This window comes from Lissotriton vulgaris, chromosome 2_1 (genome assembly GCF_964263255.1).
Source record: "Lissotriton vulgaris chromosome 2_1, aLisVul1.2, whole genome shotgun sequence".
NCBI lineage: Eukaryota > Metazoa > Chordata > Amphibia > Caudata > Salamandridae > Lissotriton > Lissotriton vulgaris.
The window spans coordinates 866491858-866563946 of NC_141687.1; positions in this window are offsets into that span (position 1 = coordinate 866491858).

Consider the following 72089-nt stretch of genomic DNA (forward strand, 5'->3'; position numbering starts at 1 on the left):
CGTGAGAGCACTGCGAAAAATATGAACACAGAATACGTTTATAGAGCCAAGCACACCATCAACGGACTAGCCTCTGTGTTCACAATCTCTTTTTGATGTATTTATTCAGTTCAGACTGAAAGGCTTTTTGTTAAGTTTTCCGACACTATAAAAAAGTTCATACTACTGATGTATCATATTTCTTTACACACTGGGGAAAATGGGGATGATTGCACGCTCAGAAACAATGGCACATGGATAAAAACATCAACTCGCCTATAACACCCAAAATACCTAAAGACAAGGTCATTCGTGCAGAGCCTGGAAACTCAATGAGCCTTCGCCTGTCAGAGAGGAGTTGATGAAAGCTTTCACCAGCCAGAAAACGGAGAATCCAAAGCCAGGGAGATTCATGTGCTCCGTCTTGCACTTTTGGGAAATCGAGACCGTAAGGGTTGTCTAGACAGCAGCACCAGTAGTTGAGTAATAGCCGAGGCCTCCGGCCCCTCCCCGTTCAACCTACAGTCCAAGTTTCTAAAGTAAGTTTTCGAACGGATTTGCTTGGCAGATGCGTTGTATTTCTCACTTAACTAAATTACTGTATTAATGTGGCCACCTACTTACTTATGCGCTGGGTTTGCATTATTTATTGTATTTTAACACTTAATATCAAATTCCTTCCCTCGTGAAGAGGCCTCAAATATTGAGCTCTTGAGCGCTGTAGCTAGAAACGGCAGAACTCCAGATACGAACCTGTCTCTTGTGCAAAGGCCCAGTAGAACCTACAATAAATAAAAAATATACGTTAATTCCATTTATTGCATGACACCTGCTCAGCACGAGGGTAGACAGCAGACATCCTTACAGCATCGACACCTGAGCAGGATGAGCATTAAATAAAAGTCAGACGTGCCCTGCGCGTTGTAACCACACTGCTTCAGGTCAGCAGGACACCGTGGTTCCAGCCTAAGAGACCTATTGCATTGCAAATGCTTGTTCTTTTTGCTTTTTCCTGCACGTACTTATTTGACCTGAACATAGTTGTAACAGACAGTGACATGACATGCTCAGGCTCCAAAATTATTTTTTGCCTGGAGTGCCGAAAATCTTTGCACCGTTCAATTTCCAGTCCCTGGTTTCCCCTTCAAGGCACTAGGCCGGTTGGAGTTTTCTCAACATGAATGAGATTAATGCTCAAGAAGGAGACTCAATGACAGTATTGGGTTTGACGGGTGTTCATGGAAGCTGTTTGACTGTGAGATGATTGTGGAACTGTTGTGTAATTTTCTTCAAAGGGTCTGTATGTATGTATGTATGTATGTATAGGCATTTATATAGCGCACTACTTACCCGGAGGGTCCCAAGGCGCTTCGACCGCTGCGAAACCCTTCCTGGCTTCCCTGAGAGATGGTCCCTTAATGGGTATCTCCAGGGTGAGACCAGGCATCCCCGGCGGTCTGGTGGGGCCGTTAGTGAAGATGAGGCAAGCTAATACCCAGAGTTGCCGAGTGTGATCGCTGATCAGAGTGGGCACCGAGGCGAGAGAATTATCGAGTCCGCTGACCCTGGTCCAGAAACCTGCCGGAGGTATTAAGAGTGGGGGGTTAGTAGTGCTCAGGTCCTGGGTTTTGGGAAAGTTGTAAAGGTTGAGTCAGGTGCAGATAGTAGATTATAACTCACACAATAAACGTCAATGTCCAGTCAGCGTGGTCGATTACAGAGAAAGGCTTTCATAAATACTTAGTAAAACAAGAATCCACCCATCATCTCCGGCTTTGGTTGCCACCGCGGCCAAGGATACCTGAATAGTAACTGGGTTTGTGCAAAGGACGTCTAACTAACTCCATAATTACTGCAAAAATGGCCCGAGATAGATTTGGCGCCTGTAAACGTTTCTCTGGATAATTGTAAGCAAGGGGTGATGAGAGAAAGAATAGATTGTGTTCCAGAAGTGCATGTCTAGTCAGCAAAATTAATTCAAAAGTGAGACAAACGGTAGATCAACAAGCTGGAAATAGGGGGTTGAACGAGATACATCAGGGCGGGGAAAGGGGAGACCTGGGAGGGCTCGCGCATGCGCGGTACTTGTGGCTCGTGCCCAGTGGCGGCGCGTGTAACTGTGGGAGCTGAATTCCCGGGTCTCGGAAGGGCCCGGGTGAAGAGCGGCAGATAGCAGTGCGGGGCAGTGCGGGGCTCCCATGACTAAGGGGAGAGCCCCGCATCCTCCTCTGCCATCGTGCTGGCAGAGGAGGAGTTCCCCCCGCAGACAGGTGAGTGGGGGATTCTCCGGTTGTTTGCGTTTTTGCAGTGGGTGGCTGAGCTCTTACTTGATGGGGTGCCCGACTGAGCGGGCAGTAAGTGGTTGTGCCGATAAAGACACAGTGTCCACGTTTATGTCCGGAGCTTTCTGGGCACCCACTTTACCCACGTTTCCTCTTTGCGGGGGGAGGGGCTTGGTCGGGCCCGTGCTGGTGTGCTGTGATAGCCGAAAGGAGCACTTCGGTGCGTGCGCGTTGACGGGTGTGGAGCCGACGGCGCAGGGGGGAGGGAAACTGAAAGTAACTGCAGGAGGTTTGCAAGGGAGACAGGAGATAGGTACAGCGCGTAACTGTACGTGGTGAACGCGCGCGTCTACATATCCTATCCGGCCTGCAGCCTGCGCAAGCCCATCTCCTGTCGCCCTTGCAAGCCCTTGAAAGGTATGTGGGTAGCATTATGTAAGATTTGTAAAAGTACTGCAAATAAAAAGTAAGAAATAGGCGTTTGTTAAGTGTTGGTAAATATAGAAATGTACTGTTTGACGATGGGCACTTTTACCAACTTTTTTGTTTACTTTTGAAATGTTAGCACTGGGCCCGTTTTTTTTGTGGTGTACAGCAAGTTCAGCACTATATTTGCTTAGAAAGGCATCCGGTTTAGCTTAATACTTACAATGCCTTTGCTTGCAGAAAACATTGGTGTTATTTTTGCACTTTTAAAAGAGTTGTTTGTAGGCGTGCTTTTTCCCACAAGTCAGAGTCTTGGGAAATGTACTGTTTGACGGTAGGCACTTGTATTGAATGTTCTTTACATTGTAAGTTTTCGCACTGGGCCTGTGTTTTTTGTGCTGTACAGCAAGTTCGGCACTTTGTTATTTGCTTACAAAGGTACTAGTTGTAGGTTAATACTTACAGCGCCTTCGCTTGTGCAGAACATTGCTGATACCATTGCAGTATTAGAAGGATTGCTTGTAGGCATTTAAGTTTGGTCGACAATAATACTTTTTTTGGTAGTAATTTAGTACACTTGCTGACATATATGCGTATGTAAAGAGAATACTTAATATGGCAGATAATACTAGTGCAATATGAAAGCACGCTCGAATTTTGTATGTGCTTCTTACCAAAACACATATGGCGCTAGTTAGGCGGACACTTTTTCCCACAACTGCGAGTTTCTGCAGTACAAGGTCGAAGCTGAAAGGTGAAACAACAAAGCAGGAAGCTCATAAATGCGGCGCCAGTTATACACATGGCTACCCCCCATGGTGGTAAAGTAAAGCCTTACAGCATCCTGAAAAGCAGTAAATAACTTGCTTTTACCAGCTAAGCAGGTGCAATTAAGGAAACAGCACGTGCCAGGTGCCAATAGTAAGTGTGCAAATGTCTCCGTTATGGACATACAAAGTCACTCACAGTAGATGCTAAGAAGCAGAAAATAACTTGTTTTATCAGTTAATTCACTGCAAATAAGCACTAAGTTGCTTTGAACAGCAAATCTTTCCAGATGCTTACTTTTATTATTTGTTAGTGCCTTGTCACAAATCCAAACAATGTACTTCATTACGCGCACTTTGTTAAAACACACTTTCCGTTCTCAGATGGCATTCTCCATGCAGGCGTTGCTTACTGAAGCCATGGTGTTAGAAAGACGCCACTTCGCCCATTATATAACACTTGGTAAAAGAAAACATAAATAAAGGCGTATTTAAAGCGCATATGTACGAGTCGATGTTTTTACCGCATGCTAATAAAGCATTGAAGTTTGCATTTAAATGATTTTGTTTTTGCTTTTGGCGCTTCTGACAGATTGAAAAAGAAATCACTAATAACTGCGAATTTGAAGCGCACTCTAACTGTACACTTCCATTGGTAGTGTGCTTGTTAGTAATATCCTCTAAAAAAACAGCATTGAAGTACACTGCGTTCGTGTGACGCACGAAAAGAGATTTCGAATCATTAATGGACATTGCCTATGAGCGAGTAGACAGCGTTTATCAAATTAAGGATACTGCTTACTAATCCGAAAAAAATTAAATAAAGCTGCATTTAAAGCACACTTCCATTTCTAAAATGGCATAGCGAGATTTCAAATCATTAGTGGACATTGCCTATGAGCGAGTAGACAGCGTTTATGAGCAAGAAAACTGCGTTTAACAAATCGGGGATACTGCTGAGAAACCGGAACAAAATTAAATAAAGCTGTATTGAAAGCACACTACCATTTCTAAACTGCCATTGCGCCTTGCACGCGTTGCTTACTGAAGCTAAGGCACCAGAAAGACGGCACTTTTTAAAAAAAATGTACGTCTGTTGACACTTGCTCAAAGAAAACACAAACAAGACATGCTTGTTAGTAAAGAACACTTCCATTTCTTGTTACTGAAGCTATGGCGCCAGCGAGCCGCCAGTTATTTCCTTTCCTGAAGGCCGTAAATCTTGCTGAAAGTGCCAGCTGAACATGATTAAGAATGAAAGTAAAAGTTACAAAGTTAAATAAACGGCAACAGTTCACAGTCACAATGGAGCGCATGTTCAAACGCGCGTCCCGATCCGATCCGGCTTGCAGCCTGCGCGTGCCCATCTCCTGTCTCCCTTGAGAGCCCTTGAAAGCATAGTCGACAACTATAGGTCTCGCAGCGACAGCGCTTCGCGATGCGTCGCAGGTGCGAGACCTAAAAAGGCAGGCAAACAGTCCACTTCTGAGACTGGACCATAGGCTCAGTAAATACCACGTGAGAGTGGTTGTGGGTTTCCCTACATTTAAAGTTGTAACCCCATCAAAAATAAGTAGCTAGGCAGGCAGTCAGACTATTAGAAGTGGCCAGCACAGTTCTGCCAGGGAATAGGAGAGGTGTAAGCAGGCATGGGATGATGAGGAGGATGTAAGAGGGATGAGAAGCCCGGGTGAAGTCTGTCAGGATGTTTTGGGCTAGATGTCTGACCTGCATATGTACGAATGTAAAACTAGACACTCTGGCCGAAATTCCCATAGAAGCTCTCTAGGAATTGGGTATGTCACTTAGTCACATGGTAAAACCGCCCTTCTTTTTATCTAGGCCTCATTTATTCAATGCCACATAGTACATGCTGCAAAATAAATCCACTAGTTTGTGGTTATGACCTGTTTGACTAATCTCCAATGAAGGGCACGATCTACAGGACCAGCCCCAATCTGTGCATATGATGCAGGAGCAGCCGCATGACCTGTGGACAAGAGCTGACGGACCATCACCCCTTCCCGACACATGTGGCAAATGCATCTTTCACGCACTGAAGAGCACACCCCTGGCCTTTGCATGTTCTACATGTGTTGCACAGTCTGCTGCCTGATCTGTGAATCTGCTTTAGAGCTAACAGCATGACCTCTGGACTGAGCTGCAGAACCAGCTTGTGATGTGTCAAATATAACTACTGTTGCTCTATGCTTCACACGTTCTTTTACATTTTAGTGTGTGGCGCGACTGCAGAGTTTGCCAATTAACTGGCAAAGTGGATCCGTTTGCTGTTTAGTATGCACAATGCTGTCTGATTCTGCTTGAGGCTTATTCAGATGAAGGGTTTCCTTAGAGAGGCTGAGTCTTGCACCTTTGCACCAAACTGAAGTGGGTGGGATCAGTAGATCTTGGGTTAAGGTAAGCAAGTCAGTGCCTTTCAGTATCAGTGCGTGAAGCGACTCCTCTCTTTTGCATAATTTTTAAGTCTCGCTAGTGAGCGCAGCGCATGCGCTGCTTCGCCTTGTTAGGTCTCGTTAGTGAACGCAGCGCATGCGCTGCTTCGCCTTGCTAGGCTCTATTGTTGCCGCTTTCTGTCCCAAAGGGAGACAGGAGGTGGCACCCGCGGACAGTAGATGTGCACGCGTACGGACAGGAGATATGCACTCCGTACGGGTGCACATCTCCTGTCCCCTGAGGCTAGCAGCGTGCGCATCACGCGCTTTCAGTTTCCCTCCCCCCCGTCGGCTCCACGGAGCCAGTTTGTTATGGATACTTGGTGTGTGGCTCAGAATAACACATATTGGAAAAGATCTGGCCTGCATGTCGAAGGGCTTTTGGCATGGATGGTTAGAACAAAGGCACGAGCTCCAACAATACATTAAATCATGTTTAGTGCTTATTTTCAATCACTTGTCCTGTCACATTCTTTACACAAGCCCAAATACCCAGCGGCCTCTAATGATAAGCTCGAAGGGCTCACATAATTGCCTTTGGCTTTTGGTTTTGAAACAACGAAAGCCTTTTTTCTTTTTTTATTTATCTATGCTTTGCTTGCAGGCCAGCCCAACAGATAATCAACGTCGTTATTTCATTTTTAAAAAAAGGCTGAGTAGGCACATATTTGATGTAGAGCTCACAGTAGTAACTTGTGGGGGGTCTGTCAATTAAATCACTTTTGAATTGAAAACAGATGAGAGATTCTCGGATCCACAAGGCTACTGTGAACCCCCAGAACAAAGGCCAGAAGCATGCCTTGTGTGTTTTTCTTATTTGTTAAAGCTTTTATTAACGATTAAATGTGCCCGACCAGGTATACCGTAAGGAGGAAAAAGAACAAGCATTTTTTGTTGTTAGACACAGGGAGATTTACTAGTTTGCCCAGAAGCACAGGAGCATGGTTGCCGAGGCTCGAACCCAGTTCCCCAGACTTGAGGTAACAGCCCCAGTCGTTATGCCACATCCTCTCCCCTTGTTAGTATGTACGCAGCGGCTTCTTTTGTAGAAACATCAGTGTCTTTGTGATCGCAGCAGGTTGATATTTGAAGCATGTGCAGATTCCAAAAATGTTAGCTCAGAATCGGGTAAACACCCCAAATCTGCTACAGAGGCCGGAGGATGTAGGCAAGATGTTTTATTAGCATTGCCGTGTCAGTGCCCGGGGGTGCTGGTAAACATGTTTACTCCTGCAGCAATCGCGCACTTTTTATAAAATGCGGATAAAATGTACATACCAGCTAATTCCACTCATCTGATCTGTCCTAACAGCTCTCGAGAGGGTAGCAGGAAAAATGTGCCGTCCAAGACATTCTGTGAAGTATGAAAATATACAATGAGCCAGGTTACGTAATTTGCGCAGGTGCCAGGCTATTTTTGCATCAACATTTGCCCCAAAATAGAAAACACCAATGCAAAAACTACATTAGTAAGGAATGATGAGTGTAAAAGGTGAATTAATACTGTTTTACAGCAATTATAAAACACAGAGGCCCCTCTTCACATCAAGGAAGTGCATATTGTTTGTTAACAAGAAGTTTTCTAATGCGGGGATGCGATCCAGGAGGTGGCAGAGTGATTCACAGATAAGGCGTTTCATAGAAACAATCAAAACGAATCCAATATCTCTCATAAAATACAGTAGTAAAGTACAGTGTGATGTATATTAGGAATATATGAAGAAACCATGATGTATCCTGAATAGACTACGCATGTTGGATCCAATAAAATGTGATCAGAAACAATGGCAGTTAAGAGAAACCATCCTGAAAAATGATCTCAGAGAAATATAAAGCTTTCACGGTTGGAAGAGTTGCTGAAAACATACTGTGGGGACATTTCTAGGAGAAATGCAGGATGCACACGGAGAATAAGAAACGGAGTGTTGGCTAGTGCTTAATTTGTAAATTAATAAGTGCTGGTGCCCACATTTTTTCTCAGAAGCTCACAGATGGCAGGTGAATGTTGGGTTTTCCAAATCCCAAGGCAGCGCAGTCTTGATTTCACTGAGTGCCTCTTTCTTCCATCACCAGACACTCCCTGCCAATTTATTTTACTCTAGCATGTTCTTTTTCATCCCTGCTTTCTCCCTTTGTCACTGTTTTTCCTTCTTCCTCTCCTCCTACTTTCCTCCTTTTTGTGTTTTTCTCTCTCTTGCTGTGGGTCAGAGTCTGATAAGGAAAACTAAGTGTCAGCCCCCAAAATTGAGTGGTGGAGGCCCCACCTGCAATCACTGGCACTGGGCTGGCAGGCTCCAAAGGGATGTTGTTTGATACTGAATTGTGCTTTAGTTGCAATTATACAGCATTCCATTCCTCTGATGATGTGCCAATGTCATTTTTGGGGAGTGCTTGGTTTGAAGAGTGTAACATTTTTAGTGTGACTCTGCAGGAAGTGTTTTGGTGTTGTAAGTGAGTGACCAATGTGATGCGCTTAACTTGTCATAGGTTGTTGTGATTAGGTGTATAACAGCAGAAAGAGGAGTGAGACCGCAACAATAATTTATTGTTGTTTGGTCTAACTATTCCAGTCTCTGGAGTAGCCACCCAAGAGTGACAGTTGCAGTACACAGCATGCACAGGATACAGACAGCCATGGCTGATGCTCTGTTTGATCCTGGAGGGAGAAGAGCACGAACCACAGGCATGGACAGCATACAGCTCATGACTGTATGTGATCTGAAGGGTCGAGCCAGAAGCAACGATGTTTAACCTTCAGACATCACAAGCAAAATGCAGACAAATTAAGGGGCATATTACCAAGCAATAGCGATAATTATCCCTATTGCTTGGTTAGAGACAAAAATTTACAGCTGAGCTGTGGCGATTTTTACCGCAAATAAACCTTGGTATTACCAAGGTTTATCGCAAATGCGATAATAATCGCCGCAATGCATGAATATCGCTGAAAAGTCAGCGATATTCATGCATTACCGAGCTAATGCTCTTAGCCATGTTATCCACCTCCCATTGGATAACATGGCTAAGAACTGCTCAGGGCAGGTGTTAGCTTATGGAGATATTCGCGCTTAGCGCGAATATCTCCAAAAGTTGGTAATAGGAGATAGCGATGTTAGCGACTGTTTTCAGTCGCTAACATCTTGGCACGCCCACTTTGCATGTCATTAGTGATAAATATCACTGACATGCAAAGTGGGGCCCAAGATAGTCGCTATCTCCTACTAGCTGTCGCTAACTGGTGTTAGCGACAGCTAGGTAATAGGGAGATAATTTTATCTCTGCTTTCTTGGCTTTTAAAGCCAAAAAAGCGGAGATAAACCCCCTTGATAATATGCCCCTATGTTCTCTTAGGTTGTTCCGAAAAGTGATAGCGGAGCAGGACATGGGAATCTCTTGGTTACAGGTAGCCAGCTACCAGGGGAGAGGATGTGGTCTGATGGCTAGGCTGCCGACCTTGGAGATAGAAACCAAGGTTCGAGCCTCGAGGTCGACTCCACATCCTGTGATTCTTGGCAAATAACTGAATCTCCCCGTGCCTAACAAAACAAGCATTTGTAATGCAATAGGCTTCGCTTTCATGCCGGTTTGAGCTATTGACATTGCAAAAAAATAAAATGCCTTTTATTATTGTTTTTGTTTAAAAAACATAAATAAAAGGCATTGTCATTTACAATGCGAATAGCTTAAACTCGCGTAAATGCGAGACCTACTGCATTGCAAATGCTTGTTGCCTCAGTGTCAGTGTCAATGCAGTGAAGGGCCGGACTGGGAACAGCAAACAGTCATGGCAGATTACTGTTCGGTCTGCCCTGGGAGGAGAGAGTGTGGGTGGTAGCAAGAAACACTGCTCCCGCTTTTGTTACAGGGGGTTGATTTTGAAATATGCCCCCTCACCCCCCACAGGAACAAAACTGGCCCCCACCCCTCCAGCCCACCAGGAAAATGCCCGGTGCCCGCTATGGCCAGTCCGGCCCTCGTGTAGTGTGTTGGGCATGGGTCTTATCAGCATAGTCCTTGACAGTGCCGGGGCTGTCCCAATGTGTAATGCATGTGTCTTATTTCTTTCATTGTTCTAGGAGGTGAAATTTGTCTTCTTTATTCATGAAGGTCCTGTCAGTGTTGGTGTATGAAGCACAACCCTTCTTCACATCAATATAGTGTGTGTTACTCATCTTCTCTCTGAACCGTGTGCTGGTAGTGAGTCCCCACTTGCTAGCCCTGGTCGCAGGGCTTTAAGTGGGATGAAAAAACAGGGGGTGGAGGTTTCTCAAATGGGCATGGCCTATGTAATTAAGGGCATGGCTTAAAACACCTATGCTAAAAACCTGTTGATACCATAGAGTGACGCCCGACCATTGGCTTTGTCAATGGTTGTTAGTTGAATAAGATAAATAACTATCTTTGTATACAATACTGAAAATGCTTCAGTTCTGAAATGATGAGTCTATGAAAGGCCTACAACGAGTCTCTTCGAAGTTACATCAAAGGCAGTGAAGAGTGGTACTGCTCCAGAGTTAAGACTTTGTTTTTCACCCTGAGGGTGAGGGCAAAAATGGAGAGTCCAATAGGGACCCGTCTCAGCATCTGCTTTTCAGAACTGCCTGTGCTGGCACTGGGGGACCCGGCCCACTAAAAACCCTGCCTGGTCGCACTTAGCAATCGAACCACCTGGTTCTGTTTGAATACTCTTCTTTTTTAATAAAGTTACATCCAACGATAATGTTCAACATTTTTCCTGTTGTTTATTCACAACAATTTTGAGTATGCTGAATACAATCTAAACCTTGTTTCTGAATCTCAATATTCATGCTTGTTAATTTATCAAGCATATCCAATGAATCCAAAATGAATAAATGACTAATACCCAATGCATTTCCGGTCAGATGACCCTTCTTCAGGAGTCTGTAAACAATGCAAAGCACCAGAAACAGTTTGCTTCAATAGAAAGAGGTTATGAAACTCACCATGTGATCTTTTGCTTAAGCATCTCTACAAACGATCCAAAAAAGTGCAACTGGTGCTTAAGCTAGAATTGCTGATTTTGACACATCTATCACGTTAACATATGCCTCGTGTGTATATCCCCATGTGTGGGCTCAAGCGTCTAGACAATATGCAATCAATACAAAAGGTACTGCATTAACTACTGCGATTTGAAAAACAGTCTGCGTTATACTAGGTGTGCTGGTATTCACAAAGCAAGTTATCACATTGCACACCAAAATGCTACGTCCTCGGTGGTAAAGGAGAGGAAATGGCCCAAGATCTACCTAGGTTTAGTTCTTTGCAGATTGCGTCGGAACGGCTCTCTATGCGCCCTCTGAATTTCATGCTCGAGATTTATCTCTTCCTTATCTTTCAGAATCGTTCTCCGTAAGAGTGAGATAATGAAGGCCTTCATGTCTGACCCTTCCTCGGTTTCAGGAATATTCAAAAACCTTAGATTGTTTCTACGAGATTGGTTCTCCACTCTCTCCAGGTCTTCTCTTAGGGCTTGATTTTGCCTTCCAAGTCTCGAAATCTCAAATACACTCTTCTCAACGTCCTGTTTCACTGCACCTACTTCTTCCTCCAACTTCTTAGTTCTCTGGGTTACTTCATCCAGCGTCTGCGTTAACTTAGAACATGAAGCTTGAATGCCTAGTTGGTTTGCCTCTGAAACCTCGAAGCGCTTTTTTATATCACTCTTCAAATTCAATAATATACTTGCCAGCGAAATTGCTTCTGGTGTTCCCATATCTGTGCTATTTTGTCCGTCCCCATTTACTTCATGGAGCAGAACTTCATGTTCTTCAGGTAATGCCAGCACAGCAAACCTATTGCTCAAAGGGACTTTTATACTGTCTCCCTGGGATACCCCAGGCTCCTCCCTTAAGGTGCACAATTCATCAAGCCATTGGTGCTATTTGCGCTCTGGTCCGTGTCGATAGTAGTATCTGAAGCATTAGCCCTACTCCAAGGCGTTCCTGAGATGCAAGTTACGGTACGCTCTTTGCTGCGGCTTGAACTCCTGCGCCATTTTCTGCACACAGAAAAAATATTTAAGTGAGGGAGTATATTTAACTCTAGGGGGTACAGCGCCGGAATTTTTTGTGCCTTTCCTCTCTTTAGTTTTTCTGACTGGAGACTTTCCTAGCTCCCTGCCTTGAGAGGTCCCCCCTTGTCGCCCGCTTTGTTTTAATAATAGTTTTAACTCCTTGTAACAATTCTGGCAATGTGTCCGGTGATGTAGGAAGTACATTTGCCTTACCTCCAATGTTCCTGATCCTCAACGTGTACCTAGAGGGAGCCACACCTTCCTTGTTATTTCCTGTCTCCATATGCAGATGCAGCCCCCCACTCCTACTCAGCTCTCCACCCTTCAGCTGCTTCCGCTGTTTTGCCACTCTGCTAAGGCTCCCTTCCTCGCCTTCCACCTCCTCGACATACTTCAGGTAAGCTTGACTTGTTCTGACTTTGCCTCCAGCTTGGATCCTCGCCTGCCAGGCTCGCTGGAGATCTCCTGCCTCGCTCGAGCGCATCCCTGGAGATCCCAGCAGCCACCTCCGTTCTCCTCCGCCTCGCGAAAAAATGCCAAGTTCCGGTATCATTCCAGGTGCTCTGTGAGTAAAAACTCCTTTTTCATCCGCTTGAAATCAGGTTTTGACACGAATTTCGGCTCTCGTACGGCCACTCTCCCGGCCGCACTTCCACCGTAATGGCGCCTGTGGCCGCTAGCGTCAGGCTAGTAGCTGCCATGTTCCCCAGCCTCAGATTGGTAAGAATTGAACCAAGGAAGAGATAATTAGTATAGCACTGAAAAATGGTCCCTGTTCTGTAAATGGATATTCCCTGCTCGTTAGATCGGATGTCTGCAAGGCTACTGAACAGAGGCAGTGGGAGTTAGGCGGCAAGATGGAAGAGCCCCGGAAGATGTGAGCAAAAGTTCAGCTAAAATTTCCTGCAATGCTTCGCATCATGTGGAATAATGAAATGTATAACTTCCGGACAGTTGAGGATGTGGAATTATTAATCGTCAGGAAGGTAGATGCCGCTAAATGATCAATAGGGTTACAGGATAGGTCGCTCTCCAGAGTTTGAAAGTTTGAATGTATTCCGGAATTCCCCCAATGGTACACCCATAGGCGTTGTTATGCCTAAAAAGATAGGGAGGATTCCCCGGGGTTGGTGTAGGAGGGTGGGGTGGGAAGGTGGTGGGGGAGCACGTGTGGGGAGCAGTGGGAGAAAAAAACAAAAATAGTCCTCAGTACCTCCTATGCAGGAGAATTGCAATAACGTAGTAAAGAAGCAAGGAATAGAACAACTTGGGAAGCATTATGGCTAACATTCCGAGTATCAAGATTCTTACATTGAATGTGAATAGTCTTAGGTCCAAACGCAGACAGATGAAAGTGATGGAATATTTAAAAAATAGACAAGCACAAATTATGATTTTACAGGAGATGCACTTAGTAGCAAACAAAAGTAAGGAACTGTTTGGTAGGTATGGATGGGTTTAAAACGTTGTTGCTTCAGATCAACCACAATGCTGTGAGGGTGTAGCAATCCTACTTAGGAGTGGATACGGGATAGAATTTAAGGAGGCAAGTACGGACAGCTTGGGCAGATGGGCTTTTGCTCGTTTAAAGTGGGCGGATAGAGATTTCCTATGTGTGGGGTTTTATGGGCCCAATCCACAGCATATTGTAGATTTAGAACTGAGGCTGGCGGGAATTCCAGCTCGTGCAATTGTGGGCGGCGATTTTAATGTACTGATGGATCCTGTATTGGACCGTTCAACAAGCAGGGAGAGTGCATATGTCCCTAGAATGAGGAACGCCTTGAAAAGTATGGTACGGGAGCTGCATCTATTGGATGTGTGGAGATATCTGAAAGGGGGGGTGAGGGGTACACATACCACAGTAAAAAGCACCATCAATTTTCTAGATTAGATTATTTTTTAATTGATAGATGTTTTGCGATGAGTATTAAAAAGATCGAACACCTTCCAGCAAACATTTCAGATCATTCAACCGTTATAGTCACATTACAAGCATTTGGTCCACAGCCACCTAAGAGATGGACGCTAAAGCGTGCCCTGCTTTTAGAAGAGGGGGTGGCTGTAGCTCTGAAGATAGCACCAACAGAGTATTTTGTCAACAACAAATATACTGCCTTCCCTGGAATCGTATGGGATGCCTTTAAGGCATACATGCGGGGGATCCTAAAAAGCCTCACTTGTGCAAAAAATCAAGAAGACCAGTCAGAACTAGCAAATTCGGAAAAGGAGTTTGGGATGATAGAGGAAGTTCTCCATACTTTAAGCGCAGAAGAGTAAAGGGAGAAGACCTAAAGGAGGTAGGAAGAGGTTCAACTAGAATTTAAAATCAGGCTGGAACGAAAGTGTAAGGCAAGATTGCAAGCTTCGAATATAATGGAATTTGAGTATGGTGAGAAAGCAGGAGCCTTGCTAGCCTGGAAAGCCTTGGTTGAAAGATCTAGGAAAGATATAAAGTAGTTAAGAACTGTTGCAGGGGTAAAGCTGGACAGCTGGGAAACTGTGCAGGAACATTTAGTAGCACTGTTTTCGCAACTTTATAAGGAAAATATAATTCCAGATTCCCCAAAGCTAAAAAGCTGTCTTAGCTCGCTTGGCCTTCTGGTATTAAAGGAGATGGGGAAGGAAATGATGGAAGCCCCAGTTATGCAAGAAGAGATCAGGAGAGCGATTAAAAGAGCTAAAAATGGAAAGGTGGCTGGGCCTTGATGCAGTCCCATCAGAAGTATATAAAATGGTAACAGAAGTAATATCACCTGTTTGGGAAAACCTGTTTAATACGATTTATAGGGGGAAGGCGCAGGTCCCAGAATCCTGGAGGGAGGCCTCTATAGTTCTGATTTTAAAACCAGCTAAGGACCCGGTAAAGATGGAATCGTATCGGCCGATAGCCCTGCTAAATGCAGATTATAAGATCTTTGTCAGCATTTTAGCAGGGATATTGTCTAGAGTTATATCTCAGCTGATACATGAAGACCAAAAGGGGTTTATCCCCGGAAGACACATGCACAAATTAACCCAGCAATTATTAGGTGCATTGATATATCTACTGCGAGGTTGGCGCCTTTGGTGGGGGTCACATTGGACGCTGCCAAGGCTTTTGACCAAGTTTGCTGGGAGTACCTATTGGCAGTGCTGGAGACCATGGGGTTCGGGCCCTCTTTTTATACTATACTAAAAGCCCTGTATCATCATTCTACGGCCAGGATCTTCCTCAATGGAGCTCTCACTAAGAGTTTTATGATCTTTAGCGGGACGAGACAGAGCTGCCCCATCTCTCCCTTGTTGTTCAATATATATATTGAACTATTCGCCCAGGCACTCTGCCAAGATGACCAGCTTAAGGCTTTCTGTGTGGGAGCATTTGGCAAGAAAACCGCTCTGTATGCGGACAACCTAATTGTTTATACAGCAGACCCTGTTGCCTCAATCCCTAGAGAAGAACGAATAGCAGAAGAATATAGGGCCTTTTCAGGATATCTGGTTAATAAGAAAAAACCAGGATTATGTGTTGGAATATCCCAGATTGGAGGGGGGAGTGTCCAGAGAGACCTGAGGTATTTGGGAATACCGCAGGATTACCGCAACATAATCTACAGAGGGTTGCTAGGGATATTGACAAAGCTCTGACTAGGTGAAAGAATCTCCCATTAACGTTATATGAAAGGGTTAATCTTATTAAAATGGTGCTATTGCCGAAGCTCAAATTTCTTTTTAACTGCATACCTCTTACGTTCCCGAGAGGCCTGATAGATAAAATACAGAGGAAATTGGGCAGCTTTGTTTGGGCAGATAGGGGAGCACGTATGTACCAACGAAGAGACCATCTCTTTGTTGGTTATTAACTAAGCAAATGGCTTTCATTATAAGAACAATAGGAGTAGTTTGTTATTGATATATTTTGTGATTGGACTTTTTTTTAAATGTCGAATAGGACAATTGGTTTATTCCTTTTGCATTTGAATCTTTGATTGAATCCATGAGATGATTTGTACCCTTTTGAATTTTTAATATTTGCATATATAAAATAATCTTTTGATATAAAAGATTTCCTGTGTTGCTGTTTCTTCATTCATTTGATTGTTCTTTCATGTTCTTATATGATTGAGATATACTATGTACAGATCCCAATGAGGTTGAGTCAGATAAATTGATATAAGTAACATTTCAATCTGACCTCTGTTAATGATTTATCTGTTTAGATAAATTCCCTTGCCGGTACCTTCTAATTTACATTATTTGACTGAACCTGCAAGGGTATATTGGGTCACCCACCATTTTTTAGAGCCATTCTTAGCTGGCATGCTGGTGTTTGTGAGTCAAAAGCTCCAAGCTGTAGAGATCAAGTGTCCAGTATTAACAAAATTTAGCATGCACCTCACTTACCGATACTAAGAACGATACACGTGTGCTCGCGCCGCTTACTCCATTCTGCCCATACAAACTGCCGAAATGATCATCGTTATGTGGCAAACAAATGAGCCCTGAAGTAAGACTCCGCTACGCTGCTACTTCAATCTGAAAAATGTAACGGTCCGTGACACTTTATAAAAATGTGGGATCGTATAAAAATATAACCAGAGAAAACATGTAAGACTAATGCTGAAAGAAAGACTGCATGGGAATAAAATACTGTCACCTGTTGTGAACCCCCTGCCTAGTAGGTCTACTACATCCATCGTTTATACACAAATTAAAATGTAATTCAAAGGTAAAATGAAAACTCTCAGTGAGTATTATTGATTTTGTCACATGAATCAATGAACTGCTGTAATTTAAACAGTATACCAGAACAAACCATATATATATAACCATAGAAAACCAGCATATTCTAATTTGTCATTCAGCCCAGCATGATAGATAGTGTCCAATTTCTTTATCCAATAGAATTCCATGTGTGATCATTTATTTTGAGTATCCATGTCTGATCTAGTTGTGATAACTTCTAAAACTTGAAATGGTAGTTGAGCCACGTTGTGACTTGCTTCTAGCCAATGCATAGCCATACTTGACTTTTTGTTGTATTTTACGTTATGCAGACTTTGATTTTTCGTGATGCCTTCCCTACATACAGTTTTTCGCAGGGACATTTGACTTGATCGTACCAACCCAAAACTGAGAGTCCTTATTGAATAACATAAAACTTGCCAGTACTCCCTCGATTTTTGAATCTGAAAATCAGTGTGCCATAACCCAGCATCTCAATTCTTTTCCCTGAATACCCTTCAGGACTGTTGTCAGACTCTTCTAGTATACCACCTAATCAGTCTGCAAATTTGTAATTTCATTCATTGTTATTAAAAATTGTATACTGTGAACCTAAATCTGCATAAATTTGTATCCCAATCCCTCCAATTATCACATTGTATAAGCGTTTTTCTTTATCATAACTTTGTCAATTTTCAATATCTTGCTTTCACCCTCCTTTATATTTATGGCCAATGTGTTTCCTTTCTTTATGTCATATAATGATGATTCCTATTCAGTTACATCACCCTCATCTACAAATGTAACCCTTTGTTTTCTTTTCTTTTTACAAACTTTCAAAACGTGTCCAATGACCCCACAACTGGAACACTCTGGTTTAGGGACAGGCAGGTTTTGCTACACGCAAGAAGTTAATTACTGTAGCAGAGAAAGCACCGTAAGTACTCTATGTTTCCTTCAGTTTGCTTCTCCATACTTCCTTCAGATTGTTTACTCTGCATTTTTAACCCTTTTTTGTTCAGATTTGTTAGCAATCTCACTCACACTCTCAACACGTTTTGCATTCACATTTGCTTGCACCACTTTAGCACTTCTGCTTCACAACTCTGCTTTAGTGACGATAGCTTAAATATGTTGTAATACTGCATAACCATTTACCCTTAATCTTCCTTGTATAGATGGATCTTTAACATGCATTACCACTTGACCACTTATTAAATATTCTTGTAGAGTCCCAAATTTGCAATCTATTGACAAAGTCCTGAGGGCCGCTATATAATTGTCTATAGGTTTCTCTGAGTGTAGCTTTTTTTGCATCAAACTTATACCTCATGATGCTTATACATACATTAGCGGAGAAGTAGCACTCACAATCTGCTATAGCACAGTCATAAACATTTTTATCACCATCCCCCAACCTCCTTAGTCATTTGATCAAATGCTTTAAAGTCTTCTGGACCAATAAAATGTAGAAACATCGTTTGTTGTTGTATTGGCGATATTTTCTCTTGTTTGTTAATGGTGTCTATATAATTTTTTAAAAAATGCTTTCCATTCAGCCCACTTCATGCAAGGTGTGCCCCAGCAGGCCAAAAGAATTATGGAGGAGCAAAGAGAAATTCTGTGCACACATGCTGAGAATAATAATTGGGTTAAAAAGGGACTAATTCACTGTGAGACACCAAAAGTGTCCGTTCTTCACTCCAATGCAATTCACTATTAATGTGTCTCAAGAGATTAGTTCAATCTAAGCTGCTAACCAGTGTCCATTCTTCACCCCTGCAATAATGTGAGAAGATGGGCCACAACATGTATAGTTTTACCTTGACTAGCCAACCAATGAATCCAGGAAAGTAGCACCACTGGATAAACGCAGGAAAATACAGAGCAAATAAAATGAGTCACAAAATGTGCGCACAAATCACTCAAACTGGAGATACGTTGTATAGGGACGATCTAGGCCGTAACGGACTGCTAATGCTGTAGTGCTTAATAGGATATATCACATGCAATATGGCGGCACGTCACATATTGCGTCCCACAAAGGCAGTGAATAGACAAAACCAAACTATACATCCAATATGGCAGCACATCACGCACTGCATCACGCTGAGTTGTTGCGTAGACTGTAAACCAAATTATACATCCAATATGGCGGATATGCATCCGCATGTTGCACTCCACGTTTCTGATGTATGGAAACACCCGGCTGGCACCTGACTGGCAATCCGCGTGAGCTTTGTACTTGCATGCACACCTCAACTATTTAAACCATGCCATCAACTGCCATGTACTGAGTAATGTAAGTGCCAAAATCTTTAAACCTATATTTTCTTACTGGCCACGATCGTAGTGTAAACATCTTAAACGATAAATGCCACTGATTTCAAGTAGTACGAAATCTCTCACTTTTGAAGCATAAAACTCTGATCCTTAATATACCAGTACTGGAATTAGTCTGCGCTTGAATCACGTGAAGGTGCAGAAATGGGTTGCTCTTCCTCGTCGCCACTTTGTTAAGTAATCACAGTATCACAGCAGGCAAGTGATGCTTAATATATTATTTACTCCAATAAAGAGCACCACCTAGACATACATCTTCCTCGTCAGGCTTTTCCCTGCAACTGTCCGGGTGCCCACTCCATCATTCCAAACTGGAATTCAGAGCATGCACCCTCACAGCTGTTCAATATTTATTACAAACGTAAACACAACACTACTCCACTCTATACCCATTGCATTCCAATCTATTCTGCTATGATCCACCTCACCTACCACATTCCAATCTACCGCATTCCAATCCACTCCAGTCCAGTCCAGTCTATCCTACTCCACTCCAATCTACTCCAATCCACCCCACTCTTTCCCAATCTACCCCACTCCATTATACCCCAATATATCCCACTCCACTCTATCCCAATCTACCCTACTGGAATCTAACCCACTCTAATCTACCCCATTCTACTCTACTCAGGTCTAACCCACTCAACCCCTATCTACTCCACTTCACCCCAATCTACCATACTAATCTACCCAAAGCCTCCACTCCAATCTACCCTACTCCATTCAACCCCACTCCAATCTACCCCACTCAACTCTACGCCAATCTACCCCATTCCAAACTACCCCACAACACCACACCCCACTTCACACCACACCACAGCACTAACTTTTAGCCATGTTGAGCAGCAGCCACACTGGCGTACAACATGGCTAAAACATCTTGCCAAGCCCAATAGCTCTCATGTAAGTGAGACCAATTGGCTATGACAATGCTTGTTACATTTGGAATTAATTATGCTCTATATACAAATATCCTTACAGAAATGGATTTGCATAAACGTAAGCAGGATTTCATAAAACCATTTGAAAGTTACTTTTGGTAATTCTAAAAGTTTGTAACTCTACATCAAAGCGCAGAAATACACCGAATAGGACAGATTTACAATTTTTTAAAGAAAGGTGCCAAAGACATGCTGCTTCAATGTTATCATCATGTTTCAACTAAAAAATAAAAGATTTCAGCTATAGCTGAAGGAAAAGGTTAATTTAAGGATGAATCATTTTAAACTGCACCTGAAAAGACTACCTGTGAATAATGGAAAAATGTAGCCCACTCAGCCTCTGCCAGGCAGCCTAGACCCAGTGAGGAATGCATGACCACTTAAAATGAGACGACCAGACCTCGGGTTTACAGAGTTACTCAGTAAACCACTCACAGAAAAACTGCAGACGGATGAGATTGCTAAATATAGACACTCTGTAATTTTCACCTACATCTTAGGAGGTAGGGAAGCCTCTGCCAGGAACGGCATTTATGTGTTTGTGGTAAACCTTGCTCTCCACACCTCCAGGCTGATGTGTAACTTTGATGAGGCATGCCCCTGTCTGTGGAAGCTGTATTGGGATCACAGCTCGACCGGCTCACTTATTATAAGAGTTGCAAACTTCCTCTTGCATCAAAGGTGGGAGAGAAGCTTAATCATTTCACAGTCACTCCTGTGTCGAGGGCTTTCAGTTCACAAAGGGTACTAATATCGGAGCCCTCTGTTGGGAATAGATAGAAGCATCATGTTTTTGGTGTTACGGTGTACATCTTCACCCGTAATTCTAAAGTGATTTGCCCCTTCCGCAGAAAAATGTCTTTATCCTAATGGTGCTACATAAGACATGAAGTTATGGCAAAAGAGATCCACATGACTGAAATGATACAGGAAAAGTAAACACCATGTACACACGGCTACGTAGAGACTGGATTGAGTGCACATGTGAGATCGGTTACATAGAGCCGTTGTGATCCTGTGATTGAAGAAAAAGACAGATATCTGTACAAACTCACCAACCTATCACTCTTATTCAGGTTTCACCTGAAAAGAGGTGGATTCAGGGTTAGCAATTCCTCGTCGCGGTCAACAGGGGCGGCTCCGCCGCTAAGGTGGGGGAACGTCACCCCACTGCTCTTTGAGCAGGAAAAAAAAATTATAGTAACATTGTTATTATCATTTTATTTTTTGCAGGTTTGGGGCTGGCTTAGGGCAGGGCGGGAGGCACAGGGAGAAGAGTGGTTTGCTCACTACAAGTACGCATGACTGCTTGGCTTGCCGTCTTGGCCCGGCCAAACAGTCAGGTCCACTTTGCATGTTCCTCACCAGGCTGCATTACACAGCCAGGGCCGGACTGGTCGTAGCGGGCACCGGGCAATCCCCCGGTGCACCGCAGGGTGGTGGCCGGTTTTGGGCCCCTGGTGGCCGATTTTGTTACAGGGCCGTTTTTGCAGGATAGCTGCAAAATCGGCTCTGTAACAAAATCGGACGAAAATCGGCCCTGGCAAAGAGCTCGGTGGCACCCCCAACCCCCTGGTGGGGGGGCGAGCATTTTGCCAGTGCCGGTTTTGGTTCCCAGTCCGGCCCTGTAGACAGCCTGGTGGGGATTATGCCCAGGCCCCCAGTACCCATCTCAGAGCTCTCACTAAGATGCATTGACACGTTGTGATTGACTTAGGGGAGTGATTAGCTATGAAGAACCTAGGTTCGTCCTGGTTCCAAGACACGCCGGAGAAGTGGAGGAAGATGCAGCCAGTGGAAAAGGTGCATAGTATTTTTTTTTGTACACCCCAATACTCCTCTTGTCCCCAACCCCTCTACCCTCATCCCCCGCCAGATGATACTGGTGGTCACCCTAAGGAATAAAGAACCAGGTAGAAGTGAACAGCTTATTGTCACCACTTGGATCCACTGGCCAGTTTGTATTGACTCAAAAATACCCACAAAGACCTCAAGGTTGTGCGATCTAGAATCCGTCCTGCACTTTCTTTTCCCAAGCAAAGTTGTGAATTTGGAAGTATGTTAGAGTATTTTGATTCTGTTACGACGCACACAACTTCACATCTCAATTTACGCTTTAGCCCCTATGTTGACTTTCCCAGCCCATAACAAGTACCCAGAGAAGGGATGTTTCTAACACTAATGTGGTCAGACCCCTCCAACTTAAAAGTTCCTCAAATCCAATACTCTGAGTTTCTCTCTTTGGTGTTCCCAAATGTTGGCATGTAGGCTATTTATCTGCTTTGTCCTTGTCTATTGCAGAAACACCCGATCCATTCTGGACCTGATCAAGACAATGGCCTAAATTACATGAGTTATGCTAACTGGCACAGAAAGGAAGCCATGGGCCGTAATTTATGCAAAGAAAATGGACCCCTTAACTCTTTTTTGGGTAGTAAAAGAACAACCATAATTTGGGTGTAATTATCCCCTTATGGCCAAGCCAGGCCACTCCCTTAACAGATGATAATAATAATAATCATTTGGTTCCTCCAAGGAAGAAATTACAATAGAGAGCAGGTAAACCTTCTCCTTCATGTCCTAAGCTGGAGGAGTACTCTACGGACTCTGGGTGCTCCCCACTGAGCAAGAGGGTAATGTGCTGGATCTTTACACACTCACATCTCTTCCAGCACATGTATCCACTCCACCTGCTCCATAAAACACTTCAAGGAACAAAGGCTGAAATACAGGAAATTAGTCTGGGGTAAGGGAAACAGAAACAGGACACCTTCTGGGCAAAGCCTCTTCATACAAGCAAAAATGTAAACTCAAAAAAGTCTGGTTGGTAATTAATGCCATGGGCCAGTGCCCCCACAGTATAAATAACTTTAACATTCTAGAGGAGCAGTAACTAAACTTCCTAGGGCAAAACACTTTGGTACACACGAGCTGAAGCAGGACCCCTGCAACAAGATGAGAGCAGGGCAGCAAGTGTGCACAGGAAAAAGAAGTCCACAAACATATATGCATTAAGATCTGGATCAGGAGTATAACGAGGCTGCAATGCTAAACTTTTGCTCAGAGAGCAGGTTCTTTACAATCATCAAAGGAGGTTGCTGAGATGCTGCAACAGGTCCCAATGGCATTCCACAAGCAATTTACAAAACAAATCCAGAGTTTTGGGCGACACAACTGACCAAGATTTATAATTCTGTCCTTCAAAATGAAGTGATATCAGGTTCATGGAAAGGGTCAGTGATCAAACCAATATACAAAGGAGGTTACAGGTCATCGCCAGAGAGCCACAGACTGATCTCCTTGCTTGACAACAAAGTCAAATATTCTGCTTCACTATTGTTGCAAAATCTGTCAACCTGGGCAAAAGATGAAAAGTTAATTCCATTAAACCAAACAGGTTTCAGCCAAGATGTAGGCACCTCGGACCAACAGATGAGGAAACACACCTCTCTGTATCTTTATTTTGTGGATTTCAAAGACATTTGACAGTGTGCAGCAAGAGAAGTCATGGACGAAGCTAGCCAGTTGGAGAATACCATCATTGCTATTAAAACAGCTACAACAGCTGTACACCAACACTTGGGTAAGTATTAAAATCGGAAAAGGTACATGACTCTCAAGGACAATCAACCCACACACAAGATTAAAACAGGGATGTGTGTTGGCATCAAAAGTACTCAGACGACTTGATGTCCCAATTTAATATGGTCAATTCCCACGCACCAACATTGGACGCATACCAGCTTTCTATTATACTTTACGTTGACGACTTGATCCTAATAAGTCAAACCAAAGTCGTCCTTCAAATTTTGACCAAAGTCTCAGAATTAAACACCTATGAAAAGGAAATTGAAATAAACCTGGCTAAGGCCAAGACGATGGCAGTGGGCAAAAGACGAAAAAGTATGTGAAAGTGGAAATTGGGAGGCACTCTGATTGAAACAGTGAAGGAGTATACGTACCTTGGAGATCTGTTTGACAACAAAGGACTGTTTACACTCCACTCGCACTAGCTCAGAACCAAAGAGTTTGTCCCTAACGGAAGCATTAACAAAATAATACAGATCCCTGAAAGCAGAGGACTTCAAACTGGGGAGTGTGCCCCCCTAGAGGGTGAGATTGTTTGGTTCACAGGGAGGCACACATGTCTCTGCAAGAGCATGTAAATAGGAATTGCCTGGAAGGGTGGTGATGTTTATTTGACACATTTCTAGGCTGTCTTCATTTACTCAGAGCCCTTGAAGTGAGAACTGTGACCGGAGTGAGGGCGGGAGTCAGGGAGTGTGCTGGTAGGGTCAAAGAGGTTGCTGTTTAAAAAAAAAAGGCCAAGTGTTTTGTGTTTTCACAGTCGTGTAAATGCATAAAAAAGAATGCACTAACACTTTCATTGAAAAACAAATGTAAGTTTAACTAACCAGTGATAAATGTACTCTTTTAGGTTATGAAACCCCAGTTAGCAACTACCATCACTGCAGATGTTTGTGTGTGTTAAAGCTCAGTGACAAATAATTGAACCCTAGGCGGTGCACAGGAATAGTGACCATTTTATTTATAGTCGGAGCCAAGGGTGGGTCACTTCCCCAAAGCAAGGGAGTAGCTTTGATGCAAATGTGACTAAAGGCATCCCTTCCCCCGTTTAGACTCATGAAGCCTCATTTTGGCTTCCAACATATCTTTCAGTCATATTACCAAATCGGTACTTTATGTATATGTATTTCTCTTTTTTTTCCCCAGAGTAGAGTACACTCAAAATTTAGTACTTTGACAGGAGTGGTATCAGGGAGAATTCCTTGGTCCTGAAGAAAAGCCTTGGGGGAGGGCTTGAACCATGTAGACCGTAGAAATTCAGGAACATAATCCCATGAGTTTCAAACTTTTTTCCCCAGAGGTCTTAATCATACCAGATGAAGGCATGAATAAAATTGGTTTACCACTAGCCAGGTATTTTAAGTTGTCCACGTGTAACAAGTCCACCACACCTACTTTTATCTTCATCCTTTATAGTATACATGAAAAAGTGCTCCCAAGTAACCCGTAGGTCGTAGCATGCCCCTTTCTACAGCGGAACGGAAAGAATCCAATGATGAAGAATGGCGCCAAAGGGTAACCCTGGTGGGTGAGGGTAATTTACAGAAAACTATCTGTTTACTATCTAAAACAAGGAGTGGAAATGTAGGTCTATAAGACTATAATTGTCTCCATTATTCCAGAACTCAGCTGATAACCCCATATAGAGTCTCCAAAATTCAGGACATCAGTTAATAGGGGGCAGTCATCATTCATGCGTCTATGCAGCTTAACCTGGCTAATTAATTAGGAAAGACTAGAACCACAACCAACAACGTGAATCTCATCAACCATTTGTTGAAAAAACATAGCCTACAGCTGAGATCGCATTAACCCAGACAGCCATGCCGAGTATACAATAATTCAATCAACGCCACACTATTTGCACAAGAAAAAGAAGTGCATCCCAAATTTAGAATTTCACAAGTGATAAGAATTATATAACAAAACGCCACCAACTTGTAGCATTAATGTCTCCAAACTCAAGGGGATTAAAGGTTTAGGGAGCCAAAGGCTCATTTAATCCACATATACAATCGAGCGAGCAATTTCTGGGGCATATTACATGAAATTTCCTAAAAATATAATTAAGGAAATACACGCAGAGGTCATTAAAGGACACCTATGCAAAGGGGTAGAAACGTATATACATCATAATGCTCCACACATCAAAGTTACCAGGGAACAAAGTTCCCACAATTCCACATTTATTGGGCCACGTAAAATCGAGGGTTTATGTAGCTTAAAGCTTGTGTACCTTTGAGGAGACAATCCAGGGCAATCGCATGCGTTAATTTCCCTGAAGAAAAAGTGTGAAATTTAATTAAGGTCACCTATGCAAGAGAGTAGAGGTCCTCCAATTATCCTTTTGTCTCGCCTATCAAACACTTACCGGGGAACAAAGTTCTCCTTGGTTTCCCACAGCACCACGCATAAGAGAACCGCCAAACCAAAATCTGCATTTAAAGCTGCTCTGGTCGCAATGGGGAGAGAAGCTTATGTTCACGACTGGATCACTCACTGAAGGTGGTCAGCTGTTAGGAGGTAGTGTCCATGCCCCGCGCATGTGCACTACATTGTGTCGCATATATTGAAAATTTCAATTCTTTTAATTCCTTTCTGGTTCTTGTTTAATTTAATGCCAGAGTGTGGATTGCTTTTTAATTTTTATTTGTACATTTGAATCCCTGGGCTGACTACAAGTGGGTAGTCTTTCTTCTCTCCCCTTATGATCAGTGCATCTTTAAACGCTGACAGTGTTTCGGCAGAATAATGAATTAGCCTAGATAGGCTGCATGGACGCATTAATGATGACTGGCCCCTATGAACTGATATCCTGAATTTCGGAGACACTATGTGATTTTTGTCCAGTGGTAATTCATGTGAGTGCCTGGCCTTTGATTCGCTATTACCATGAGTTGAGTGTTTTTGAGTTTCTATGGTGCCCATCTATATATTTATATATGTATTTAAATTTTCAGATTTCTTGTCTTGTGGTTGCTCTTAAAGTATTTCTTTGTCCTGATGATGACCTAATAAGTTTCATGGGTTGAAACACCATCAACGTACCTCTGGCAAATTGGGATAAAGCATTGATTGTGTTCTCTTGCTGTTGTAACGCAAATAGACTGAGTTGGAAACCCTTTGCCATTGCGACTGCTCTTTGGTTACACTGCATATTGTTTGTATACGTCCATCTAGTGTAACATGGTGAGCACAAATTGTTTGTATATTTTATTGTGCTGTTATTTTTGCAAAAGATTTAATAATAACTTTTACTATTTTGAATAATTTTCTTGTGGGTACTCTTCCCTTGTCTTTTTGTTGCACATGTCGTTTGTGAAAACAATTCTTCTTCTCGAACCATTGTGGCTTTCGCATGGTTTATCACATTAAACCCTGCCCTGTTGGTTTTGCCAGTGTTAAGAAAAAGTTGCAAAAATGATTGCTTTCTGTACAGAGTGCATGTAAGTGATACCGAATTGAGTGTGGCAAAAAGCTCTATAAAGGAGTATACTTTTCAGATATAAAATAGTCATTTATGCGTTTCAGTCAAAGCACTTCCTGGGAAGCTGAATAATACACCAAATAGCCGATAGCTGATGCCAGTGAGTGTGTGAACCCCACTCTATGCATATATTTAAAAAAAAACGGTAACAAAAAAAAACAATTGGCACATGAGTCAAATTTACACCTGCAAATAGCTTTGTGACTTGGGGCTAGTGAGTCTATAAAGGGCTATTAAATGTGTTGAATGCAGCAGACAGACCTGGTTGTGTCCTGCAAGCGGCACACGGCATCTAAAAAGCATCAGTAAATAAAGTAAAAGTAAAACAATGTGTCACTTTACTTTCTTTAAATACTTTAAGACATTGCTGTCACTAGTATCTCTAAGCGCACCTTATGTTTACATATTCCAAACAGTGCAGACTAGCGATTACGCGTCAAACATGACAATTGGCCTTGGACCACCAACACATTTCACTCGAGGTTCCACACACTCAGCAGTGCTGATGGATAGTACTAGGCGCTCAGTTTGATAGGGCTGCTTCTGCCCCTGGGGGTTTGAGCTGCAGCAATGGAACTGCATCCGGAGCGGCCCAGCTCTCGAGAGTGAGAAGAAATCAGCAGGAGCCGAGCAGCTGTTTCTCTGCATGAAGTGCTAGCGCCGAGGTGATAATGTGGCTACTTTAATGCCAGGAAGGGACTCTGGCTTCAACACCGGACCTGCTGTGAATATTGCCACTCTGGCGGGATGCACAAGATGTTCGCACCTGGGGTGATACTGCTCCTGAGACTCCGCTGACTCCCACCAGCCTTAGCATCTTTGAGATAAGGGAGGCTGCACCAGACGCACCCCTTGCGTAACAGAAGAGCTGCTCGGAGGAAGGGGCTTTCGGTTTACAGGAAGTAGTGGTTTTATGTACACGTTTTTTTATTTATTAGGATTCAAATGAAAAGGAAAGGTTTCATTAAGGGTTGAACATTGAGCATGATTTTAGGTTTAAATGTTCTAATCGATGAAAACACAACAAATCAAATAGGAACCTACGCACACCGAAATACCAGTACACTTGCCTCAGATCATCCGCCACGATCCCCTCCACAACATACACAATCACAAACACAATCTGAGCGAGGTGGTTCCTCCAGAGGAGTGGAGGAGCGTCGCTGCCTCCAATCCCCCCTCACCCCACAGACACTGCTGAAGAAAGATTGAAGAATAAAATGGTAAGAAATTATGTTATATCATTTTATTTTTGTACTCTCTGCTGAACCAAGTGTGGGGGTGGAGCCGGTGAGTCATTGCTGCTGATAGGCAGCAATGAGGAGTGGCCCTTTCGGTTTGAAGTGTGCATGCATGTTTGGCCAGCTATGTTACAACATCCAGCATGATGTGCATTTCAAACCTCTCCAACCCAGCTGTCTTAGGGTTGGAGAACAGGCACAGTTGGCATTAGCATATTTGTCAGTTCCTGAGCTGTTTTTTACTCGCCAATGTCTGTGGACTCAACTCTGGAAATAACAGATCTCCAAAACAGCACATTCTGCAGTACTGCTACTCTCAAAACCACCCTACATCCACAGCCACTTATGGATCATATAAGAAATTGGGGTTTTGATTGAGAGGAGTGAAAACTCTTCTTATGCAACACCACAATTCGTGTCAGGGTGAACCACAAAAGTCACTAAATTAATCTGTGCTGAACCCTCTGGTAGCTTGGCATAAAAACACTCAGGCTTAAATTGGATGCACCGTGTTAAATATTTAGGGAGCACAAACACAGTAATAAAGTGAAATCACAACACAAGAAAATCCCAAACCAATTAGGAAAATTAGAGTAAAATGTAATAAATAAAATGACAAAAATTTAATCAGTTGAACCAGAGATATGCAATTTTAAAGGTTTAAGTAAAAAAAGCGCCAAGAAGCAGGAACCAATAACTGTGGTTATGCTAGACCGAGACAAAGTCACAAGTTTTGGCAGACTGTGATGGACTGTGGGTCTGATACAGGGTCCAGGTTAATCTTTCTGAAACGCAGAGTTAAAACTTCAGGATTCCACAGGAGAAGCTCAACTGATACAAGCCAAGACTCCGGGGCCTGGGCAGGCAACTCTCGGGGATCAGGAACTCACCCCAGCAGAGGCCAGCATGGCTCAGGCTAGTCCAGTTGCAGGTCCAGGAAGGGGCAGTTGCAGCAGGCCAGCCTGGCAGTTCCAGGAAAGTCTCTGAAGCTTGTTGTGCCCCAGTAGCTCAGAACAGGAGGCCAGCCACCTGACCATTAAAGTCACTCTTGTAGTCTTGGGTTAAGGAGATGGCCCTCTCTCCTTATAGCAGCAGGTCAGCCCTCTAAAGTACAAGGCAGGCCTCAAACAGCGGGCAGCCCTCTAAAGTACAAGGCAGTCCTTCTGTAGTCTTCTGCAGGTCCAGAAGTATGCTCTAGAGTGGGTCTGATTGTCCATTATTCATAATTCATAAGTTTTAAAGTCAGATCCTTAGTCTTTGGTATATCTCATTCCCACCATCAGGTTTCCATGCCTACAGAAGTTACAAATGGTGGAGGAGAACAGAAGCAGATTATTTTGGTTGCAAAAGAATGCCTGAGGCATTATGTACTAATATTATGGGCACAAAAAAGCGTTGCAGTTTGCGCACAGACATTTGGCAACCACTAAATTATTTTGTAGGCTCACCTATGTACGAATAGATCGGTTTACAAAATAAAGAATTAGAGTGAGTTGCAATCCAACCTACCTTATTATAATTAATAAGTTAGATCGCAATTTGCGACTTACTCCAAAAGGAGGCTGTCACAAGGATGGTTGCCTACTGGGTCCCGCTGGGGACAGCAAGATCACTTTGTCTTTGATTTTATATTAAAAAAAGCGAACTTTTTTTTAAAATGCAGCCCATTTCCGGTCAAGGATAGGAGGTATTACTATGCTAGTTACATTTTTTTGAAAGGCTTCATCTATAATCCTAAGGCATCCAATTTACAGACACCTATGCCAAGACACTGATTGCCTTCTTACATGAAATAATTGAAGCACATGATGGTAAACTTTACACTAAACCCCATAGAAAGACAAATAAATATAATTAACTCCTCAAATATACAAGTCCCTATAATCTGTGGAGTAATCTCCCAGGTAGAAAGTTCTTGAGGCTGAGGTTTAGCTGGAAATTTTAAAATGGCTGCTTGAAAACCACCTGGCAAACTCATTACTCGTTTCTTGATAAAGGTTATCAAAATAGACACCTCAGGTGATCTCACAAATGGGCACTATAATGCCCTCACCGAGATGTCATGGGTACATCATTTTCTGTGCACAGCTCAGAGCAGAGGGGCCTACTTGCCCAGACCCTCTGCCCAGCCCACATGTTGACATAACCTACTAATTTTGGCCCTGTGCTTTCCCATTATTTTCTCATTAACACCTAAAATCACAAGGCCACACAACCGACTATGCACTTTCATCAGCTGTGCATAGTGGAAATATGGTGTGGTGTTGCCTTTAGACACACCATGCACCTATTCTCCATGCCTCCCAAACTTTATTTAATATCGATTCCATATGTGATCTCATCAGTAATGTCAGTAAGTTAGTCCACTCAGCAGCAGATAGCCAACCAGGGAAAATGAACTGCATTGTAGAAGAGTCCGCATGGGAGGAGTATTTACACGATCTGTATAGCCCAGGGAAAGACCGGGAAGAAAATCTGTACACAGACTGGAGTGGTCTGGTAGCAGAATAAGCAGATATAAAACCCGTTTTTTCCGCCCTAGAGGTTAAAAAGACGATAAAACGTTTGAATCTCACAAGAGCGGCAGGCCCAGATAACCTCCCGGCTCAAATAATCAAAACTCACGTAGAATGGTGGGCGGAATTTTTTGCAAATATGTTTGAAGTCATCTTAGATACTAGCAAACTCGCCGATAACTGGAATGGGGCTATAATAAGGCCAATATATAAGAAAGGGGAGATGAACAACCCGAAAAATTATAGATTAATTAATCTACTGGACATCGGGGAGAAAATATTTGCAAAAATAGTTCTTGGCAAATTAAAGGACTGGGTGGAAGAGAATTCCATTATCCCGGTGGAACAGGGAGGCTTTAAAGAAGGGCACTCCACCTTGGATCACTGTTATGCCCCGTGGGCCCTTGCCCGGAAGTCTATAGAACAAAAGGGGAACCTGTTTTGCTGTTTCGTCGACTTCCGGGCAGCCTTTGATTCAGTGGACCGGGGGAAACTATGGGAGTGCCTGATTAAATATGAAATCCCGGTGTGCTTACTTGAAATCTTGAAAGAATTACACAGAGGGAACTGGGCCCAAGTCATTAAAGATACACAAGGGGCGCTGACAAAGAAAATTGAAATAGGGAATGGACTGAGACAGGGATGCGTCCTAGCTCCGCTCCTTTTTAGGTCTCGCACCTTTTCTATTTTGCAGAAATAGAAAACAGGGGTGAGTCCTTATGTCGCTGATCCAGTTCTTTCCCCAAAGGCTCTCTTCAGGCAGGTGATTCGCTCTCAAGGAGGATTTCCAACAGTTCATGTGCAGCCCAATCATGTGACCTGCTCTCATGCACGACCCTTCGAAGCCTCAGCCATTTGCTTCCCAACCAGCGCTGCAGGCCGTGACTCGCATCAAAGGCAGCCCAGCCTAGCTTCTCCCAGCAGGCAGCCCACTCCCCTCGCTCTGGCCTCACTTCTCCTCCCCCCAATTGCTCTCACTCTCCATCTGTTGCAGTAGGCAAGCCCACCCCCCTCCCTCTCCATATGGTAGTTCGAGTTGCAGGCAGCCCACCTTCTCCCTCTACAGCGCCTGCCTAAAACCACATTTATTTTAAGACAAAAACAAACCAGCAAAATGTTGCCTACGATTGGCATAGTTGTATTTAATTAGCTGTTAAAAGCACGTTATGTTTCTGCTTTTTAGCATCTACTGTGAAGGGTTATTTTATCTCCATGGGAGAATCTCTATATGTACAGCTGACCCCTGGCACGTGGGTGGTTTAGTTACGCCAGATAAGGTGCTAAAAGCAAGTTATTTATTGCTTTTTGTGAGTTGTTAGTTGACCTCCATATGTGCATGTTTCTAGCTGGCGCCTGGCGCTACGTTTATGAGTGTCGTGCTTTGTTGTTAAACATTTAAGTCTTATGCTTTGTAATACAATAACTGTTAATAATAGAATCGGCGGCTATGTCACTAGCGCCATGTGCGCTTCAGTAACAAGCAGATAAGAGATGTGACCGTATTTTAACAGTATGCTGTTGTAATACGGCGTCTGTCTTGTCCTAATGACCCATTGTTTCATACAGGTTGTGCGCCTGAGACAATCAGCTGAGACTAGCAAGTGCTAGAATGTTATGTGTACATTGCTCTGTAACATAATTATTCTGCAGTAGTCTCGTGCACTGTGCTACTCGCGCATTGCTGTGACATCATGAATCTCGAGGCTGGCTGTGACGTCCTCTGAGTTCTGTGAGAAGGCAGTTGGAGGTGAGCTTGAAGAGGGAGACCATAGCAGCTGCCATTATCTGCGTGGAGCTGACATTTACCGGAAGAATAAAACTCGTTCATTGATTAATTTACCTGCGAGTTTTCATCGATTTAACAGAGGTAACAAGTACAGGGTTGCTTTGCCCGTTGTTGATACCAAAGCATGGTACAGAGGTTTTGAGCAACAAATACTTTATTGCCATTGATGGAAAGACGTATGAAGTTTAACAATAATGATTTTATGACGGTGATGGTTGTGTTCAGAGATTCAACGGGGGAGTTCTGGGCTGGGCTCTCCTGGCAGAGTCAGGAGGGGACCGGGCTCCACCACAGGCAGTGGTGGCACCAGGCATGGCAGTTGAAGGCTGGCTGTGCGTCTAGAACAGGCCAGGGCTACTGCACATAATTAATAGCCGTAATGATGGTTACGGGTGTGCTCGGAATATCACAGAGAAGGTGCTGTGCTGGGCCCTGTCAACGGAAGCAGGAGGGGCCTTGTAATGAAGGTCAGGCCATAGGTTGTAGTAACACGCTTTAATGCAGTTAGGTAATCAATACAGGTGAGCGCCAGGGAGCATCCGCTGCCTTACACCAAAGCTCTTCAACTGCCCCCACAATCATAAGATACACATACACATTCCAGATGTCATCATAACTTTCTACTATAAACATTCACGAGCCTTAAAGGTAAAGAACCACACAACACATCCCCCTCTTCTCAATAAGAGAAGAGAAAGGAGACATTCAAATTGGAACAAAATAAAGGAAATAAAAAGAACAACAAAAAAACAAACAAATTGATAGCACTAATATTCTGTAACATAATCTTTGAGCCAAGTGGGTAATGTGCGAGTTCTTTTTCCCAAACCTTTCTCAGTAACATTCGACTCACCACTGACATTGTTTAAAACACCACCAGCATTGTGAACACCGACACTTCCCCCCTCCTCACAATCAGATTGACTCACAGCAACAGAGTCATCCACCAACTCGTTGGTGTTTCCAGCTACTCCAGCAAGTTGTGCTTGTAAGTAGCTATCCTCAAAATGATCTTCCATCCAATCATACATATTTGGACAATAAGGCGTTTCTTCCCTCGTTTCATCATGCTGATCACGACTAAAAGCTATACTTTTCAAATTCCAAACTTTTCCATCACTCAGTCTGACCGCATTTCTCAAAACTTCAATCACCTGTTTCTGTGGTTCGAAACGACTTTCACCTTTAGGTACTTTATAAGGTTTCCTCACACGCACCCATTCGCCAACTTTAACTTCCACATCCTTCGTACCATGGTGACTATCATAAAACTCTTTACTTTTGGAATGAAGTAATTCCAAGTCATTCTTCACTTCAATAGGTGACCATTGTGTAATTTTCCCATCCATTAACCAACCAGGATTGATTTTACTTCTCGGTAATCTCCCCCTCATCATAATAAAAGGAGACAACCCTGTACTGGTTTGCACAGTAGTTCTGTAAGACCAGATTGCCTTTTGCACCTGGACCTTCCAATCCAATTTTTTACAAACAGCTGCCTGGATAACACCTTTGATCACCCTGTTGAATCTCTCAACGGTGCCATTCCCACTAGGATTGTATAAAGCAGTTGTCTTATGTTTCACACCACACTTCTCAAAATAGGTGCTAGCCATGTGTGACAAAAATTGTACACCATTGTCCGTGAGGACACACACTGGTAAACCCTCCATTATAAAAAATGTGTCCAAAAATTTTAAAACATTACATGTGTCAGCTTTGTCCATAAATCTCACTATAGGCCATTTAGTGAATAAGTCAATAGCCACCAAACCAAACTCCTTGGATTTCCCAATAGGCCCAATGATGTCAACTGCAATCGTTTCCCACGGAAGCCCCGGAATCAATCCCTCACTCATACAAGATTTCAGGGTTTTAAGAGTTTTATCCGCAGAACTACAAACTCCACAATTCCTTACAAACATCTCTGTGTCCTTATCCACACCAGGCCACCAAAACATACTTTTCACCATGATTTTGTTCCTCCCAATGCCAAAATGTCCCTCATGACATAGCTCTAAAACCTTTTTCCTTAAAGAAACTGGTGGAACAACCCTGTCACCTCTGAAAAGTATATCTTTCTCCGAGGATAACTCCATCCTAACCTCCAAAAACGCCCTCAAATTTCCTTACAAAGAACACTGTCTTGGCCAACCAGTACAGATATACTCCTTAACCTTCTTGAGTTCAACGTCTCTGTCTTGTTCCTCCATCCACACTTTATTACTAATAGCAGGGGCTCCAGAATCATGAAGTAAGGCAATACTAACATTCCCCCACGGGTCATCCACACACTCCTCTAACGGAGACGGCAATCTAGACAGGCAATCTGCAATTATATTGTCTCTTCCAGGTAAATACATCATTTTATAAATTAACTCACTCATGCGCATTGACAATCTTGCCATTCTAGCCGAAGCCCCAGAAATGCCCTCAGATGACAGGATCTTTACCAAAGGACGATGATCCGTTCTGATAGTTACTGATTTCCCCCACACAAAGGCCCTAAAATGTTCAAGAGCCCATGCACAGGCCAACGCCTCCCTTTCAATGATGGGGTACCTGACTTCAGCCGGGGAAAGTGCTCTAGACGCAAACAGAATTATCATCTCTTTTCCTTTCTCATCTATTTGAGATAACACAGCACCAATCCCCTTGTGGCTCGCATCCGTAGTCAACAAACATTCAGCATTGGGATCAAAACTTGCTAAAGCATTGACACTCTGTAGATCAACTTTGGTCTTATCAAATTCATCCTGGCACTCTTTAGTCCAAATAAACTTGACATCTTTCTTGAGCAAACTTCTAATGTTAAACACCTTGGATACAAAGTCTTTCACAAACTTAGCGCAATACTCCGCCATTCCAAGAAATGCTCTTATCTCCTCTTTGGTACTAGGTGTACCAGAATTCACAATATTTTCAATCAGCGCTGGCATGGGTTTCACTCCCTCCTCACTAATAATGTGCCCCAAATATGATACACTTCTTTTGCAAAATTTACACTTCGACAACTCCACTGTAAGTCCAGCCTCTTCCAAAACTTTCAAGACCTGTCTCAACTTACCATCATGTTCAACTTTGTTCTTCGCAGCCACCAAAATGTCATCCTGAAAGAATGCAATCATGTCCAAATTCCCTAGTAGCTTATACATTAATTTCTGAAATACAGCAGCAGCTGACGCCAACCCAAATGGCATTCGTCTAAATTGATAACACCCAAGAGGTGTGATAAAGGCAGTTAGATATCTTGATTTACTTTCCAACTCAACCTGGTGATATGCAGCAGACAAATCTATAGTTGAGAACCAAGTAGCACCTTTAAAAGAGGCCACCATCTCATTGATCTTAGGCAAAGGAAATTTCTCTACAATGATATTGTTATTGAGATGGCGCAGGTCGATGCATAAACAGATTTTTCCGTTGGGTTTCCGTGCCACAACAATAGGACTAATCCATTCTGAGGCTTCCACTTCCTCAATTATTCCTTTAGCTAACAGTCCTTGCAATTCCCCCTTTACTTCATCTCTGATCAACATTGGGATGGGTCTAACCTTGTGTACTTTTGGTTCAGCATTTGTCTTAAGTAGTATTCTATGTTCAAACCCCCTTAATTTCCCCAAAACTGCACCGAACACCCCTGGAAACTCTTTGCTCAAAACATCACTTAACTTGCTCTCCTCATCCACCACCAACACTTTTTCTTCACTATTTGGGTCCAAAATTATACTTAAACTTTTCTGATCCCACCATCCCGAAACCGATGGTCCTGCCTTAGACACATACAATTTCCCCCTTGTGCTCCTACCTTTAAACAAAAATGTGAGCCATCTGTAACCCAGCATCTCAATTCTTTTTCCTGTATAGCCTACTGGACAAATATCCGAACTCCTCAACTGATCACCAATTTTTCCCACAAAATATTTCTTCCAAACTTCCTCATTTACAATCGTGTAAGGTGATCCCGAGTCCGCATAAACTTTCACCACTACAACTCCCAAAGATACTTTACATAGAGGTTTTCCTTCTAAGACCTCATCAGATATATTGATGACGTAATTACCTCTCACATTCTTTACCCATTACCAACATTCTTCCTCTTCTTCAACAACTACCTCTTCTTCATCCCAAACATACTTAACATTACTGCGTTTGCGGCACATCTTAGAAAAATGTCCTAACATTCCACAAATACCACATTTCTTATTTATAGCAGGGCAGGCCCTACTAAACGCTAAGTGTTCTTTGCTATTACACCGATAACATCTTCTTTCTTCTCCTCTAGTGTCTTTTTTTTTAAATCTCGTTGGTTATAGTTGTCTTCCCTGTGGACTTGGTTGAAATCTTGTTGGGGTCTTGTTATGTGGTAGAATCTTACAAACTGCACTTGACGTTTTTTCATGTTCAGTCTCTTTTACTACAGAAGAACATCTTCCCGACATTTCTGCTTTCCTCATAATGGCTAACACATCTTCTAATGGCGCATCGCCATTTACCCATAGTCTATCTTGTGATGTAGTGTTATTATTATGCATCACTAGTTGGTCCCGTATCAATTCATCAGTTAAAGTTCCAAATTTACAATCAATTGCTAGCTTTTTTAATTCGTCCACCCAATCATCAACTGTTTCCGTTTTGCTTTGTTTCCTTTGAAAGAATTTGTGTCTAGTTACACCCATACACACTTTTGGTGCGAAATATTTGTCCATGTTTTTTATGCAGTTTTCAAAAACATCCAAATTCACATCCTCAACCTTATTCATACGGGAATGCGTTTTTAGACCAATAGCTCCTAAGGAATGTAGTAAAATCCTTTTTTTCTGTTTCATTTTCTTTTCCTCATCAATTGCCTCAATGTAGTTTATAAAATATTCCTTCCACTCAATCCATTTGATTTCCGGTTGAGTACCAGTAGCCCAAAATGGTTGTGGAGCACTTATGGTAAAATTCTGTTGTGCCATCCTGTGTTCTATATCCTCACCACTTTCACTAATAATGTTTTCCACAGAGTCTCCTCTCTCCATAAACCACCACAATAAAATACTTTAAAAGTCTCTACTTTGTATTAAAATACAATTTCTCCTTTGTGTATCATAACTACTCCCCGGCCGTCTCACCTGTATTCTTCTTTACACCAAGTAATTAAATTTCCCGGTGTTTTCACAGCGTGTAGTTTACTGCGTTAACCACAACACATATTCGCAGCGTTAACATCAAAAACGAATTTTGCTTTACTAAAATGGCCGCCGCGCAAGGTTACATTACGTGACCCTGCGCAATTGTGTCATTTCCTCCTCGACACAGACTTTCACCGGTTGCTGCCTCACACGCTTCACTCTCGCGCTTCCTGACCGGTCGTTGCTTCGCGCGCTTCCTTCTCGCGCATCAGCATGGAACCTTGCAGCTGTTCGTATGATGCAGCGCTTCAAAAACTCAGCTGGCAAGACGTAAATGTTATAAAACTTCCCAACATACGAGGTATGCCGCTTTTAGAATAATCGCTTACCGCATTTAGTCCAAATTATATTTTCCCACGGAGTCCAGCACTGTTAAGATAGAAGCCTACAGTGATTCTTCTCTGGATTTGTACAAATATTATTCACGGGTTCAAATAATATCCACGGGTTCTTCAATTAGTCCAATCGACGCCAATTGTAATGAAGGTCAGGCCATAGGTTGTAGTAACACGCTTTAATGCAGTTAGGTAATCAATACAGGTGAGCGCCAAGGAGCATCCGCTGCCTTACACCAAAGTTCTTCAACTGCCCCCACAATCATAAGATACACACACACATTCCAGATGTCATCATAACGTTCTACTATAAACATTCACGAGCCTTAAAGGTAAAGAACAACACAACAGGCCTGCGCTCTGTCATAGGCAGCGGTGGCACCCAGGTCCCAGGACAGCGGTTGTTCATCTATAGCAGGCAGCCAAGGCTAGCATGTACCTAGGCTATTGCACGTGTTGTCCGTAATCATGGTGATAATGGTGACCGGTGTATTCGGAGCGTCATGTAGAAAGTGCTGTGCTGGCTCTGTCAGCAGAGGCAGGAGGGGCAAGAGTTCTACCACAGGCTGAGGCCACAGGGAACAACAACAACATTGGCAGACACACACACCCACCCAGGATAATATGCCTCCTGGTTACGGGGTCTGTAGTCATTCAGTGTCACCCCGCTGCCGGCATAGACCGGGGGGAGGGGAGGCTCTTTCTGACCCAGTACTACCCCCGGGGCTCTCAGTCCAGCCTCGGCGCTTCATCATCATCTGCTCGAAGGTTGTACATCGAAGCATCGATCACGCACCTCCTGAGTATGTTTATTGTAAAGGCCCCGCTTCATGCCACAGCAGTGACGTCACCTGCAAGGATAGCCGATGCGTCTCTGAAGCCATCAAAATGGGCAGATATTTTTCAAATAATTTTTTTAGGGATGCATCCTAAAAAAGATTTAAGAGCAGCCATTTTGCATGTTATTTTCACGTTTTGGGAAGGGACTTGGAAATACGTACTGGCTGGATTTCTTCTGTTGGAGATGTAAGGCAGAGTTTGTTCAGCTTGGGTTGTCCCAGGGAATACTGCAGCTTTTGACTTTTTTCCCTATTTGCATTTACCCTCTTTATTTTGTTGGCTGGGCTGCGAGTGGAGTAGGCAGTGAGTCATGAACCCTAGTGCAATGAAGTACACGACCCCCCTGGACACTGTTTTCAATCATCAGGATTCAAGGGGGCCCTCAAGCCTCTAGACCCTGGTGCCACTGCACCAGTTGTACCACTGAAAGCTACGGCTGTGTGCAATGCCTGCATTCCGCAGTTTTAGCATCACTAGGCTACTCTTGCACGTTGTACCTTCGATTTAGCCAGTGCTTTAAAGGGGCTGGTGCTCACAAGTGCTGAGTGTACCTGCACTTCTTGAGGGGGGTTCAGTGCTTTTAGTGGGAGAGTACCTGCACTTTAAAATAGGACGCACGCATACTTCTATTCAGTGAGTTCCACTTCTGTAATTCCATTTCAACCATTGGATTTAGCATGTGTTACCCTTCACATAGCATGCCTTTTTGCATGGTGACTGCCAGAAATGCCCTGCTGTGTTTTGCCTTCTGTCGGGTTGTTCATCTGTCGCCCCAGTAGTTGGGCATTTCCTAGTTACCAACCCCTGCAGCAGAGCCTGGTGTGGATTTATTTGGTGCTGTTTTGGGTGGAAGGTTGCCTTTCTGTTCATGTGGCGCTCTGACTTCCATTGTGTGTTTTTTGCTTCCTTGGCATGTACTGTAAGCACAAGTATCTACTTGCAAAACAGGAGGTGTGTTGACATGACGCCAGTGAGTCTTTTGTCCTCCAAAAAATGGCTACTTAATCAGACACACACACAGGCTTTGTTTTCTTCCTATAGAGCAGGTGGTTTAGTGCTGTTCAAAATCTGCAGCACAGGTTTTCTGCTGCGGGTAGTCTGGCTTCACACACTTCAAAAGCACAGTCCTGACTGTTATACAGGTACTATTTCCCAACCTTCACCCTCCTGTTATTTATGCCCTCCATAACAAAAAGACTGTAGTATTTGGTTATTGTTAAGAATGACGCGCGTGAATGCCCTTTTTTCTCACATCTTGAACAAACTCTGTCCAAGGCTGGGCACAATCTTGAATTTCCCAAATGATAACTACTACCACATCTGAAACAGTACATATTATAAGTTCTAGGGTCAGATTTTTGCCACATATTCGCCCTTTGATCAGGTCTTTGCCATGTATTTATTCTCTGATCAGGTTTTTGCCATCTATTTCTGTTTTCATTCTTATACTGGTTGTCATTTCTTGTATTAGTAAATTTCCCATATTTCCCTGGATCTTTAAATCTCTCATTTTCTTTATTTATAGTTGAAATATCAGACTTACTGTTATTTTGTGAACGTATTTCATCTACAAATTTTTCTGAGTGTTCTATTGATTTTGCAATTTCAATGGCTGCATTTAAAGTCATATCTGAAGTTGTCCATAGTCTTTGTTGTATTTTCTTGTTATTTGTACACATAAGGATTTGATCCCTTAAAACTTGGTCATAGTTAATGTGACCAAAAGTTTGCAGATCTGCACCAAGAAAAGTCAGTTTAATTCAAGATCAGGAAGAAGGAAATTCAAGTGATTGTGAATTTGATGTGAATACTATAATGTGCATAACTAGAGAACCAAAAGTAAGGAAGTTTCCTTCATGTTTCATTACCATCAATGGAGTCTCTACCAAAGTATTCGTTGACTCTTGCTCATGGTATACAATTTTACCTGATGTCTTGTTTAAATCCAACTGGCCAGATATTAAATTGACACAACCAGATATTACACCAAGTGGTTATACAGGGCATAAATTGCAACTCGTTGGTTATTTCATTGCTGAACTTAAATTTAAAACCTACTCCACATACGGGAAGGTGTACATAACAGAATCTGGTGATTCACTATTGGGTTGGCCACATGCAGAACAATTAGGAATGAAACTTGATCCTAATGCTGATCCTCCTGTTTATTGTATTGATTCTGAATCTAACAAATCTGCACAAAGTAAAACTGGAGAAGACTTAATTTCAAAGATTAAAGAAGAATTTCCTAAATTATTTTGTGATGTTCTAGGCAAATATAAAGGATTCGAACATCGAATAAAAGTACATGCAAATGCTTTACCTGTCCATCATAAAGTGAGGAATGTTCCTCTTTCCTATAGAGAAAAGTTAAAAGAAATTCTTGATGACATGTGCAAAAAGAATATTATTGAACCCATCGAATCATCTCCATGGGTTTCTCCCATCGTAATTTCGATCAAATCTGGAGGAGATCTTCGTGTATGCATAGATTTACGCAGTTTAAACAATGCTATTTGTGTGGATTCACATCCTTTGCCCAATCTACATGAAATGGTTTCCACATTGAACAATGCCAAGGTTTTCTCATGTTTAGATCTGGCAAGTGCGTATCACCAAGTTGTTTTGCATGAGGATTCAAAAGATTTGACTGCTTTTATTACACCTGAAGGGCTATATAGATTTTGCAGGAAGCCTTTTGGATTAGCAAGTGCAGCCGCTGTGTTTCAGAGGCTAATGAAAGAGACACTGGATGGATTAACCGGAGCAATTGCATTCCAGGACGATATTTTAGTATTTGGAAAAGACATAATGGAACATGACAAGCATTTATTTAAAGTATTGAATGCCTTATCAGAGAAGGGTTTAACCCTACGTGCGTCCAAGTGCAAATTCAGGAAGGAAGAAGTAGAATATCTTGGACATTGCATTAGTGCTAATGGCATCAGACCTAAAAACTCACATTTGGAAAACATCAGCAAAGCTCCCATTCCTCAAAACAAAGAACAGTTAATTGCTTTTTTGGGTCTTGTGGAATTCTATGCAAAATTTATTCAAAACTATGCAAGTGTAATTGAACCTTTCAGGATGCTGTTAAAGAAGAATGCAAAATTTGTATGGACAGAAACTATGACTAAAACTTTTGATGCTGTGAAGTTAATGATTACTAAGGCGCCCTGTCTTAAACCATTTGTAATTGGGAAAAAATGTATTGTAACAGTAGATGCAAGTAGTTGTGGTTTGGGTGCTGTATTGATTCAAGAGGAATGGGGTAAGGAATGGATTGTATCTTATGCCTCAAGAACATTGAGAGAGTCTGAACGTCACTACTCAGTGATTGAAAGAGAACTTCAGGCATGTGTTTGGGGTGCTGAACATTTCCGACCTTTCTTATGGGGAACTAAATTCACCATCAAAACTGATCACAAACCCTTGGTACATATACTATCACCAGGGGGAGGACGTGCTCTTTCTTCAAGATTGGCTAGATTATCTTCAAGATTACAGAATTTTCAGTATTCCTTGGAATATATTCCTGGGAAGTCAAATGTTCATGCAGATTGCATGTCAAGACTTCCATTAGCTTGTAGAGACTCAGACGTGGTTGACAAAGATGAATGTGAAGTAGCACATGTTTATAATGATGTCAATTTAGTGTTTGGGGAACACTCTGTAGTAGATGAGGAAACATGGAATGAAGAAATGAGCAAAGACTTAGAACTCATGAAAGTTAAGGAGTTTGTATTACAAGGTTGGCCTGAAGGAAAGAATTTCGTTGGTGGTTTAATGAGTTATCACAAAATTAAGGATGAATTGGCCATAGAAAACGGGATATTACTAAGGAATGACAAATTTATTCCGCCTTTCGGTCTCAGGAAAAGGTTTTTGGATTTAGCTCATGTTGGGCATTTTGGAATATCAGTCACTAGAAGACGTTTAAAGAATAATTTCTGGTGGCCAGGTATTGATTATTTTGTTGAGCAACAGGTGAAATTGTGTGAATTATGTGCCAATAGTGACAAAACAGCCAAGGCCTTGCCCAGTGTACCACAACCTGTTAGTTTACCAGCATCACCATGGAATAAAATTGGGATTGATATCATTGGACCTTTCAGTGTTCTACCACAACAACATTCTTTTGGTATTGTGCTCATAGATTATTTCTCAAAATGGCCTGAGATAAAGACAGTCAAGGAGGTCACTAGCGATGCTATTATACAATTTATGGATGAAGTTTTCTGTAGGGAAGGCATTCCCCAAGAGGTAGTGACAGATAATGGACCGCAATTTGTCAGTAAGCAAATGGAAAGATATTTTAGCAGATGTGGTATTTCTCACAGAAGAATTGCAGTATTCCATCCTGAGGCCAATGGTCAAATAGAAAGATTCAATAGAGTTGTCAAGGAGGCTATACAACTAGCTGTTAAAGGTGGATTGTGTTGGAACAAAGCTCTACAGTCCATGTTATTATCTTATAGAACTGCTCCCAATGCTATTACATTGCTATCTCCTTTTGAGATGTTAAGAGGACGTAAACCTAGTACTAATTTAGTGCCTTGGTGGTTAAAAAATAAAGACAGTAATCGTGTTGACTTTGCAGAAGTGGATTTTGAGGAAATTCGCAAGAAAGTTGATATCTATAAAGAAAAGATGAAGAAAGAATTGTCAAGAGATAGAACAGGGAGTTGCGTGCCTGTTCACGTTGGTGATTTGGTGAGGTTGAAAAAAGGCAGCTATGTACATAAGGGTTTGGCAAAATGGTCTGATCCTGTCAAAGTGATTGAAGTGTTTAAGAATGCTGTAAGAGTGACTGATGGAAGTGTGTGGCATTTTAGCAGGGTTTCCAAATATAATATTGGCAAGGGAATTCCTGAAATTCCTTTATCAAATGCTGTTTTGAATGAAGATGATTCATCCAATGTATTTTTGGATGTTGACACTAATGATTCCAAGTTATCTGTGTCTCCCACTGTTTCCATTGACAGTGAATCATCTTCTGCCCTCATTGATTGTGATTCACAGGAGTTGTTGAGAAGCTCGAGGTGTCGCAGAATTCCTTCAAGGTTCAATGACTTTGTTCTTTCTTAAAAAAAAAAAGAGGGAGGTGTGTAGTATTTGGTTATTGTTAAGAATGACGCGCGTGAATGCACGCGCGTCATTCACAACAATAATACCATGTGTTGTTATTTGAATGTGAATCGCTGTGTGTAGTGTTCGCGTGAGGTGTGTCAATGGGTTGGTACCGCGTGTCTGTATGTTGTTCTTTGAATGTGGATGCGTGCATGGAGGTCTGAGTCGCGTGTGTGTGTCGCGTGTGTGTGTTGTTACTTAAATCAGGATGCCTGAGTTAAATAGGTTAGCCGTGCGGTTAAACGGCACTTTAGACTGTACGCTGCGACGGCAGGATGCTATTAAACTGTTCCCTTACCGGATCTTCATAAATCTACCTTTCTGAAGCGTTTATTGCTTCCTCTACAAAGACCATAACAAGCAACCATTGGGACAGGCACATAGAAGTCGCCAGCATTAAAAGGGCAATAAATCTCAATATTTATTGTTAATACTTTTTAGGTATTGCCTGAGCCAATGCGCTTGCGCATTGCTCCGGCGACATTATAGTAAGCAAAAAAGAAAAGTCTACCAAAACGGCTGCGGATCGCATACAGTTCATGTGATCTATGCGCGTGCACACCATCACCAGCCACATACCACACCACCATTTGACTGTGCCTCTGCATCAGACTTCAAAGGCTGGCGCTCCCCCGCGTGCACATCACGCACCACCATTAGTCTGCGCCTCGGCACCAGACATAAAAAGCTGCCGCTCCCCCGCCCCGCATCAGACTTCAAAGGAATGCGCTCCCCCGCCCCTCCGCCACAGCAATGCAGAGAGCTTGTTTCTGGACGAAAGTGAAAGCCTACCGTGCTTGTTTACAGTAGCCTTGCTCTTCAAATGCTGTTGCTGTGTTGCCATCTCTCTAGGGACACAGCTTGAAAACACTCGACTTGCTAGCTGCAATGCTACATCCGCTATGCTTTGCCTCTAGACACGTTGATCCCTCGCAGACTGTGCTGACTCTGCCCCTCCTGATTCTGAAACTGGCCAACGCAGTCCCCACACAGTCTCTTCTCTCTGTCTTATGATCTCTGCCCTGCCACCATTTACTTCGACCCTCACCCTCACACCTCCTCACCCCGTCATCCTCACACACCCTCACACACCATCACCCCTATCCCCCTCACCCCTGTCACCCTCACCCTCCCTCACCCTCACACACCCTCACTCACCCTCACCTACCCTCACACCCTCACCCACCCTCGCCCACCCTCACACACCCTCACATCCCTCACCCTAACAACCCTCTCACCCTCACTCACCCTCGCCCCCTCACACCCCACATCACTCAGGAACACCAACACATTACTCAGGAACACCACCACATCACTCAGGAACACCACCACATCACTCAGGGACACCACCACATCACTCAGGGGCACCAACGCATCACTCAGGGCACCACCGCATCACTCAGGGGCACCGCCGCATCACTCAGGGGCACCGCCGCATCACTCAGGGGCACCTCCGCATCACTCAGGGGCAACACAACATCACTCAGGGACACCACCACATCACTCAGGAACACCACCACATCACTCAGGGACACCACCACGTCACTCAGGGGCACCACTCAGGAACACCACCACAGCACTCAGGGACACCACCACATCACTCAGGAACACCACCACATCACTCAGGGACACCACCACATCACTCAGGGGCACCACTCAGGGACACCACCACATCACTCAGGGACACCACCACATCACTCGGGGACACCACCACATCACTCAGGAACACCACCACATCACTCAGGGACACCACCACATCACTCAGGGACACCACCACATCACTCAGGGGCACAACCACATTACTCGTGGACACCACTACATCACTCAGGGGCACCACCAAATCACTCAGGGGCACCACCAAATCACTCAGGGACACCACCACATCACCCAGGGACACCACCAGATCACTCAGGGGCACCACTCAGGGACACCACCACATCACTCAGGGACACACCACATCATTCAGGGACACCACCACATCACTCAGGGACACCACCAAATCACTCAGCCCAACCACATCATCACTCAGCACCACAACAGCACTGTCCTTGCTTGCTACCAACAAGCATTGCCATAGTCAATAGGACTCACATTAGGAAAGTGTAAGCTATTGGCTTTGTGAATAACAATGCTATTAATTTATATATTTTCAAAGCCAACACATATTTAAAAAAATTGACATTTACAATACCAGTATCTCACACTTGCCTAATGCGAGACCTATTGCATTGCAAATGCTTGTTTCAATATTTCTAGCGGATCTCCCAGCAGCACTAGAGGTGGAAAGAAGCGCGAGCCCGAGAATGAATAGTAGAAAGGTCTCTTGCTTGCTGTATGCGGACGATCTTGTGATTACTGACCAGACAGAGCTCGGGCTACAAAGAAAACTAAATGTATTCCATGATTACTGTAAGGATAAATTGCTAACAGTGAACATGGAAAAAACAAAGATCATGCGCTTCGGTAAAGGGACCAAGAATTTTAGCTGGTACCTAGAGAAAATAAAATTAGAAACGGTAAAAGAATATAAATATCTTAGTCTTTGGTTTGAATCCTCCTTAAAATGGGACATGCATTTGGCACACCAAAACGCAAAAGCATCTTCCTCCATTTGTGGCCTGAAAAAATTAAATAAAAACTATGGGGATATGTCACACAAACCGATATTAAAAGCATATGAGGCCATGGTACCGCCCCAAGTACTGTATGGTGCAGAAGTGCTCCTTCTAAACGGAAAGGGAGGCTGGGATCGGGAGGAAGGCAAGGCCCTGAAAACATTATTGTCACTACCTAAGTCATCTATGATACAGGCAATTAGACTGGAAAGAGATATGATTGAATGGAATACTCAGGCCAAAATGGCGATGGTAAGATTCTGGAAACGCCAATCCCAGGGGGTAGGGGAAAAGGTCTCACATTGGTGTAGTGAAGAAATCCGCCACAGTAACCTAAGATGGGCACTAGACGCAAAAAGAAAAATAAAGGAAATAATCGGGAATCTAAAAGTGGGAGTAAACCAAAACTCTCTAGATGTAGAGTTCACGAAGAGTGCACTCAGAGTACAAGGAAGGGTGTACTCCAGAAGGCAGGATATAGGATATCTAAGAAACAAAAAATCAGTGGTAAATATGATAGAATTATGGGAAAACGAGACTGGGTACCCATACTTAGAAACCCTGCCAAATTATGCATTTAGGTGGGAGATACTGAAAATCCGAATTGGCACCATCCCTTGGCTAATGGAAGGGAGAGTTAAGGCAGAAATGTTATATCCAGATGGTATATGTAAATGTGGCCTGGGGGCCAAGTGTGAAAAGCTGCACAAACTACTTGACTGCTTGGCATGTCTAGAAGTGAGAAAACGGTTCTTACGACCTTTATTTATAAAATATGGCATAAGACAATGTGTACAAGCGACAAACTTATTGATAGGAATGGAAAATCTGGAAATAACAATTGCACATGGGAACTTTCTGAAAAAGGTGAACTGCTTAGCACAGGAACAACAAAATAAATCAAATTGAGGAACCTATATTGATAGATACAAGTAAAAGCTAAGTTACGAGGGATTGCAAGCCTATAAGATATCAGATAGTACTGTAATGAGAAACATATCGAAATTGCCTATTTTTAATGTAATATCTTCCAGTTTTATTATGTATAGCATGTGTTTTTCAATATGTGAGACAACAAGGACCCCCTGATAAGAATCAATTTCCTGGGTCAGGGCAATTAATATGTGTAAACAAAAAACCCAGGCAAATTACCAATACCTGCTAGCACATGAAGGGTGGCATATGCCACACACGTAATAATAATAATCAACTACTGTTTTTACACATGGAATACATTTTAATTCCTAATACAAAACATGATATTTGATAAAATCGATACATACTTATAAACACTTGAACACAGTTAACAGCATGCCGAACCGTTGACGGTCATTTGGATCCACGCTACACGGCGTTAAACCCTCTGCCTTGGACACTGGATGCCACCGGGAGTTACTGCAGCCGGTCGGTTTAAAAAGTGTGTGATTACAGCTAAAAGATCGCCAAACTCTGACGTCTATTTGGATTCATGTTATATGGCACCCCTAAGTAACCACCACCAAGGAGAACACTAAATAGGAAAAACAACTTTCCCATCTTTAATATATCTACGTGCCCTAATTTACACGACTTGTTGATGTCATCTATCTACCTTTTTTAACCATATCAACTAATAAAAACTGAAGACACAAACAAGACATACTTACTATCTTTGGGCGCCAGTTAAAAATACGCACTACGATGGTACAGTCCTGAGGAAGACACACCTTAGTGTCGAAACGCGTAGACAGGAAACCAACTAATAGTTTTTATATGTAATAAATGTTGTGTGTATGAAATTATGCATATGCTATAATGCTGCAATATTTTATCATTTGTTTATAAGTATGTATCGATTTTATCAAATATCATGTTTTGTATGAGGAATTAAAATGTATTCCATGTGTAAAAACAGTAGTTGATTATTATTTTTACGTGTGTGGCATATGCCACCCTTCATGTGCTAGCAGGTATTGGTAATTTGCCTGGGTGTTTTGTTTACACATAGCATGTGTTTTTCTTAACGTTTTTATGTCTGTGCTACCCATAGAATGCCTTTTCTTTTTAAATTTTGTATAACATATAGAAAGCGGCATGGAGAGTAACAGCCTGATTTTATAAATTTTGTATGGTTTTGATATTGATGTGATGCATTTCGATCTCATTGTTTAAAGACCACAGTCTAAATAAACAGAGTTTCTCTCTCTCAGTAATGATGACAGCTGAGATGTTGTTATCGATGTCATGCATAAGGCCATGAGCAGGTCATGGCAATTATTCTTTGAGTTCCTAGTTGTGTCTTTTGGATTCTGAGGAAAAGACAGCTCCAAATATATTTCCATGCAGTGGGGCATCAATCTGGTAATCTAGAAAAACTCAATTAATACCTCTACCATTTGTGCCCCTACTTAGTTATAAACTTAAATGACAGGCTATGAAGCTGGTGCTTCTGGTGGCCACAGTTTTAAATTATGGTGTCTTTCAAAGATAAAAAATCAGCAAAGGACAGACTATCCATTTAAAGACAAAGTTTCATGACTTTGTTAATGTTGTTTCTTGTGAAAGGCTTTTCCTCTGCAAATTCTCTATTGGCTAAGTTTGCTGTGAGTGATTGAATTCCTCCCTTTTACTTGAAACATCCTCGCAAAATAGTTCGCTTTAAATGCCAAGGACTACTATGGCTTTTAGTGACCAAAAGAAGCAGATTATTCTTAATATTGGTGAGGGCCTAGCAACCAGGAGTGGCCCATGCAGGTAAGAGCAGTGGGGTGTTGGACTCGACAGACGACAAAGAGGGAATTCATTTTCCCTTGTCGTCTGTCAAGTCCTTCCCCCACCCTGCCCACCACCCCACTGCTCTTACCTGCATGGGTCACTCCTGCAGCAACTCCCACAACAACATTTAGTTAAAATTTGGCCAAAAAGAGCAAGCATGGACAAAGCAAAAAGGCTGGCTGCCAGCGTCAGGCAAATTGGCAGTGCCAATGCTTGTTCATTTCTGGACTATTCCTCTGTTGCTAGAAATATCTTGGTTCTTTGGAGACATTTTTCATAGGGGTGTTTGAAGTTTCCAGCTGCTAAGTTATTAAAAACAAGTATTAGACAAGTAAACAGGTCTAGCCTACGAGAGAGCTATTTGCTTTGTCATGTTCTACAGCAATGCGGCTGTAGGGCTGCATCACAGAAAGTAAAGGTGCTATGATGCAACCAATGCTGGCCTTGTGATGGCCCTTTTTTAAAGTTGTCTGGAGCTCAGGACGTGTGGCATCATGGAGGGAGAACGGGTGGCAACATGGGGGGTATGGGGAAAAGCTCTGTGACACGGCCAGCGGTGTCAAGTCAAGTCAAGTCAAGTCAGATCATTTATATAGCACACTACATACCCAGAGGGTCTCAAGGCGCTAAGGAAAGGGAGGAGGATTACTTGTCAAATATCCACGTTTTAAGTTGCTTTCTGAATGCTAGGTGGTTCTGGGTAAGGCGAAGGTAAGCGGGGAGTGAGTTCCATGTTTTAGCAGCCAGGTATGAGAAGGATCTGCCTCCCATGGTGGTCTTGTTGATGCGAGGTACAGTGGCGAGGGCTTGGCTGGAAGAACGTAGTTGGCGGGAGGGGGTGTAGAAGGACAGTCGTGAGTTTAGGCATTCTGGTCCGATGTCGTAGAGTGATTTGTGTGCGTGGGTTAGCAGCCGGAAAGTGATTCTCTTATTGACGGGTAGCCAGTGGAGGTCTTTCAGGTGACCAGAGATGTGTTCGTTGCGCGGGATGTCTAATATGATCCTGGCTGAGGCGTTTTGGATTCGTTGGAGTTTCTTCTGGAGTTTAGCGGTAGTCCCGGCGTAGAGGGTGTTTCCGTAGTCCAGTCGGCTCGTGACCAGAGCATGTGTGACTGTTTTTCTGGTTTCGGTGGGGATCCAGCGAAATGTTTTTTTGAGCATGCGAAGAATGTTGAAGCAGGATGAGGATACGGCGCTGACTTGTCTGTTCATTGAGAGTGAAGAGTCCAGGATGACACCTAGGTTCCGTGCGTGGTCTGTCGGGATGGGTGCTTTTCCAAGGGCTTCCGGCCACCAAGAGTCGTCCCATGCAGAGGGGGATGTACCTAAGATGAGGACTTCTGTTTTGTCTGAGTTCAGTTTTAGGCGGCTTTGTTTCATCCATTCGGCAACTTCTTTCATTCCTTCGTGTAGGTTAGTTTTGGCGGTGCTGGGGTTATTGGTGAGAGAAAGGATTAGTTGAGTGTCATCCGCGTAAGAGATGATGTTGAGGTTGTGTTGGCGGGCGATGGACGCGAGGGGGCTCATGTATACGTTGAAGAGGGTGGGGCTGAGTGAGGATCCTTGTGGTACGCCACAGATGAGTTCAGTGGCCTCGGACTTGAATGGTGGAAGGCGGACTCTCTGGGTTCTTCCGGTGAGGAACGAGGTGATCCATTCAAGTGCTTTTCCTTGTATTCCGATGTTATTGAGGCGTTGTAGAAGGGTGCTGTGGCAGACTGTGTCGAATGCTGCAGAGAGGTCGAGGAGGATGAGGGCGACTGTGTCTCCATTGTCCAGTAGAGTTCGAATGTCGTCTGTTGCTGCGATGAGGGCGGTCTCAGTGCTGTGTTTTGCTCAGAAGCCGGACTGTGAGGAGTCGAGGGATTTGTTGGCTTCGAGGAAAGCGGCGAGCTGGTTGTTGACAGCTTTCTCGATGACTTTGGCCGGGAATGGAAGGAGCGAAATGGGGCGGTAATTTTTGAGTTCGGTGGGGTCCGCTGTGGGTTTTTTCAGAAGGGCGGTGAGTTCAGCGTGTTTCCAGTCTTCCGGGAAGGTGGCGGAGTTGAAGGAGCAGTTGATGACGTCTCGGAGGTGCGGTGCTATGACGGAGTCTGCTTTGTTGAAGATGTGGTGAGGACAAGGGTCTGTGGGGGATCCTGAGTGGATGGAATTCATCAGGCGGATGGTGTCCTCAGTGGAGATTGGAGAGTGTCCACATCATAGCTCTTTTTTTGTTATGGGCGGTATGTGTGGACAAGCAATGACAAAAGAGGTTGAGGAGCAGGTGCATGACTGAATGTTTTGTTTTTTAAAGCGTGTGACGTGGCAAGCATGGGCCGCATTACATTGTTTTTTTGTTACATTGGGTGGAGGCAAGCAACAACGGGGAGGGTGTGAGGGTTTGGGAGCAGACAAGGAACAACACAGAGGGCAAGGGGGCATGGAACATCACGGAAGGTGGGAGTGGGTGGGCAAACAGCAATAAAGAGTGCAGGAGCGGATGGGAGAAGGTGTAAGGGGCAAATAACACAGAGGGCAGGAGGGGACAATCAACCATAGGAGGGTGGGAAGGGACAAGGAACATGTGGAAAGCAACAACAAGAAACAGGAAGGAAGAAAATGTGAAGGGGACAAATAAGAATGTCATTGTATGTATGTAAAAAAAAAGCATGTTGCTCAGACACATGCACTGCCAGGGAGTGTGTCAACAAAAATAAATAAAATAGCTCCCACAAGGCAGCCAGGGAAAAGTCACAGGTAAATGAGAGTGATGATGATGATGACAATCAATCGTAAGCAATGGGCGGGCTCTAAGCCCACTGTAAGCTAGCAAAATGACCCATAAACAACATGAGCATTTTCGAGCGAGAACTGAAAAGGGGAGAAGAAATGAGCCCTGCACGCCTGCACGGCAGCAGGAAAGTTGCACTTGTTGCTCAGAGTTGTGATTGTGCCAGGCCCTTACCATCTTCTGCAGCCCAGAGTCATGTTGATACAGTTCCCTCCACTGCCAGAAGTCTGTGATGACTCAGTTGCAGAAGAACAGCTATTGTGTTTCCCTGCTATCATTCATGTCGAAGAGCAGTCCTGATTGAAAGCACTCAAAACAACTCCTTACAGTTGGAAGTCCCAACTATGGTGAGTTGGTCATCATGCTCCAAAAAATGGTTTTAGAGTCGGTATAGCTAAATGTTATTCGCATTTGCAATAGGTATGGTTTCCTGACTGCGCCAGAGTTCACAGATATAATTTTTTATTTTACCCACCAATAATTTTTGTTCTAGGGATGTTGTTATGCCTGTTTAGTAGCGTGCGGCATAACTCAGCCCCCATGCAGGATTGCCTCAAACAACTAACAGCCCTCAATTACATCCCACAGGTTGAAAACTCTAGTAAATACCTTGGCATAAGTTGGACGAATGCCTAAATATGCAAGACCACATTGTATGCCTATTTTTGCTGACCCTTTACAGCTCCATCCACCCTTTCCTCCAGATTCTGAATTCTGGTCTGTTGGAATAGAGTTAAAGAAAAAGAAGATAAAATGCTAAAGAAAGATTAGATAACAAAATAAAAAGGTAAGCAGAGAATAGGGGAACGGAGAAAAGAAAAAAGTTTACTTAATTCAAACTTTAAATAAAAACCTAATTTTCTTGAGACACCAGACAGCATTTTTAGGCACTGGGGGCAGAGCAAGCAGATAAAATAGCCCACCAGTTAATCATCATGTTTCCTAAAAATGATGCTTCACGAAGAAAGCATGAAAGCGTTTCAAAAGATACTTTACTTCTCACGTACTTGCTGCTCAAACACAGAGAGCAAATGTGTGTTTTTCCATCCGGTTTACGACTGGAATTTTCTGGCCCTATTTCTGTGTGATAAGTGTTTACCTTTTACTAAAATAAGCCACTGGCCCCACAAAGAGTCACTATACCTGAGCCTCACCCACAGGCGAGGCATTGGTGCCTGCTACAAAGAAGTCAGTGGATTTACTTCTTACTTTCCTATCATTTGATGTGTGCATGTGTTATATAGGGTTATTACCAGCCAGTGGTGTCACCGCGTGCAGTAGCATGAAAGGTGTCAATACAAGAGACTGTACTTTTCATGTAATGTAATGTAAGATATATTATAGAGTGCACTGTGACCAGATTGGTATCCTGGCACTAAGTTTGATAAAATCATGATAAGAATCAGCTAGGGAAATGAAGAACAAAGGGGGAGGGCAGCTGTCATCCCGATCAGAGTTGTTTTGGTAAATGGCAGGTCTTAAGGGCTTTCCTAAACCTAAACAGATCGGTCTGAGATCCTAGTTGAGGTGGTAACTTATTGCATCCCTGCACAGCTTTAATAGAAAAATGTCGCCCCCCCCCCCCCCCACCGCCTTGACGCACCCTACTGAATCTGTGTTTTTTAACAAGCTTAGCTGTAGCTGAATGTAGCAACCTTCCTGGAGCGCATTTCCTCAGTCTGGTCTGCAATGGCTTTGGGCCCTTATTCTAGAGGGCTTTGAATACAATGCAATGCGATTTAAAGAGGATCCTCTGTTCAATGGGTAACCAGTGAGGATCCCCAAGAGCACTGGAAGCAGACAAATTCTGTGATCTGTTTAACGTCAATTTGGCTGTAGCAACCTGAACTCTATTCAATTTCTTACTCATATATTTGGGAGCTCCGAAAAGAAGGGCATTACAATAGTCCAGCCTACTAAGCACTATAACCTGGCAATTAGAGATGTTGCTCTTGCAGGTAACATTGGAAAAAGCTTTGTAAGGCTCTGAAGAAGAGCAAATCAGACCCCTACTACTACACTGACGTGCTTTTCAAGTGAAAGATTTTTGTCAGAAGTTACTCCAAGATTCCGAACCTTCTCCAAGGCACCCAGAGGAGTCTTTGTCGAATGAGGCCTGAAAGTAGAGTGCAAAGGTTCTGGAACCTTGCCAGAGGAACCGCAAAGGAGCTCTGTTTAGCTTCAGTGAGTTTACACTCATCCAATTTGAGATGTCCATTGTACAGGCTTGAAAATTGCTGATCAAGTCAAACTGATTTTTGTTAAGTGGTAAAATAAGTCAGGTATCGTCTGAATAGTTGATAACCGAGATCTTATAGGTTTTAATAGCGAGATCAGTGGCTTAATAAAGACATTAAACAAAATTGGACTGAGTGTAAAGCCCTGTGGCACTCCATGTAGAATAGTTCTGAAACTAGAACAGAAGGGGGACAGAGCCACAGCCTGGCAGAGGTCTTGGAAGTATGATTTTAGCCAATTTGAGACAAGACCACCAACACGTACTGGGGCTAATCTAGAGAGTAGGATATGGTGGTTCACTGTCTCAAAGGCTGCTGACAGGTCGAGGAGGACGAGTATCACTGACTGACCACTATCAATCAACCTACAAATTTTGATAGTGGTGCAAAGTAAGGCAGTCTCAGTGCCAGGGTCTGGTCTAAAGTCAATTTGCTCATCCTCTAACAACGAATGGTCCTCCAGATGGTGGAACAGGATTTTACTTACATGTCATTCCAAAATCTTTATTGGAATTGGAAGGAGAGAGATTGGTCTGTATTTGGCCAAGACTGTAGGGTCAGCTGCAGCTTATTTTTTTTAACAGTGGCTTAACTGTAGCCTTTTTCCAACATGCAGGCACCACACCAGATTCCAGGAACTGGTTGCAAAGTTGTAACAGTGAGAGTGATAATTCGTCTTTCTATTTTTTCCATTGATTAGAAGGAAGAGGGCCAAAAGGAGATTTGGACCTAATAGATCTAAACAAGATTTTGAGGCTTCCGTAGACATTGGGTCAAGGTTATCCAACCTCCCTTTTGAGAAGTCAAGAGACTGTGGCATGTCGTTCTGAAAATTAAGAAGCTCAGTAATGACACCGTAAAAGGGGATAGTACACAAGGTGGAAGTGTTTTTATTAGAAGGCGAGATCTCTGACTCCTGTGAGCGCTCAATAACTTTTAAAATCATCCTGATTTTTTTTTACGGTGATAAATCATCACTTAGCTTCTGTGACAGTGTCGTATCTTGCTTAAGGCAGGACTGATTTGTGAGGTCACGAAGTATGTAAAATATCTTTTTAACTTTATTAGGCAACTGAAACTAGACTGCAGCAATAGTCAGCTTATGCTTAGATGTTGCTTCGACGGGCCCTTCCTTCGTAGTCTTCGAGCCTGAGAGCCATCTGGCGGTGCTGGTGCACCAACTCGTTAATCTGGCCTTCCAGCTTCTTCGAAGAAGCGTGGAGCGCTGTAATTTCTGTTACGTTGGCTTTGGACCTCTCCATGGTCTTGCCCAGGTCCGTTCGGAGAAGGTTAACTTCAATGGAAATCTTGTCCATTTTAGTTTCCAGGTTGGTGCCCAACGCCTGGATCGCCGCCATTATGGAGGTCAGGGACGGCTCCTTCTGGTCCACCTGGTCGTCGGCAGCGCCGCCCGCCTGTCCCTGGCTCAGTGGAACCGCATACTTGTGCAGTTTGTTGGTTTGGGTATTGGCACCCCCTTTAGGCCTCATGGTGGTAGGATTGCTAGCCGCGTGCCCCCCCCCCCAAAACTCGCTTGAATCCTTCAGCAGGTGAACCTCAGTACTCAGGCTCCTTCACGATACCGCCTGTTCACTCGTGGCCCTCGGGCTCCGGAGACCCCTGGGTAAGCAGGAGCACCTTCAGGTCTTCAACAGTAGGTCTCCAGTCAACAGGAGGATCTGCCACTCACCACACCTCCTCCCTAGCTGTTGGAATAAGGTCAAGGGGCTAACTCGCCACCAAAGGGCCACCTGCTCCGTACCGTGCTGTGTCCCAGGTCTGTAGAGCCCCACTGGGCCCACCAAGAGCGGAATCCCAGGTGGCTGCGCAGATGCAGTAGCAGCCTCTTCACCCTACGGGCGCATCAGTCCTGCCAGGGGCCTCTATGTTCTCTGTATGTGAAGGTCCACTTAGTGCATACCTCCCTGGAGCTCTTCCACCTCCCTGTGCAAGGACATTTGCATCAACACGCTCCAAAACCGTGCCAGGGCCGTCACCCCGTATCACCACCGCTTCGTGCCTGGACTTGGGCCTCCTCACCTGGGCTCCGATGATGCCAGAGCGAGGCTTCCCCTGGGGCACTGCCTCGATGTCTCCTGCCTCGGCCTCCAACTATCGTCCCGTCAGCGCTCGGCTCAGGGAGTCCCGGCAGTCTCTTCACTGGGCTGCACGCGCCTCTCAGGTCCTCGGGGCCTGTAAAAGAGGCCCCAGGCAGTAACTAGGCACCCAGCTCGGCTCTGCACTCCGTGCGCAGGCCGCGTGGGAACGTCCGGAAAATGGCACCCCAGTAGCCGGACTCCTCACTCCTCCTCCCCCGGGCCTATGGCAGCCCTCCGCCGGCGCTACAGGGGTGGTAGGCTTCTCCTCGAGCCAACCACAGCAAGCGCCCTCCTACTCGGCCAGGCCCCAATCAGGAGCCTCAAGTAGTCATGGACCCGGCCACAGGGCTCCAGCGCAGTTTTCCCCTCCCGGCTGCGGATGTTCGGATGTTCGGAGGGTCGGAAGTCCGGTCCCGGGCCGAGCCAGGGCCCGAGAAACGTCTCCGCCGAAAGCGCTCCACATTCAGGGATCCAGGGCGCTGAAGTCTGAGCACCCTGGAGCGGATGATGGACGGATTACTCCGGGGACAGAGTCAGTCCCGGCCGAGCTCGCCGCCTAGGCAGCCATCTCCGTTGGCGCCTGGCCAACGGAGATCATCATTCCCATCATCATTCTTTAGTTCACTCCGCCACCCCAGTTCAGACATGGCCATATGCAAATCAGTCTGACCTCGTGCCTCATGGGAACAGTCCAGCCCGAACTGCCAAGCCATGTCTTCCCTGTACCGGGAATAACAATGGATTTAGGCCCAGATCTCTGTACTGAGGTGAATGTATGATATTGTTCTTCCTTCTGCCCATCAACCGTTGTTATTGCATTTGTCAACCCAAGTGGTACGGGCATGCCCAGATGTGGTCCCATGCTCGCCATGCCACTGGAATCAAGCTATCCTGGCTGAAGAGGGGTGAAACCCCGAAACAGGTCCTATGATGCTTGTTTCCAGTCCAGGGAGGACCTGGCTTGGCAGTTCGGGCTGGACTGTTCCCATGAGACACAGGGTCAAGACTGATTTGCATATGGCTGGGTTCAAACTAGAATGGCATGGTTGTGAGAAGTTGGCCTGATATACAGTGCTCACTATTCTAGTGATCACTATGTATCAGTCCAAACAACCCTTATTGATGATTGGTTGTAAGTCAACCTGATAGACCAGCTATCCTAGGAGCATGGACAAGAGCAGTCTTTAGGCTAAACTCTAGAGGGCGTGTTAAGCCAGCTGTTATACCATCACATATATCCCTTGAACACCAAGTGAAAGGACACCACACAAGTTGTTATGAAAATAAAAGGATATTTATTTAGAACACAACAACCCTGGACTCTTTATGAGGACAGGGTGCTAAGTACAATACAAAGCTCTTTAAGAAATACTGAAAGTCGCACAATTTACACAAATGCCAGAGGGGCACGGAAAACCATATACTACAAAAGTGGAATGCGAAATACTAGCAGGTAAGTAACTAGTCTCAAAGGCTTTAGGATCGCTAGGACTGGACTACTGAACCTTCAGATTGCGAGCAGGAGGCCTAGGGAGATCGGGTGCAGAGTGTGCACTCTCACGCGGGATGCGGGACAAAGTCTATGGATGCTAGATTTCGTAAAGTTAGTGTTATCGGACGAATCCGACTAGGTAGAGCTGAAACGAAAAAGGATCTGAACACTTAGATAGTTAAGCTATGCTGGAGCACCGAAATGCTCAGGTTACCTAGCCCAGGGGCTGCGGCTGCATAGGGCTGAAAAGACGTCGGGAATCCTCGTTGCAGTCTATGGAGCCTGAAAGAAGAAGTTGCTGGCAGGCGACCAGTGATGAAGTTCGATGTGATCCAAGCCTGGATCGATGATGGAGGATACCTGTAAGCAGAGGGGACCAAGTTCTGAATCACTAGCCAGTGATTAGATGGGCACCAGGATGGCACCGGACGAAGTCACCTCGACCAGGTGAGTGGGCGACGCTGGGCTCTGCAGTCTCTCGGACCAGGAGGCGTTGTCAGCGACCAGGATGGAGGTGCGAGCTGTCCTACGAAGGTATCTGCTGTCGACGTCGCTGGACCCAGGATTGGGGCAACAACTCTTGGCAAATGCAAGTCCACGCGGTGGACTCAAAATGGCGTCTGGAGTGGACCAGGAGGGTCCGGGGTGCTCCTCTGTTGGAGGGGAGCAAGGGCCAGTCTGGAGCAACCAGACCAGCGATGAAGATGTCGTCGTTCGTCGTCAAGAGGGCTACAAGCCAGCAGGCAAGTGGCCGGACAACGCGGTGAGCAGCAAAGAGCAGAAGGGCCCCACGCAGATCTCGTGGATGCTGGGGGGCTGGACTTCGGTGCTGGAGCTGCTCAGGGTTAGGGCTTCTCAAACCCCAAGGCACTCACTCGAGGATCCCTCGGCGGTCGTGCTGGATAAGTTTAGTGCAGTTCTGAAGATGGTCGGTCCCTCGAGGTCTCGTCACACCCACGAATCTCAGCGTGGCTGATGATGCAGGTAGAGGTCAGAGGTGCCAGGGAAGCCGGGTCTCGTCGTGCTGGTCGGTCTGGTTCCGGAGGAAGGACGTGCAGCAAACCGCAGGTTACTTAGTTGGTGCCCGCAGATGCAGGGTGACTACTCCTTAGTCACAAGGGAGAAATCTTGAGAAGAAGTCTTGAGTTCCTTTCGTAGAAAGTAGTTTCAGGATTCAAAGATGATCTAATTTGGAAGGGTCCCCGCTCCCACCTTTATACTAAAGAAAGGGGCTGGTACGCGACTAGGTCCTGCCCATGGGTGGGACCAGGAAGGGGGGTGGTTACACCCCTCTCCCATGCCGGACTTTCCCCAGCTCAGGGGCTGGTGTGCCCCTGGAACTGGTTCTAGCCGGCCTATGCATAGTGAGCACCGGGGTGCCACTTGCAGTCACCTTCCTATTCAGCCCTGCCTACCCAGGGTACACAAAACCCTGTCTGGGATGGTGCTAGCACCGCCCCTGACAGGAAACCCTTTGTCCAAGCTCTCCTCGCTGGAAGGACTCCCAGCAGCAGGAGGTCAGACTTGTGTCTGTGGTGGCAGCATCCATTTTGTGATGCTGAGGCTTGAGTTAACTTTAACCGGGGTTCACAGTTACATACATGTCGTGTCCCTCTAGAAGGGTGGAATGCTAACCCCGTCGCCAGAATTGGCGAGGGGTTAGTATTCCAATTCGTATGACACCTTACTCGACATGTTTTGATAAAGCGATACCAGAGTTGGCATATAACCGTGAGGATTATAATGCACTTAAGAGTATATGGTATGCGTTATCATGGAACAGCTATTAGGACTTGGTTCTGCAAGCTGCAAACGGGCTCAGCTCATGCCAGAGCACCATCTCACATGATTCCACGCACTCTGCCTTCAGGATTGTTAAGGCCTGCCATAGGAGTGACTGATAGGAATCTATGTGTCCATTTTAGGGTTAGATATAGGTATACTATATCTACAGCAAGGGGTGATTACACCACCTTGCCCCAGCTGTCATGCAGCCAGTTGTGTCAGGTTTACATGGCCAGCCAGGGGTGGCATAATACATGCTGCAGCCCCTGGTAGGCCCTGGGACCACCTATGCCCTGAGTTACAGAGTCTGATAAGGTGGCCCAGTACCAATTGGTAAATGCACCTAAGGTACACGTGTCAATTTAGTAAGAGAACAGCTAGGCTGTGGGTCTGATTAGCAGGCCCACAGCCAGGTAAGTCGTAAACCAGTGAAGCAAAAATCAAAAATCTGGGGTGATCATAGGATTGCAGACACTACTCTCCTACATGACCCCCCCCCCAAACTTTGGGACAATAAACTAACCTTGACCAGGTGAGTCTTCTTGCTCTAAGTGGAAATACCTGGAGAGCCCATCTGCATTGCCATGATCAGTGCCAGGTCTATGCTCCACTGTAAAATCCATCCCCTGTAGGGAAATGGACCACCTAAGCAGTTTGGGGTTTTCACCCTTCATCTGATTTAGCCACAAGAGGGGCTTATGGTCGGTCTGAATCTTGAAATGAGTGCCAAACAAGTATGGCCTCAGTTTCTTCAGGGCCCAAACCACAGCAAAGGCCTCCCTCTCAATAGCTGACCAATTTTTCTCTCTGGGGGTCAGCCTTCTGCTAATAAAAGCAATGGGCTGGTCATGACCATCAAAATTCAGCTGAGATAGAACAGCTCCCACACCCAACTCACAAGCATCTGTTTGGACAATGAATGGTTTGGAGTAGTCTGGACTCTTTAGGATAGGTGCTGTGCACATGGCCTGCTTTAGGTCATCGAATGCTTTCTGACAGCTTGCTGTCCACTGAACTTTCTTTGGCATCTTTTTACTTGTCAGGTCATTAAGTGGAGTCACAATTGATCCATAATTTCTGACAAATTTCCTGTAATAACCAGTCAGGCCCAAGAAAGCTCGAACCTGAGTCTGGGTTGTTGGAGGAGCCCAGTCCTTGATGGACTGTATCTTGCTCTCCAGTGGCTGAACCTGGCCTCCACCTACAAGGTGGCCCAGGTATACAACCTGTGTCTGCCCTATCTGGCACTTTGTGGCCTTGATAGTGAAACCTGCTTTCTGCAGTGCCTCTAACACTTTCCTCAGGTGGACCAGGTGATCCTCCCAGGTGGAACTAAAGACAGCTATATCATCAAGATATGCTGCACAGAAGTCATCCAGCCCAGTGAGAACTTGATTCACCAGCCTTTGGAAGGTGGCAGATGCATTTTTCAAACCAAAGGGCATTACCACAAACTGATAACGCCCACCAGGGGTCGAAAATGCTGTTTTGGGCTTGGCTTCCTCAGCTAACCTGATTTGCCAATACCCAGCTGTCAGGTCAAATGTACTTAAGTAGCTGGCAGAAGCCAATCTATCTATAAGCTCATCTGCCCTTGGTATTGAGTGGGCATCAGTCTTAGTGACTGCATTGAGGCCTCTGTAGTCTACGCAAAACCTCATCTCTTTCTTACCACCCTGGGTGTGAGGCTTTGGCACTAGAACTACTGGACTAGCCCAAGGGCTATCTGAGGGCTCAATGACTCTCAGCTCCAACATTTTCAGCACCTCTGTCTTGATGCAGTCTCTGACATGATCAGGCTGTCTGTAGATTTTACTCTTAACTGGCAGACTGTCACCAGTGTCAACCTCATGGGTACACCAATTGGTTTGACTGGGTGTCAGAGAGAACATATGTCTAAAGGATTGAAGAACTTGTTTGCAATCCTTTTGCTGATGCTCAGAGAGGCTGCCACAAAAGACAACACCATCTACTGACCCATCATCAGGGTTCTGAGTGAGCAGGTCTGGGAGAGGGTCACTCTCCTCCTCCTGTCCCTCACCTATGGCCATGAGCAAGCTCATGTCCTTCCTGTCGACATATGCTTTGAGCCTATTCACATGGAGCACCCTGAGGGGGCTCCTGGGAGTTCCAAGGTCCACCAGGTAGGTGACCTCTCCCTTTTGCTCAATGATTGTGTGGGGCCCAGACCATTTGTCCTTGAGTGCTGCTGGGGCCACTGGCTCCAACACCCACACCTTCTGTCCAGGCGTGTACACAGTCAGGACAGCCTTTTGGTCATGCCAAGCTTTTTGGAGTTCTTGGCTTGCCTCAAGGTTTTTAGAAGCCTTTTCCATATACTCAGCCATCCTGGAGCGGAGACCAAGTACATAGTCCACTATGTTGGTTGCAGGCTTTTTGAGAGGTCTCTCCCATCCTTCCTTCACCAAACACAGGGGTCCTCTTACAGGATGCGCTTACAGAAGTTCAAAAGGGCTGTAGCCAACCCCCTTCTGTGGGACCTCTCTGTAAGCAAACAAAAGGCAGGGGATCAGGACATCCCATCTACGCCTGAGCTTTTCAGGTAGTCCATGAATCATCCCTTTTAGGGTCCTGTTGAACCTTTCAACAAGCCCATTGCACTGTGGGTGATAGGGTGTGGTGAACTTGTAGTTGACACCACATTCCTTCCACATAGCAGTCAGATATCCTGACATGAAGTTTGCACCTCTGTCAGAGACAACCTCCTTAGGGAAGCCCACTCTGGAGAACACTCCAACTAGGGCTCTTGCCACAACAGGTGCTGTAGTGGTCCTAAGGGGAATAGCTTCAGGATACCTGGTGGCATGGTCCACCACCACCAGTATAAACGTGTGCCCTGATGCTGTTTGGGGTTCCATTGGACCAACAATGTCAATCCCCACTCTTTCAAAGGGTACCCCCACCACAGGTAGTGGTATGAGGGGGGCCTTTGTTGTGCCACCTGACTTACCACTGGCTTGGCAAGTGACACAGGAGCAACAAAACTCCTTGGTATCTTCATTCATGTGAGGCCAGTGAAAGTGTGAGACAAGTCTGTCCCAAGTCTTATTCTGGCCTAAGTGTCCTGCAAGGGGAATCTCATGGGCCAAGGTAAGAAGGAAACCTCTCTGTGACAAGGGGATGACCAGCCTCCTGGTTGCACCAGGTTTGGGGTCTCTTGCTTCAGAGTACAGGAGTCCATCATCCCAGTATACCTTGTGGGTACCTGTGGCGTTCCCTGCAGCCTCAGCAGCAGCCTGCTGTCTGAGGGGTTCAAGAGAAGGGCAGTCTAACTGTGCCTTCCCCAGGTCTTCTCTGGAGGGTCCCCCTGAACCCAGAAACTCAACCTGATCAGGTTCAAGTTCTTTAGACTCAGTTTCCCTCAGCTCTTTGAGGTCAGCCTCCTCTGAGACTTGATCCACAACCTGGGGCAAGGGGGACGGCAATGTCTTAACCCTACTGCTCTTTCTCTTGGAAGGTGTCTGGTCCATTGTTCCAGGATCCAGCACCTGTTCAGTGGGGCATCTTCTGGCCTGTGACCTAGTCACAGCAAGCACATGTGCTGGCAAGCCTAACATTTCCATGTGAGTCCTCTGCTCCACTTCTGACCATAGTGATGACTCCAAATCATTGCCCAACAAACATTCAACTGGGAGGTCTGAACTAACCACAACTTTCTTTCGGCCACTTACCCCTCCCCAGGAGAAATCAACAATTGCCATACTATGGTGGGTAGTGACATTGCTGGCATTGGTCACTAGGTAGTCTGTACCTAGTATGATCCGTCCAGGGTCCACAAAGTTAGGTGTCACCATTGTGACACTGGCACAAGTGTCCCTATAGGCCTGAGCCATCTTTCCATTAATAAAAGGTGTCTGTCTGTATTTGCCCAAAGTATTGGGACTTGCATCAGGGGATATATCCACATCCCCTGTACAGACAAGGACAGCCTGAGTGAGTGTGCCAACTAAGTTGTCATACCCCTCAGATCCCAAGGTTAACCCAACTAATCCCTTGGGAGGTGCACTACCACTGCTGACTGTACTAGGGGGTGCAGGTGCCTTAGGGGCTGCAGTGGTAGGAGTTTGCCCTCCTTTCTTGGTGCACTCACTAAACCAGTGAGTTTTACTTTTACAGTATTGGCACCACCTTTTAGACTGGCCTTCTGGAGTCTTTTTCTTATGTGAAGCCTGACCCCCACCCTCTTTGGTTTGTTGGGGGCCTGTCGAAGACTTCTGGTCATTTTGCTCATTCTTAGTATTACCCTTCTGGTCTGCTTTCTTCTGACCACCCTGGTTCTGGCCCTGGTTCTGCTTAACCCTTGTTCTGACCCATCTGTCTGCCTTCTTTCCCAATTCTTGGGGAGAGGTCAGATCTGAGTCAACAAGGTGCTGATGCAACAACTGGTCCTGACAATTATTTAAAATCTGTTCTCTCATGATCAGATTGTACAATCCTGTATAATCAGTAACCTTACTGCCCAGCAACCAGCCCTCCAAAGCCTTAGTGGCACAATCCACAAAATCAGACCAATCCTGAGACTGAGTTTTCTGGGTATCCCTGAACAGCAACCTGTACTGCTCAGTGGTTAAGCCAAACCCATCTACCAGTGTATTTTTCAGGACTTGGTAATTGTTAGCATCCTCAGCTCTAGTAGTGAGGAGCTAATCTCTACCTTTGCCTTCAAAGGAGAGCCACAAGACAGCTGCCCACTGACTCTGGGGGACGCACTGGACAGTGCAGGCCCTTTCCAAAGCAGTTATACATTTGTGGATATCATCCCCTTGCTTAAAGGGGGGCACTATCTTACTCAGGTGTCTAGTGTCTAAACTCCTGTCCTTTTCTCTAGGTAAAATGCTGCCACCAGTGGGGTCTAGCCCACACAATTTCTGCTCTCTAGCTAGGGCAAGTCTCTCTTTGGCCAGGGCAGGTTCTTCCCTTTCAATCCTTAGATTGACTTCCCTCATCTTAGCTTCATGCTCTCTTCTCTGAGGGGATGTCATCCCTCTGTGAGAAGAGGTCTGAGAGCCATTGGTTCGAATGGATCTGTTAGAGCCTCTGGATAGAGACCTAACTCGTCCATTCCCAATATTAAGCCTGCCTGAGAGTGGCCCTGGGGGTCCCCCAAATCCATTCTCATGCCTGCTTCAGTTGGTCCTGGTGAGTCTACTGACTTCTACCTGACCCTTGCCTGCCTCATCCCCTGACACTTCCTGATCCTCCTCTTCTCCTTCACTAACTGTTCCATTGAGTTGGAGGTCAGGGTCCCCAAGGGTTCCCTCTAAGGGGGGCATGTTCCCATCTGGATTAGAAGGGTCTGTGTTAGCAGTCCTTCTGGCATCATAAGTCTCTAAGAGACCAATCAGAAATGGGATTGTAGGGTTAGAACCCTGTTTTAGCTTCCTGGAGGTACACACTTGTCTCATCTCCTGGAAGCTAAGAGCAGCATATCTTGAAGTGACCTGTGGAGGGTCAACTGACACAAGGGGGGCCTCTGAGTTCCCTCCTTTGTCTGACATGCTTCTAGTGTGGTGTAAGTGATGCACCTACCTACACTATTTGTTTGCCTACTGATCCCTTGCTAAGAGTTGTAGTCAGGGTGTGCTAGGCCCTGTTGAACTACAACAGCTGGTACAGTAGAACTCAGAGTATTCTAAGCTAAGTTATATGTACCTTGGTACTTATGTGATCTTTCAAATGATATTCTTAGGATACGTGTGGTAAAACAACAGCAAGCTCAAATCCCAACCGCTGCTCACCAATGTGAGAAGTTGGCCTGATATGCAGTGCTCACTATTCTAGTGATCACTATGTATCAGTCCAAACAACCCTTATTGATGATTGGTTGTAAGTCAACCTGATAGACCAGCTATCCTAGTAGCATGGACAAGAGCAGTCTTTAGGCTAAACTCTAGAGGGCGTGTTAAGCCAGCTGTTATACCATCACATATACCCCTTGAACACCAAGTGAAAGGACACCACACAAGTTGTTATGAAAATAAAAGGATATTTATTTAGAACACAACAACCCTGGACTCTTTATGAGGACAGGGTGCTGAGGACAATACAAAGCCCTTTAAGAAATACTGAAAGTCGCACAATTTACACAAATGCCCGAGGGGCACGCAAAACCATATACTACAAAAGTGGAATGCGAAATACTAGCAGGTAAGTAACTAGTCTCAAAGGCTTTAGGATCGCTAGGACTGGACTACTGAACCTTCAGATTACGAGCAGGAGGCCTAGGGAGATCGGGTGCAGAGTGTGCACTCTCACGCAGGATGCGGGACAAAGTCTATGGATGCTAGATTTCGTAAAGTTAGTGTTATCGGACGAATCCGACTAGGTAGAGCTGAAATGAAAAAGGATCTGGACACTTAGATAGTTAAGCTATGCTGGAGCACCGAAATGCTCAGGTTACCTAGCCCAGGGGCTGCGGCTGCATAGGGCTGAAAAGACGTCGGGAATCCTCGTTGCAGTCTATGGAGCCTGAAAGAAGAAGTTGCTGGCAGGCGACCAGTGATGAAGTTCGATGTGATCCAAGCCTGGATCGATGATGGAGGATACCTGTAAGCAGAGGGGACCAAGTTCTGAATCACTAGCCAGTGATTAGATGGGCACCAGGATGGCACCGGACGAAGTCACCTCGACCAGGTGAGTGGGCGACGCTGGGCTCTGCAGTCTCTCGGACCAGGAGGCGTTGTCGGCGACCAGGATGGAGGTGCGAGCTGTCCCACGAAGGTATCTGCTGTCGACGTCGCTGGACCCAGGATTGGGGCAACAACTCTTGGCAAATGCAAGCCCACGCGGTGGACTCAAAATGGCGTCTGGAGTGGACCAGGAGGGTCCGGGGTGCTCCTCTGTTGGAGGGGAGCAAGGGCCAGTCTGGAGCAACCAGACCAGCGATGAAGATGTCGTCGTTCGTCGTCAAGAGGGCTACAAGCCAGCAGGCAAGTGGCCGGACAACGCGGTGAGCAGCAAAGAGCAGAAGGGCCCCACACAGATCTCGTGGATGCTGGGGGGCTGGACTTCGGTGCTGGAGCTGCTCAGGGTTAGGGCTTCTCAAACCCCAAGGCACTCACTCGAGGATCCCTCGGCGGTCGTGCTGGATAAGTTTAGTGCAGTTCTGAAGATGGCCGGTCCCTCGAGGTCTCGTCACAGCCACGAATCTCAGCGTGGCTGATGATGCAGGTAGAGGTCGGAGGTGCCAGGGAAGCCGGGTCTCCTCGTGCTGGTCGGTCTGGTTCCGGAGGAAGGACGTGCAGCAAACCGCAGGTTACTTAGTTGGTGCCCGCAGATGCAGGGTGACTACTCCTTAGTCCCAAGGGAGAAATCTTGAGCTCCTTTCGTAGAAAGTAGTTTCAGGATTCAAAGATGATCTAATTTGGAAGGGTCCCCGCTCCCACCTTAATACTAAAGAAAGGGGCTGGTACGCGACTAGGTCCTGCCCATGGGTGGGACCAGGAAGGGGGGTGGTTACACCCCTCTCCCATGCCGGACTTTCCCCAGCTCAGGGGCTGGTGTGCCCCTGGAACTGGTTCTAGCCGGCCTATGCATAGTGAGCACCGGGGTGCCACTTGCAGTCACCTTCCTATTCAGCCCTGCCTACCCAGGATACACAAAACCCTGTCTGGGATGATGCTAGCACCGCCCCTGACAGGAAACCCTTTGTCCAAGCTCTCCTCACTGGAAGGACTCCCAGCAGCAGGAGGTCAGACTTGTGTCTGTGGTGGCAGCATCCATTTTGTGATGCTGAGGCTTGAGTTAACTTTAACCGGGGTTCACAGTTACATACATGTCGTGTCTCTCTAGAAGGGTGGAATGCTAACCCCGTCGCCAGAATTGGCGAGGGGTTAGTATTCCAATTCGTATGACACCTTACTCGACATGTTTTGATAAAGCGATACCAGAGTTGGCATATAACCGCGAGGATTATAATGCACTTAAGAGTATATGGTATGCGTTATCATGGAACAGCTATTAGGACTTGGTTCCGCAAGCTGCAAACGGGCTCAGCTCATGCCAGAGCACCATCTCACATGATTCCACGCACTCTGCCTTCAGGATTGTTAAGGCCTGCCATAGGAGTGACTGATAGGAATCTATGTGTCCATTTTAGGGTTAGATATAGGTATACTATATCTACAGCAAGGGGTGATTACACCACCTTGCCCCAGCTGTCGTGCAGCCAGTTGTGTCAGGTTTAGATGGCCAGCCAGGGGTGGCATAATACATGCTGCAGCCCCTGGTAGGCCCTGGGAACACCTATGCCCTGAGTTACAGAGTCTGATAAGGTGGCCCAGTACCAATTGGTAAATGCACCTAAGGTACACGTGTCAATTTAGTGAGAGAACAGCTAGGCTGTGGGTCTGATTAGCAGGCCCACAGCCAGGGAAGTCGTAAACCAGTGAAGCAAAAAGCAAAAATCTGGGGTGATCATAGGATTGCAGACCCTACTCTCCTACAATGGTGAGCAAAGAAAACGATGGATTTAGGTCCAGATCTCTGTACTGGGGTGAATGTATGACATTGGTCTGCATTCTGTCCATCAACTGTTGTTTTTGCATTTGTCACCCAAAGGGGTATGAGTATGCCCAGATGTTGGTCCCGTGCTCTCCATGCCACTGGAATCAAGCTATCCTGGCTGAAGAGGGGTGCAACCCCGAAACCGGTCCTAGGATGCTTGTTTCCAGTCCAGGGAGGACTTGGCTTAGCAGTTCAGGCTGGACTGTTCCCATGAGGCACAGGGTCAAGACTGATTTGCATAGGGCTGGGTTCAAACTGGAATGGCATGGTGAGCAAAAAACAATGCATTTAGGCCCAGATCTCTGTACTGGGGTGAATGTATGACATTGTTCTGCATTCTGTCCATCAACTGTTGTTTTTGTGTTCGTCACCCCGAGTGGTACGGGTATGACCAGACGTAGGTCCTGTGCTCTCCATGCCAGTGGAATCAAGCTATCCTGGCTGAAGAGGGGTGAAACCCCGAAACCCGTCCTAGGATGCTTGTTTCCAGTCCCGGCAGAACCTGGCTTGGCAGTTCGGGCTAGACTGTTCCCATGAGGCACAGGGTCAAGACGTATTTGCATATGGCTGGGTCCGAACTGGAATGGCATATTGAGCAAAAAAACGATGGATTTAGGCCCAGTTCTCTGTACTGGGGTGAATGTGTGACATTGTTCTGCATTCTGTCCATCAACTGTTGTTTTTGCATTTGTCACCCCAACCCTGAAACCGATCCTAGGATGCTTGCTTCCAGTCATGGAGGACCTGGCTTGGCAGTTCAGGCTGAACTGTTCCCATGTGGAACAGGGTCAAGGCGGATTTGCATATGGCTGGGTTCAAACTGGAATGCCATGGTGAGCAAAAAAACGATGGATTTAGGCCCAAATCTCTGTACTGGGGTGAATGTATGACATTGGTCTGCATTCTGTCCATCAACCATTGTATTTGCAAGCCTTTTATATAGTCTGATAACTTGATATCCTCCAACTAGAGGATATTGGAAAACTGTGATTATAAAATCCTTGAAAGCATCTTTCAATGCTAACATATCACATTCTCTAACTGTATTCACAATCATACCCACTGCCACCACGTCAGAGGTCCTCTTTACCCCCCTTCTCAGCTGTGGGCAGGATCTCATAGGCAGAGGTGCAACTAGAGACAAATTTCAGGGGAAGGGAGCTAAATATTCCATTATTAGCCAGAGTGGAACTGCTGGGGCTCTAAGAAGGCGTAGAAACACAACAAAGCCTCGTTAACAGGTAAATGGTCTTTTAAAGATCTGCAAAGTGCTCTGGTGTGGCTGTGTGTGTGCCCGGGAAGTTGTCTCATCCCGGGCTGACACCCACGAAGGGGGGGGGGGGCTGAAGCCCCTTGAGTCCAATGGGCGTTGCGCGCCTGCTCATAGGCCACCCTGGTAGTACAGGGGGTCACAAGGTGCCACTTGCAGACCCAGCTCAGATTACAAACCAAGTCCTGGCCTTGTTCTGAGTGGTACACATACTGCTGCCACCAGACCTTTAATAGGAAAAGGAGTTAGGAGTGCCGGGAGATGCAAGGCGTGGGACTTATTTCCATGTGACACGCCTCCCATCAAATACTGACCGTGATGGTGGTGTGTGTGTCAGCTTGCAGTCTACAAAGTTGTAAAGTACCACTTGGTGGAAAAACAGTTTCTGTCAAGATGTGTGCCTGCAACTCAAAGCCATATTTGCCATTCCTTACTATGTGCCATGTGAAAATAAGATGAAATTAACTATTCTAATGAGATTTCCTATTTATGGCTGTGCTTTAGGGAAATGTTTTACATAATGATAAATTCATGCTGGAAATGTTATTTCAAACAAACTTGCAGTCTATTCATAGGGATGAGTGCTGGCTGAAACAATGATCTCCCACAGTGGCAATGAGTGGGTTGTTGAGTGAGTCAACTGGAGGGGATGTTTGTGTCTTTACTTTAACAGTCATGTTTGTGGTGTGGCGAGGGAGGGATCCCCTTCCCGGACAGACATATTTGCACAGCAATATTTGCTTTTGAAGAATAAATGTTATGTGAATCACTTTCAGTTCACTTTCTCATTCTATTTCCAGATGTGGATGAGCGCGGTGCAATTAGGTTCCAATCAGAATCTGGTAAGCCTAAACCTTAAAATATCTGCGCTGGCAGTTTGTGTACATGGGTTCATACACGCATTGCCCTTCAAAACATTCAATGAACCAGGACATTTATGTGCAATGTAGCCAGAAGCAATCAGTGGTCAAGTATTGCATGCATTATGTCGCATGACAATAGTACTCGTTGAGAAACTACTTACTTGATCCAGTAATCAGTTCTGGATCACTCTGTCAGAGTGCCTAAATTGTGTAAAGTTTGAAAAGATGCAACCCTTTGAACGGATCTCACTGAAGTGTCACGCTTTGTTAGGCACACATTCTGGTCTGCAAACAGCAACGCATCAGTTCATTTTAGCCTCCCTGTGGCTCTTGCACATTTTGCAACAGAGGCTTTTTATGACTGGGTTTTTTCCGACTCGCTGCTGTTATGGCCACATCAACAGGGTTTGGCCCCTCTGTTGCAATCATTTCGTACCAACATCACACCAGTCTTAGTGGTGGGCACTGTCATTTATAAGACTCTAGATTCCAATGGGCAAAAGGCACAGAAGTGGTCTAAAGCACTGTATCCTTCCTCCCTTGCTTTATGACGTCTTGTTAAACCTATCCTCTCACTGAAAAATAGTCCTGTGGTTGCTGTTCTATACATAACTAATATTGTATTTCGCTAATTGAATCGCCTGCTAACTTGTTACTCTCCAAAATTCTCTATTGTAATGTGTAGCACTGCACGTTGGCTCAGAGATATGTTTTATGCAAATACACATGAATGTTTTAATAGGATACACTGCTTTGGGTGGTTCACTCTTATTTTCCCTGGTGAGCAGGGCCACCATCTCATCGATTCTGAATTGGACCTTAAGTAAAGGAGTGATCAACTGTGGTGAGATTTGATTTAGTTGGAGGAATTTTCATAAGGTTGGCTGCAGACGGTCGAGTAAGTATTTTGTTCATTTGCTATGAGGCTGCAATGAATTAATGTGCCCCTAGCACAGTATTTAGCTGTTACCCCCACCTCACCACCTGTCAGTGGGTAGCCTCAAGTGATGTAATTGAACAGAGTGCTGTGACTGATTTGGGTAAGTGAGGGAATCTTGCACTGCTTCAGCACAGGTGTGTTCCTGCGTGTGTGTGTGTGATATATTTGTTCTGTGCGTATGCAAGAAACTTGTTTGGCTGGTGCCAAGTACCTCTTGTTATGTTTCATAGGTTACCCCTATCTAGGCTTGAGTAGTCCCCTAAACCTTCACCTACATTTAATATACCATCACACTACATATCCGGTTTGGTATTGACCTTTTACCTAGCTAAGCGCTGCATAGAATGTTGTGAGGGTTTCGTCCGAAACTAGCCTAATTAAGTATGCATGAAGGTTCTCAGAATCACAGCAGGTTTACCATCTTCTGCATAATAACTATGTATAAGGGTCATCCCTTCACTTATCCTCGGTCGACATGACACAGCAAGGTAGAATCCCCAGAGGGTACCTTTTGAGTATATATACACCATATCTTTGCCAAGGCAGGCAGAGGAGAAGGACTTCCATGCTGACACACTGCTGTGAGATGCGGAGGTTCCTGCACGTAGTCACTCCAGCTCGCGGTGGTCTGACATCCCTTGCGGGTTGTCCATCTCGAGACCAAGACAGAGTCCCAGTCTCTCACTTTAGGTAATGTGGT